At 50.0% G+C, this 70,497-nt stretch overlaps 3 protein-coding genes and 1 long non-coding RNA gene across 4 annotated transcripts; 1 reads left to right on the forward strand and 3 right to left on the reverse strand.

Annotated features, from left to right (window-relative positions):
* The first annotated feature begins 17,475 nt into the window (after window positions 1-17,475).
* LOC118473563 (uncharacterized) lies at window positions 17,476-18,024 on the forward strand. Its single transcript, XR_004853190.1, has 2 exons — window positions 17,476-17,592; window positions 17,688-18,024. It is a non-coding gene; the product is annotated as an uncharacterized lncRNA (long non-coding RNA).
* A 452-nt stretch (window positions 18,025-18,476) lies between these two features.
* On the reverse strand, window positions 18,477-20,309 carry LOC103642592 (UPF0481 protein At3g47200). Its single transcript, XM_020546098.2, has one exon. It carries the CDS (start codon window positions 20,269-20,271, stop codon window positions 18,709-18,711), a length of 1,563 nt encoding a protein of 520 aa, XP_020401687.1. The 5' UTR covers window positions 20,272-20,309; the 3' UTR covers window positions 18,477-18,708.
* A 2,107-nt stretch (window positions 20,310-22,416) lies between these two features.
* Window positions 22,417-25,052, reverse strand: LOC100279799 (Beta-carotene isomerase D27 chloroplastic). The gene is made up of 8 exons (NM_001360997.1): window positions 24,898-25,052; window positions 24,715-24,813; window positions 23,630-23,734; window positions 23,421-23,520; window positions 23,150-23,241; window positions 22,965-23,045; window positions 22,802-22,870; window positions 22,417-22,639 (listed from the first exon to the last, which is right to left on the reverse strand). Exons 1-8 carry the CDS (start codon window positions 25,039-25,041, stop codon window positions 22,496-22,498), a joined length of 834 nt encoding a protein of 277 aa, NP_001347926.1. The 5' UTR covers window positions 25,042-25,052; the 3' UTR covers window positions 22,417-22,495.
* Window positions 25,053-39,679: 14,627 nt separating this feature from the next.
* LOC103641340 (DEAD-box ATP-dependent RNA helicase 18) lies at window positions 39,680-42,153 on the reverse strand. Its single transcript, XM_020545407.3, has 6 exons — window positions 41,849-42,153; window positions 41,490-41,723; window positions 41,117-41,377; window positions 40,940-41,019; window positions 40,734-40,839; window positions 39,680-40,320 (listed from the first exon to the last, which is right to left on the reverse strand). The coding sequence occupies exons 1-6, from the start codon at window positions 42,125-42,127 to the stop codon at window positions 40,264-40,266; spliced, it is 1,017 nt and encodes a 338-aa protein (XP_020400996.2). The 5' UTR covers window positions 42,128-42,153; the 3' UTR covers window positions 39,680-40,263.
* Between the last annotated feature and the right edge of the window lie 28,344 nt (window positions 42,154-70,497).

Raw genomic sequence — 70,497 nt, forward strand, 5'->3', positions numbered from 1 at the left:
GAATGCTTGGGTGACTCCTCCATGCGCCTAGGGGTCCCTTTTATAGCCCCAAGGCAGCTAGGAGCCGTTGAAGACAATCTTGGAAGGCTAATCTTGCCTTCTGTCATCTGGTGCACCGGACAGTCCGGTGCACCACCGGACAGTCACTATAGCTGTCTGGTACGCGATTGCCTTCCAAAGAAGGTGTAGTCGATCGTTGCAGTTTCGGGCCCGATGCCCCCTGCCGATCGTTGGTGCAGGCCACGCGTCGCCCACGGATTGCGTGGCCGACCGTTGCGCTGGCGACTGTTGGCTCACCGGATAGTCCGGTGAACCACCGGACAGTCCGGTGAATTATAGCCGTACGCCGCTAATCTTTTCCCGAGAGCGGCCTTTTCACTGGAGACCATCCTGGCGCACCGGACAGTCCGGTGTGCCAAACTGAGCTGAGTTTTGGCTGCACCAAGCCAAGTCTCTTTGGTTTCTTTTCTTCTTCTTTTCTCACTATTTCTAGCACTTACTTAACTTCATTAGTATTCAAAAACAAATATACTAAGTCTAGAAACATACCTCATGCCTTGTTTTGCACTTTTTCAATCTTTGTCACATTAGGACTTAAAGAATATGTGTTGGGTACTTAATCACCAAAACATTATAGAAATGGCCCAAAGGCACATTTCCCTTTCAATCATCTTGGTTCAAATCATCACATGAGGTTGCTACATCAATCTTAACAACCGGGTTAATAGCCTCATGTGTATTGCAAGATAAAAGCTCATTTGCAACAAGAAGATTATCATGATCAATTTTAATCTTTGTATAGTCTTCCTTAATTTTTACAAGTCTATCTTTCAACTCCCTATTTGCTTCATTTAATTTGTCACACTTATCCTTGGCATCTTTTAGGGAGGATATAAGCTCACTTATAGTGGATGATATAGTTTTGTTTTCTTCTTTCATCTCATCACTAGCTTTTACAACTATGTCATATTTGACAGTTAAAAATTCATTTTCATCTTTCAACTTATCACATTTAGCCTTTGACTTCCTAATTATTTGAGTGTATTCCTTAAGCAAGGCAGCTAATTCATCATAGGAACGTGAAGCAAATTCATCATCACTATCACTATCACTATCATCAATAATATCATTATCAATTTGTACCTTTGTTCACCTTTAGCCATGAGGCATAGGTGAGAAGTTGATGAGGGTGATGGTGGTGGTGAAGAGAAGTCCCCAGCGATAGCGGCAACTTTTTCATCGTTTTCTTCTTCACTTGAAGAAGACCCGCTTGAGGACTCAATGTCAGTGAGCCAGTCACCAACAATGTATGCCTTTCCATTTTTCTTTTTATGGAATCTTTTGTGCTTCCCATCCTTTCTATTGAAGAATTTCTTTTCCTTTTTCTCGTCATCATTGTCATCATCTTTCTTGCCCTTGAACTTGTTCTTCTTGGGCTTGTTGCATTGATGAGCAAGATGACCAAGCTCTCCACAATTGTAGCAGTCCATTTCAGAGATGGGTTTCTTTTACTAGAAAAGAACTTCTGTCATGAGTCAAACTTGATGCCTTCTCTATTGAGCTTCTTTAACATTTTGGTGGTCTTTCTCACCATTAAAGCAATGTTAGCATCAAGATCATCATCACTTGAGGATTCCTCCTCAATTTGCACTTTAGCTTTTCCTTTCTTTTCTTGATTGGCTTTGAGAGCCAAGTCTTTTATCTTGGAAGATGGCTCGTCCTTGTCATTTATGTGCATGTACATTTCATGAGCATTGATCTTTCCCAATATTTGTGTAGGAGTAGCAACTGAAAGATCCATCTGATGTAGCACTGTGACAATGTGTCCATATTTGTCAATTGGAAGGACACTGAGAATCTTCCTCACAACATCCGGTTGTGAAATTTGGGTGAGCCCCAAGCCATTTTCTTCCTCTACAAGAATGTTAAGACGTGAGTACATAGCATTTGCATTTTTGTTTGCAAGCATATCAAAAGAATTTAATTTTCTCATTGTAATATGATATCTCTCCTCACGCTCACTTCTAGTCCCTTCATGTTGAGCACATATATCCATCCACAAATCATGATCATTTCTATGGTTTCTTACTCTATTAAAAGACATCTTTGCAAAGGCCTCTAAAAAGAGTGTTTTGGCCTCAGCATTCCATTTTTCATAATTAAATTCTTCTCCTACAAGATTTGCGGGATCTCTAGGTTCGGGGAACCCTTGTGTGGCGGCTTTGTAGACACCAATGTCTATAGCCTCTAAATAAGCTTCCATACGAATTTTCCAATATGGAAAATTGTCACCATCAAAAACGGGAGGAGGTCCATCCCGGTCGGACATCACTACTCTAGCGGTTAAGCTAATCTAAGAGCAACAAGGCTCTGATACCAATTGAAAGGATCATGATGCCCAAGAGGGGGGTGAATTGGGCTTTTCTAAAAATCAACAATAATTAAACCCTAAGCAAGAGCCCAACTTCACCCCAACAACTAGCAATAAGAGAATACTACTAGAAATACAACAATACTAAGACAATGCTTCAACTACTTGCTAAACAAATGCACAAGGTAAAATGCTTGAATTAAATGCGGAATGTAAATCAAAGTTTAGAAGACTCCTCCAATTTTTCCCGAGGTATCGAAGAGTCTGCACTCTTCCCTAGTCCTCGTTGGAGCACCCGTGCAAGGGTATCGCTCCCCCTTGGTCCGCGCAAGAACCAAGTGCTCACTATGAGGTGATCCTTTGCCACTCCGGCGCAGTGGATCCCTCACGACCGCTTACAATCTCGAGTCGGGGCCTAGATGCTTTCAGTGCTGAAGGCTGCAGCGGCGGGCTAGCGGTGGCACTGGAGCCTGGAACAGCTGGAAGGGGGCTATAGCCGACGTTGTGTGCCTATGCCTGAGGAAAGGGGCACCGTGGCTAGGTCGCCGAGCGCCGAAGCGAGTGCGACGCGTGCGGCACGCCTGTGTAGGAAGCCGAGAAGTGAGTGGGATGGGGCGGGTGACTTAATCCGGACAGGAGAAGCTTTTTAGAGAATTCATTGTGTGTGGACCGTTCGGGCACCTAAGAATTAATCAACTAGGCAAACTAGTTAGTCCATTAAGTTGTGATGGTCATCAATCATCAAAATCAATTTAGAGAAAGTGGTAAAGGTCATTTCCCTTTCAATCTCCCCCTTTTAATGAAGTGTCGGGCTCTAATACCAATTGAAAGTCGCCTAGAGGGGATGAATATTTCCTAAGCAATATTTCCAACGGGCGAACGGTCCGCGCCTGGTCCCGAACGGTGCTCCCCTCTCTTTCGGATAGTCCGTAGTACAAATGTGAGTATTGCATAGTTCTTGTCTGAGGCTCACCGAGGTGTCACAAACGGTCCACCCGGAAGGACCTAGATGGTACGTGCATAGGTGAATTATCCAAAAAGCTTCTCCTATCTAGAATAATCTACGATATTCGAAACAGTCGACTTAGAATGAAGATGGTTAGTCTTATGCACCTGAGAATTAATCAACTAGGCAAACTAGTTAGTCCATTAGGTTGTGATGGTCACCAATCATCAAAATCGATTTAGAGAAAATGGTAAAGGCCATTTCCCTTTCAGCGGGCTAGCGGGGGATGACGCCACGCCGTGTTGGTGAGTGGACGGGCTGCCGCCGCGATGGCCATCAGCATTGGGAACGGGAAACCGCCAAACCAAGCATCGGCGTTGAGACGAGAAAGCAGACGTCAACATCAAGAACATGAAGGGAGAATCAAGCGACTAAGGCTTCAATGCGGGTGTACGACAACTTGAGAAGCAAAGAAAATGGGCTGTCAAGCCTCACGTGCGTGCGGGTTAGTCCGTTAGTGGATAGAGAGGGGCCCACGAAGCTGATTTTAGCCCATCATATCTTTCACATTTTTTATAATTTACAGTAAATATATATGTCAGTACCCTGGAACAGGGGTACCCGTTACTACAGTATGAAGGTGCGTTGTCCATGCGGCTATCCTTAGTCGTGTGGCGAACAGTACCTGCCCCCACCACGTGGACGGCTCCAGGGCCACCATGTGGCCAAGAAAGACAATATACTCCATCGTGTCAACAGTGGGTCTGGACCCCCACGGGAAAGTGTGGGACCCCTGGATACACAGCCTGAACCTCCGGGCAGGGTCCAGGACCTCCACGAAGTACAGACCGGACCCCCGAGACGGGTCCCCAACCTCCCTGTGTGGGGCCCAGGCCGCTCACAACAAGGTCCTAGGATTCTAAGAGAACGAGTACCCGGACCTTAATCAAGGCCACGTGGGGGTCCGGAGCCAACACGTGTTCGGACCATATTGCGTACGTCCCTGCTCCCCGCTCAGGCGGAGACCCGACGCTGCCACGTGGCTAGCCGCCTGTGATGTAAGCCAACGGGCAAAGCTAGACGTAAGGCCTCTGGGCCACGCGCATTTATTACGAGTGAGGCGCGTCGCCTGTCAAACTGGCAGGTGATGTGCCGCCTCAGCATTAAATGCGCCCCGTCTACTCCACTGACAAGCGATGTGCCGCCTCAGCATTAAATGAGCCCTGTCCTCTCTGCTGACGGGTGGCGTCTAGGCCATCCTGCTGGCGGCGTGCCTGTCCACTCCGATGGCGGACGGTACGCCCGTGCTGTGGCATACACTGTGCTCATCATCACTCGTACGTAGCCAGGGAAGCTTCCGCTGCACGCCAATGCTACGCAGACCGCGGATATCAGGGCACAAGAAGATTTCACTGGCAAACGACATTAGTTGTTCCAAGTATTACATCTGTTATGTCCCTGGACCCGCATGTCGGGGCTCAGCACCCTTGTACATGCCCCCCTTTGAGCTATAAAAGGGGAGGCACGCAACGTTACAAGACTCAGACACACTTAGACGCTCACAAGTTCTTACAAGCTCTCAAGCTCAATACATCACACAGTGGAGTAGGGCGTTACGCTCCAGCGGCCTGAACCACTCTAAAACCTTATGTGTTCTTGTGTTCGTTCATCGCTTAGCAGACAGGCAAAACGCTTAGGCCCCTCCTTATCTTAGGATTTAGGGCGGGTGCATTCCGCCACCCGACCGGAGATTTCCTCTCCGACATTTGGCGCGCCAGGTAGGGGGCTAAGCTTTAGGTTTTTGCTTGTTTTCTTGCTCAGCATGATGGTGCAAATTGTTGAGCACCACGCCGAGACTTTGGTGGATTTTCTGGTGGAGGAGGAAGCTGCTTCTTCCACACCGCAGGTTCCCAACCGCCCAGTGCCGGGCACTGCTGCTGTGCACGTTGTACAGCAGCATACAACTGCGCAGACATCCCGGACTCCGTCAAGGGCCGCTCCGGGGGCATTGTCTGCGGCCAAGGAGTTGCTGCGCCACCCTCCAAGCTCCACGGCCTCACCAGGGGCCATGAAGCAGTGGCGCGATGACGTCAACCGACTGCTCGGCATGGCGCACTCTAGCTCGACCAGGTCGAGGCCGCGGTCATCTCGGCGCCAACGCAAGGCGACGACATCTGTGCGCTCACCCTCTGTGAGGGGTGCACAGACCGATGACCTCCGGGCAGAGCTCAACCGCAAGCGTACGGGAGAGGATGCCTAGGTCTCTCTGGAGAGGGCGCGGGAGCGCCGACAAAACTTTGAGGGTCGCGAAGACGCTCGAGTCTCTCTAGAGAGGGCACGTGAGCGCCGGCTAAACATCGAGGGTCGCAACCTTGATCAAGATTTTGCTGCGGTAGCACCGCAGACCCCAACAGGCGCCCAGATCCAGGCAGGCATCCCATTGGCCGGCGTGGGTGTGCCGCGCTCGTGGATCATCTCCGCGCGGCGACCTGGCCCCCCAAGTTCCGGTCGCACCTACCGGAAAAGTACGACGGTACGTCCAACCCGTCGGAATTCTTGCAGGTGTACGTCACCGCCATTACGGAAGCAGGTGGAGACACCGCTGTAATGGCAACATATTTTCATGTTGCCTTGTCTGGGCCTGCCCGGACTTGGCTCATGAACCTTACCCCAGGATCAATATACTCCTAGGAAGAGCTATGCGGACGGTTTGCAGCGAACTTCGCCAGTGCTTATCAGCGACACGGCGTGGAGGCCCACCTCCATGCAGTGAGGTAGGAGCCCGGGGAAACTCTCCGGACCTTCATCTCCCGCTTCACCAGGGTACGAGGGACTATACCCCGTATCTCCGATGCTTCCATCATCACCGCCTTCCGCCAAGGGGTGCGTGACGAAAAAATGCTGGAGAAGTTGGCCACGCATGACGTGGAAACTATCACCACGCTCTTCGCTCTGGCCGACAAGTGCGTCAGGGCTACCGAGGGCCGTGCATGGCACTCGGCACCACAGACCGGGGTTGCCCAGATGGGTGGCTCGGGTGCCGTCTCTCAGGACGGCAAAAAGAAAAAGAAGAAGAATCGCGGCTCCGAGAGGCTGCCGTCTGCTGCTCCGGTCGTCGCAGCTGTGACTGGAGGCCGAAACGAGCGCAACAAGCGCCCACGGCCACAGAGGGGTAACAGCGGTTCATGCCTTGTACACCCCAACAGTCGCCATAGCACCGTGGAGTGTCACGAGATCATCGAACTCGCAAAGCGCGTCAGCAAACGGTGTGAGCAGGCCTCCAAGGACGGCTCCCCTCCTCGTCGTCGGCCTGGCAAGGAAAGGGTCGACAGCGGCGAGGTGGCCGCGGGAGAACCGGACCTCGGGTATCAATCACTCGTGGGGGACCTAAAGGATGTTTTCACCGGAGGCTCTGTCTCTGGTGACGACAGCTAGACGGACCGCAAGGGGGACCCCGTACTCCCTGGTCTACGGGGCTGAAGCCTGCCTTCCCCCGGAAACCCTTATGGACTCACCATAGGTCCAGTCTTTTGATAAGTCTGTGCAGGAGCGGCCACAGCGTAAGGATGTGGACTCCATCGACAAACGCAGAGGGCAAGCAGCGACCCGAAATTCACGTTGCGACCAGGCGCTACTAACGGTTCGTGCATAGTAGGGAACCCAAGGTCGGGACCTAGCCCTATGGCGAGTACTGAACCGAGAAGGGTCTCGTAAACTCTCCCCCAGCTGGGAAGGACCCTTCAAGGTGACGGAAATATGCCGACTCAGGGGTAACCACCTTGCTACAGCTGGAGTACCTCTTCCTAACCCCTAGAGCATCTCTGTAAGTCCTATCCATAAAAGCAAGTCTGAGGGGTTGAGTTTTTCTCCCTTTTGTAACTAGGTTGTGCATACGTGTACGCCATCCCGGTGAGGTCCGCCCTCATAAGCCCGGCCTGTTGGCCTGCACCCATGCATGTCGAGTTATAAAGAGAAGATTTACCCCCTCAGATGTGCTCCTATGATAGTTTTATCCTCCTGCCTCCATGGTTTTATCATACAGTTTCCAGATATAATTTTTTACCTAACCCACCCGAACAGTTCCCATCTGCCTGGCATGATGGCATCCAAATTGAGTAGCCAGGCCTGCAGTTTAGGACCCCTCTATGAAAGCAGGGGGTCCAGTAGCCTGGGAGCCGGTTCTAAAGAATAGGAGCTCGTTCCATGGAGTGGTCCGGAGCAGTGTAGCCGCTTAGCCTGGTTCCGTACCCAAAGCCTGCACACTACACCACTCTGTGACGGGTACCCTAGTATTTGGAGCTATAGTCCTGTGGGTTCGACAACCTGGGGTCCGGCTCTAGAGAATGGATACTTGTCTCCTGGGGTGGTCCGGAGCCATGTAGCCGCTTAGCCTGGTCCCGTACCGTAAGCCTGCACGCTCCACCACTCTGCGACGGGTATCCTAGTATTTGGAACTGTGGTCCAGGGGGTCCGAACACACAACTTTGCTTCCTAGACTAAAACCTGCAGGTCCCGTGCATGTATCAAAGGATGGCTAATGTCAGACGATGGGTCCTATGGGTGTACTACTAACGCTCCCTAGCCGAAGCTGTGTTCAGGTCTAGGTCCCAATCGAGGCTGCCTCCTAGGGGTCGTTCCCAACTCTTTTAGGTATGCTGGTATCCAGTCTCGACACGTCGAGCCTACATCCCAGGGGGGACAAGTACCAGGGAGGAGTCAGCAACGCCACACACAACAGAGGCAAATAGTATGCAGATAAGTGCTAATACTGCTCGATAAATAGTACTCAAAAAGTACATTACAAAAACAAAGTTATTACATCTGCCTTCAAGCGGGGCCCTAGCCTTATGTCTACAGGTATGACCTACTCGACATCAGTAGGGTCACGCTGGAAGCGCGCGGCCGCCATCTCCACGACGTATGATGTCTTGTACGACCTCCTGGGTGGCGTCTTCAGCAGCCAGGCCAGCGGTCACCATTGGAGGCGGCACCGAAGCCATCAAAGCCAAAGAGATGCAGGCGCAAGAGATGGAGCCGCAGCACGGCTCGCTTCCCACTCCATGGAATTGAAGCTCGCACGGGGGGATGGAGCCGCAGCTCAGCCCGTTGTCCACCTTCACAAGGCTGGTGAACATCCTTTCCTCCGAATGCTGGAGGAAGAAGTGGGAAGAAGCGTCGCCCCTACGGACACCTTGCAGAGGTAGGCGATGATGGCCGCCTGAAGGATGAAGCACGGCGTGAGGTGCTGAGGTTGGAGGCCAAGTTCCTCTAGCAGCAGCACGAAGAAAGACGAAATCAGCAGCGCCAGCCCGCTGGGGAGGTTGGAGACGAAGAGCACGAACTCTCCGGCGGCGAGATCACCGTGAGGAAAGGCGCCATCACAGATCCTTCCGGCAAACGCCGGTACACCCCATCCGAGTAGGTTGCGCACCAAGCTAAGTGCCACCTCGGACTGGAGGCGCTCGGGAGGGTCTAGCAAAGCCATGACGGCTACAACGACAGAAGAGCGCGGAGAACTCAAGAGCGAAAGGGCGCTGCGAGTGATGAGGATGGCTACCACACTCGGGGGAATCCCCTTTTTAAAGAAGGATTCTCCCACTGACGCCCCAAGACGCCGCAGAAGATCTCGCCCGACGCGTGCCAGGGTGACCCAGCCTCTGGCACGGGGGCCTGGGCCCACGAGTCATACTCCTTGGGCGTCGGCCTCCATGTGCGGAGAAGGTGAACCGCCGCGTGAGGAGCACGCCACCGTCTGCGGTAGTGCGCCTCTTCATCTCCACCGAAAGCAGCGGCCCAGCCTCTGACACGGGGCCCCAGGCCCACGAGTCATACTCCTTGGGCGTCGGCCTCCGTGTGCGGAGAAGGAAACCCGCCACGTGAGGAGCACGCCACCGCCTCCAGTAGTGCACCTCTTCATCTCCGCTGAAAGCAGTGGCCCAGCCTCTGACACGGGGGCCCGGGCCCACGAGTCATACACCTTGGGCGTCGGTCTCCGTGTGCGGAGAAGGCGAACCGCCGCGTAAGGAGCACGCCATCGTCTGCGGTAGTGCGCCTCTTCACCTCCGCCAAAACCAACAGCCCAGTCTCTGACACGGGGGCCTGGGCCCGCGAGTCATCCTCCATGGGCGCCAGTTCCTGGGTGCAGAGAAGTCAAACCGTCGCTCGCACCAGTACCACGCCTCCTCGGGGCCTCCGCAGAAGACAGAGAAGGTAAATTTTCAAAACCAATGCAGCAGTATCGAGGCACCCCGCGCGTGGCCCAGCAAAACCATCAAGTGCGGAGGTCACGGGTCAGTCAGCCGCGGGGACAGGCATGGCAGTTGGCGTGACCGAGGGCGGACTGGCAGTAAATACGTCAGCGAGCACACAGAAGCAGTGTGCCAATCGACAATCCAACTTTGGCCCCATCTACAGGCTCGTATCCTCCCCTGAGGCGGGCCCGGGGGCCACTGTCAGTACCCTAGAACAGGGGTACCCATTACTACAGTATGAAGGTGCGGTGTCCATGCGGCTATCCTTAGTCACGTGGCGAACAGTACCTGCCCCCACCACGTGGACGGCTCTAGGGCCGCCACGTGGCCAAGAAAGACAATATACTCCATGGTGTCAACAGTGGGTCAGGACCCCCACGGGAAAGTGCCAGACCCCTGGATACACAGCCTGAACCTCCAGGAAGGGTCTAGAACCTCCACGAAGTACAGACCGGACCCCCGAGACGGGTCCCAGACTTCCCTGTGTGGGGCCCAGGCCGCTCACAACAAGGTCCCAGGATTCTAAGAGAAGGAGTACCCGGACCTTAATCAAGACCAGGCGGGGGTCCAGAGCCAACACGTGTCCGGACCATATTGTGTACGTCCCTGCTCCCCGCTCAGGTGGAGACCCGACGCTGCCACGTGGCCAGCCGCCTGTGATGTAAGCCAACGGGCAGAGCTAGACGTAAGGCCTCTGGGCCGCGCACATTTATTACGGGTGAGGCGTGCCGCCTGTCAAACTGGCAGGTGATGTGCCGCCTCAGCATTAAATGTGCCCCGTCTACTCCACTGACAAGTGATGTGCCGCCTTAGCATTAAATGAGCCCTATCCTCTCTGCTAACGGGTGGCGTCCAGGTCATCCTGCAGGCGGCGTGCCCATCCACTCCGGTGGCGGACAGTATGCCCGTGCTGCGGCATACACTGTGCTCATCATCACTCGTACGTAGCCAGGGAAGCTTCCGCTGCACGCCAATGCTACGCAGACCGCGGATATCAGGGCACAAGAAGATTGCACTGGCAACCGGCATTAGTTGTTCCAAGTATTACATCCGTTATGTCCCTAGGCCCGCATGTCGGGGCTCAGCACCCTTCTACGTGCCCCCTTTGAGCTATAAAAGGGGAGGCACGCAACGTTACAAGACTCAGACACACTTAGACGCTCACAAGTTCTTACAAGCTCTCAAGCTCAATACATCACACAGTGGAGTAGGGTGTTACGCTCTGGCGGCCTGAACCACTCTAAAACCTTGTGTGTTCTTGTGTTCGTTCATCGCTTAGCAGACCGGCAAAATGCTTAGGCCCCTCCTCATCTTAGGATTTAGGGCGGGTGCATTCCGCTACCCGGTCGGAGATTTCCTCTTCGACAATATATTGCATATATAAGTAGTTTCAAAAAATCAGGAAGGCCATGGATCACTTTGTCCCCTATGAATTCACCCATGTGTATATATTACCGTGTTAGCGCTCTAGTGCAATGATCTTAGGCCTATGTCTCTCTCTATTCTCTCTGATACATTCAGTACTATGGTGGTGCACACTTATAAAAACTAGTGCTAAGGAACTCAAAAGAGCCCACAAAAAGTTTAAAATGTTGAAAAACAAAAGCTGGAGAGTTGGTAAATGTGAACTATGCAGCTTTTGTTATACACCGATACGGATGAAAACGGTTTCGGATTTTTTCGGTATTCCGGAAACCGATTTCGAAATTTTTCGATCGGATTCATCGGTAACGGTATTTTTCGAAAACGGAATCGGTTTTTGGAATTTTCTATCGGAATCGGCGTGGTGTTTTACCGACCGTTTCCTTCGGTTACCGGTTTTGTCAAAAATTACCGGATTTGTGTCTCGGAAATTTTCGGAATTGTGTCTCGAAATTTTTCACAATGTGATTTTTCGCATCGCCTGTACGTCTCTAGATAAGGATTACTTATTTTTGTATTTTATGGATGCCTTAAGATTTTCTTTGGGATAGATGGTGCTGGAAGGCAGTTGAGATTAACGATTTGGTCTTTTCCACACACTAGGTTTTAGGGTTTTCCTGTGAGGTTGTGAAAAACTCGTTATGTGAGAAAAAAATATTTCATAAGTAAGCATGTCATATCAGCTAGATCGAGTGGATATTGTGAATTGTGAACTTTGAGTCTGTGAACTTGTGATCTTTATGAGCTTGTTATACTGTGAACTTGTTATATTGTGAACTTATGATCTTTGTAAACTTTTTATATTATAAATTTGTGATCCTTGTGAACTTGTTATATCATGAATTGTGAACTTGTGGTCTTTGTGATATTTTGTCAACTTTGTTGTATTATGAAGTTTGATATGTTTATCGATCGTATTTTTGATTTCGACCGTTACTGGTGTATTTTCCGCACCAAACTTTCGTTTTCGATGTTTTCGAAATACCAATATCGTTTCCGTTTCTGGGGTTACCGTTTTCGATTTTGGTTCCAATAAAAAAAAAATATGAAAACAATAATGGTTTTAGTGTTTACCGACCGACCATTTTCATCCCTATACACCGATATGTTCGTTGTGCATCGGGGCACCTAGAAAACTTACAAAAAAAGTCCAGTTTTAGTTTTACAATCACCGGCATATTCAGTGCTACACCGGACATGACATCGAAATAGGCACCTGAAGAGACCGTAAACTGTGCAATTTGCACTCATCTGATGTGTCATATCTGACACCGATAACGTGTAAACATATATCTATACCTACGTGCATATCAATATTTATATTTATATATACCTAAAAGTTAGAACGGATTATAATTTAGAATGAAGAGAATTCGAGGTCACTACAGTAAACTAACAAACATCTGACGGCCGCCTTATCTCCGACGGCTCTGTACGAGGCCGTCGGAGATAAGGTTATGTCCGACGGCCACAACGGGCGCTCGGAAATACGACTTATCTCCGACGGCCTCGTACACAGCCGTCGGAGATAAGGCGTTTTTAACGCGGATCCGACCCGCGCGTCGTTTCATTTTCACGCGCGCGCCTCCGTTTCTCTGCCCGTGTGCGTCGCCGCTGCGCGCCCACAGCCCGTCGCCGCCCCGCCCGCCGTCGACGGTCGCCGCCGGTCGTCCCGTCGCCCCGTGCTCCGGCCGCCGCCGCCCCGTGCTCCGCCCCGAGCTCCGGCCGCCGCCCCGTGCTCCTCCCCGTGCTCCGGCCGCCGCCGCCGCCCCGTGCTCCGGCCGCCGGCCCCGTGCGCCCGCCGCCCCGTGCGCCCGCCGCCGGCCCGTGCGCCCGTCGCCAGCCGGCTCCCCACGCCCGCTAAGTGAGCATCCTTAATTAACAATATTGTTTATTAAAATTGTATGCATGTATTAATGTATTTGATTAGAATTGTATGTATGAATGCATTTGATTGTTTAGTTTGTTATGTCCGACGGCCAAAATTTGATTACATAATTAAATTAGCTTGTTTTAGTTTATTTAGTGGTGCTTTAGATAATTTAAATTTTTAATTTCCGAGGGTAATTATTATACCCTCGGAAATAAGGTCATTTTATATGATTTGTCATCCATAACAATGTTATTTCATATGTAATATTGTATTGTGGTTTATTAGTTTAATTATTTAATAATGCACGATGATTATAGTTAATCATAGTGTATCGTAGTGTGAACAAACGAAACCTAGGCGTCACCCGTTTCGGCCCAACACACCTTACAAGCGACGCATGTGAGGTATGTTGGGCCGGAATTGTCCCTTTATTGGACAGCCTCGGGGTGACCGACAGAGTCTGTGTTTATGACAAAAGCATGTGCTCCTGCTTAGTTTCGGCAGCATAACCTCTCTGTTCTCCAATTGCACCATTTTTAGGCGTGCGATTGGAGAACAGCGGGGTTATGCTGCCGAAATTTCGCACGACCACATGTCTTGTCATAAACACGGCCTCGTCGGTCACTCCTGGGTGGGTTTAGGACCTATCCTTTCCTACAGATGTAGGGGCGTGATTTCTTCGTAAAAACGGATGGTCCGTGCATTACTTATCTAATTAAGTTAACGTCTCGTATCTAGTATGGAGGAGAATCGTCGATGGATGTATGAAGGTTGGAAGAAAAGAGGTGCTCTATCAAGTGAGTGGGTTGCCAAGACTGATGCTTTTCTCGACCATGCTTTTGCTCGGTCAGAGACTAGAACCGATGTTAGGTGCCCTTGTAGCAAGTGTCGGAACATTAATTTCCTTGACAGGAGGACTATGTCGATACATATTTGCAAAAACGGTTATATGCCAGGCTATGAGGTGTGGGTGCACCACGGTGAGGACCCACCTCCTCGTATTGTATCGGAAGTTCAGTCACATGAAGAGGAGGACTACGATAGGATGGAAGAGATGCTTGACGATGTACGCCATGAGCTTCTAACCGTCGATTCGGAGAACCCCGGTCAACCCACCGAGTTTGAGGATCCAGCTACACCTGAGGTTCAGAAGTTCTTCGAGCTCCTTAAATCTGCCGAAGAGCCGTTGCATGAGCACACAAAAGTGACCGTCCTTGTATTTGTGACTCGACTTATGGCTATTAAGTCTAAGTTTGCATTCTCAAACAACTGTTACAAGGAACTTTTGAACTTGATCAGTGGTGTACTTCCGGAGAATCACAAGATGCCAAAGGACATGTATCAGTCTAAAAAGCTGTTATCTGGCCTCGGTATGGACTACGAAAAAATCGATGTCTGTGAAAATAATTGTATGCTTTTCTGGAAGGAGACCGCAGGTGAGAAGAAGTGTACTGTATGTGGTGAGCGTAGATTTGTTGAGGTTGAAAACGACGATGGTTTGACCGTGACTACAAAGATTGCACGTAAGCAGCTTCGTTACATGCCTCTCATACCTCGGTTGAAACGTTTGTTCATCTCCAAGAATACAGCCAGACACATGAGGTGGCACAAAGAAGGGGTACGTGAGAATCCAAATGTCATGGTGCACCCAGCTGATACAGATGCATGGAAGGCACTAGATGCTTTTGATTCCAGCTTTGCTGATGAAGTGCGGAATGTCCGCTTCGGTTTGGCAACAGATGGTTTCTCGCCATTCAATCTAACTGCAACGTCGTACTCATGTTGGCCCGTCTTTGCTGTTCCATACAACCTTCCACCAGCTCTTTGCATGAAATATGAATTTATTTTCTTGTGTCTTATAATACCTGGTCCGGATTATCCTGGAACAAAGATCGATGTGATGATGAGACCCCTGATTGAAGAATTGAAAATTTTGTGGGAAGGAGTCGAGGCGTACGATTGTTACAAGAAACAGAAGTTCAACTTGAGAGCCGCGTTTTTATGGTCTATTCATGATTTTATGGCTTATGGTATCTTTGCTGGATGGAGTTGTCATGGGATTTTGACATGTCCTATATGCGTTGAAGACACTTTATGCTTTCGACTAAAGTTTGGTGGAAAGATATGTTACTTTGATTGCCATAGATGTTTTTTGCCAGAGGATCACCCGTTCAGGTTCGATAGGAACGCTTTTAAAAAGGACACGATTGTGACGAGGGGACCACCCAAGCGTCTAAGTGGTCCAGAGATTCTCGCGAGACTTAATGATTTGAAACTAAACGAACATGGAAATCGTTTTGAAGGTTATGGAACCGAGCATAATTGGACTCATAAATGTGGTCTATGGGAACTCCCTTATATGAAAGCCTTGATTCTAATGCATAACATTGATGTCATGCACCAGGAACGAAATATGGGTGAAAGCATTATCAGCACTTGCATGAATATCACTGACAAAACAAAAGACAACCCTAAGGCAAGGAAAGACTTGGCCTTAATCTGTAGAAGACCAACTATGGAGATAGGAGAGAATCAGAAGAAGCCACGTGCTCCTTTCAGTATTAAACCTAAAAGGAAGAAAAAATTGATGAAATGGTTGAAAAACTTAAAGTTCCCAGATGGTTACGCCGCGGGCTTTAGAAGGTCTGTGAATTTGAAGACGGGCAAGTTTTCTGTGAATTTGAGTTACTTAATATTATATGATGTAAGTTATTTGTTTCATAGGATGCTGAAATTGAGGAACCAGTGGTAGAGGATCATGCAAGAGATGATGTTGAAGATGATGGTGGAGATAATGTGGGAGATGATGCTGGAGACGACGCTGGTGGGGATTCTGGGGCTGGTGGAGATTCTGCAGCTGGGTCTGGAACTTCTCGAGTTAAGAGAACGAGGAAGCTGCATTTTGTTGGACCACCTCCAGAGCTTCCACCCGAATCTCGGGTTTTGATAAAGCCTAGTGGAAAGTGAGTGACATATCTTTGCTTAAATGTTATTGAAAGTTATGTTTTAATTTCTACATTGATTTCTGTTTGCAGGACTTGGATCGACGACTCGTTCACAGGCACATGACACTACAGGCAGGTGAACATGGTTCTTGGTAATCTTGTTCGTCTGCACTGGCCTGGTCTTGTGACTTTGCCTACTGGCGAGTCTGTCCCCGCCACCACTTGGGAGCATTATCGCTATGGTGTCTGTAGAACGTTTGGCAACACACAGGCACTAGTTTGGGATGCATTCTGGGTATGACTTGTTTATACTATTTTAGTTATTCCATATATGTTTGCTTTTATGATAACACTATGTTTTTTGCAGAAACGGTACAAGTTGCCGGACGATGGATCATATGATATGAACGCTCGTTACGTGTTTGAGTATAACGCGAACGATGTCGTTGCAGATGCAATGTACTATGCACGAATTCAGGCTATAAAGGCATGGTACAGAGCAAATGCTGATGATCGACCGATGCCAAATACCAAGGCCGAGTGGTCATCAATTTACTTGACAGAGGAGCAATACCTAGAGGTAAACAGGTTGTTGCCTCTCATATCGCACGAAGCCATGTATTTGCTTGCTTTATTTAAAAAATTTCATGTAGGTGTCGGTGCCGTGGATGGCCACCTGATCAGACGGTTATCGGGCATTGTGCAGATGGTGGGCTTCCCCTGAGTTTCGTGCCATTTCCGAAAGGAACAGGGGAAACCGTGGAACTGAGTCGTTCCACAACTACGGCGGTGATGGTCATGTGCGCTTGGCTAAGCGAATGGTAAGTCACAGTTTGTCGTAACTTTGAATCACATAGAAATGTGTCAATATAACTTTTATGTACAGGAAGTCAAATCCGGCCGTACGCCCACGGATGTGGAGGTGTATATGCAAGGGCATAGGGGTTCTGATCCTCAGAATCCTGATGTGTTATGCACTCAGACGGCCACCGACCGTCTAGTGAGTTTTTGATACTCTATTATGTGTTTGATATTGTTTGCAATGGCATAGGGGTTATGCACTTATATTTGATATTGTTTGCCTCCAGGCTTCGTATGGGCAGGAGATGGTTCAACGCCATGGGGAGGAGTACGATTGGAGGAGCCAGCCAATCGACCCTCAGGCAGCATATGCTAGCGCAGGAGGACAAGCCCATGGACGGTGAGATTATTTGATTTGGTTTTCAAAATTGTCATCATATGCTTGTGATTCAACTGAGCCATGAGTTACTATACTAAGTGCATGGTTCACTCTTGTAGGTTGGGTATTTTTGATTCTACGATTGATTCCAGAGAGCTGAGACGCCTGGACGACAATCCACATCGTCGTCTTCACAGTCGTCCCGTTCACGATCAGCAGCCCATGAGATAGAGCTTGCGGTGTTGCGTCAACAGGCAGAGTACCATCAATCAGTCTTGAGGGAACAATTGGAGTACCAGAGGCAACAATCTGAATACCAGAGACAACAAGCCGAGTACCAGAAGAAGAGGGACGAGTATTATGCAAGCCTCCAGGCCCAAAATCAAGCTCTTCTCTCGGTAAGTTGAAGTAACATTTTGTAGCTTATTTTGCAAAACACTTGATGTGTATCTTGTTTGCTCAACAATGACTTGTATATAATTTGTAGCAACTAGCCCAACAAGCGGGCGTCCCGATGCCGACATATGGGATGCCGCCTCCGGACTTTGCACTGCCAATGCCAATGTTGGCGCCTCCACCTCCGCCTCCGTCACAATTCCCTATGGTATGTACACATATGCGTGTGTGACATGTTCATAGATGTCTTATGTGTTTAAATGAACAACTGAGTGGTTACTATTTCATGTGCTTGTGTTATAGGGATTTCAGACACCACCCGCTTCAGTTGCCGCACCTGGAGATGGGTCTGGTCAAGACGACACAACACATTCGTGGGTGAACAATCTTTTCAGCACGCATAGTCCAGTCGGAGGAGGTGGCGATGGATATGAGTGATAATGATGTAAAACACTTGTTGCAACCTTTCATGTGAAAGCCTATCCGTCAAATAATGTTCATTTTGGATTTTGGACAACTATGTTTATGTAAACATTTGTTGCAACCATTTGGAACTATGTCGTTATGTTAAATTTGTGAATGTGAATGCTTATGTGATTATATTTGTGAATGTGTATACTTATGTGAGTATATTTGTGAATGTGAATGTGTATATGTGTATAAAATCTGTTTTGTATTTGCAAATGTCAGATTTTTTAAATTTCAGAATTTTGTGCAATTTTTGAAAAATATTATGTCCGACGGCTTAGTGTTGGCCGTCGGACATAAGGTGTATGTTATGTCCGACGGCTTAAAACCGTCGGACATAAGTTATATGTTATGTCCGATGGTTTTAAACCGTCGGACATAACAGCAGTGGGCCCAGGCGGCGGGTAAAACGGTTACGACATCTTATCTCCGACGGTCCGATGGGGCCGTCGGACATAGCTTATGTCCGACGGCGGCCGTCGGACATAATGCTATTTCCGACGCGTTATCCTCGACGGCTTAAAACCGTCGGAGATAGGTTAATGCCGTCGGACATAACCTATCTCCGACGGTCTAAATCTTATGTCCGACGGCTTTAGCCGTCGGAAATTTCTTCGTTTACTGTAGTGGGTTATAGATCTTATTATTAAATACAATTCATACATAAATTGGATTGAATACAACTTAGATATAACCTAGTGTCATCAAATGAAAAAACTTTAACCAACATGATTTGGATCCTTATCGGAAGATAAACAAACAAGCAAACAAATAAATCACCGTACAAATTAAAATTGTTTCTTTAAATTTGAAAGCAGCTAACTTTAATTTAGTGAATTTTTGGTGTAGTGGAGTGTCAATGCTTGAAAGATCCGTAGGTCTGCAGTATGGTTGAGATGAAGGTGATGAAGGCGACGAACTCGGCGACGACGGCCCATGGCACGGTGAAGTAGTTGCGCTGCACGTCCGCCCACATCATGAAGAGCGGGTGCTGGCTCCGCTCCCGCAGCTTGTTCAGCGTCACGCCCAGGTAGCTCTTCTCCAGCTCCGCCGCCGCCTCGCTCGCCGCGCCCACATGCTTGAAGAACCGCGCGATGTCCTCCTTGCTCTCGCTCCCGGCGGACTGCACCACCTCCGCTGCCACCAGCACGCCCGCGTCCTCCGGCAACTGCACCAGCTTCGCCATGAGCCACACGTACGCCGACACGTCCCCGGCGCGCTGGTCCGCCGACTGTTCGAATGCCATCAGGTTCAGCAGCAGCGGCGCCGTCCGGAAGTCGATCCGTAGCTGCGGCAGGTGCAGCCGGTCCTCGTGCGCCAGCTTCACGGCCAGCGGCACAGGGCCCAGCACCGACGCGATGCCGGCCGGGGCCTTGCCCGTGCTGCCGCCGCGCGCCTTCTTGAACCGCACCCACATTCGCTTCAGGTCGCTCGCTGACGGCAGGTCCTCCCGCCCGTAGCTCGCGCGCCACCGGCTATCCTCGGGCAGGATCGGGTACAGCAGCGGCACCAGGAGCAGCAGCGGGAGGCGCCGCAGCAGCCGCGCTGTCTCCTGCATCATCTCCAGCGCCGCCGCGTCCTGGTGCCGCTGCGGCGGCTCCCACCTGGTGCGCGCCGCGGTGACCATCGCGTGGAGCAGGTGCAGGATGTGGCAGACGTCGTTCGCGGCCGGCAGCCCGACGACGTTCATGTTGCGGCCCTTCTCGCCGGCGAGGTAGTACAGCACCAGCTTCATGAGCAGCTCCGCCGGCTGGTACGCCGTCGCCCAGGTGTTGAGCTCCTCCGGTAGCCTGGTGCTGTTGATGAGGTCGACGAGGACGAAGAACGGGATCTGGTTCTCGGCGAGGACGAGGTCGATGGACAGCTGCGCGGGTCCGAACGGCGTGGCGTACAGCGACGCCTCCTCCACTGACGCGGCGACGTTAACGAGGTGTTCGATGATGAAGCAGCCATCGAGGACAAGCATCTGGATGAAATCCTCGGCGCTGATATCCACGTCCTCGGCGGCGTACATGGCGCGGGCCTCCCGCTCGCGCGCGGCGACGAGGCGGATGTAACCCTCGATGACGGCGAGGTGGCGCGCGGGGTCCGAGTGGCCGCGGGAGATGAGGCTGTGGAGATAGGCCATCTTGAGCCGGTAGCCGGCGCGAAGTCGCTTGTCTGCGGCGTGGAGCGGGCCGATGGCGACGAGGCCCGGTCTGTATGCGTCCTCGTTGTGCACGCGGACGTGGTCGGGGACGCGGGACACGCGGAGGGCATTCACCATGATCCGGTGCTGCTCCGTCGCCGCCGCGTCCTCCTGCTGCTGCGTCAGGCGGCGCGCCAGGCTTTCCACGTGCACCGTGATGTCGTCGCTCGCCATGGCCGCTGGCCAGAAGCTCATCTGTAGTAAGAGGTCGCCATGCATGCGCGTGGACATGTATTATATAGCTCGCATTCGAGTGGCGAATCAAGATAACGACATGGATGCAGAGCCCCCTTTAAGTTTTTAACTGAGATTGGTTAGAGACGATGATGACATGAACACGCAAGAATTTCTGGAGTATACGGTCTCTGGAGTGATGGAGCAGCTCTGCAGCTGGTAGCTAGATTCGTAGCTTCCGTTGGTTACAAAGATGGCATGGGCTGCTACTGTGAGCTACTATCAGGCTGTGAGCTGCTGTTAGCAGAGGATATAGGATAATTCTTTGCTTTGCTTGTGGGATGCAGAACATTAGGCTATGCGTAAGCTTGTCATTTTGAGTGTATTCTAGTATTCTTCTCCCAAATCACAACGTTTTTTTTTGATGAAAAACATGATCTAATTCTAGAGGCAATCCACCAGGATCTTTTCTTCTGCAAATAACTGGATCATGTTGAAACTCATTTTGTTCAACCCAGTATATTGGCGGACGCAGAACAGGAAGTTTTCATAGGGACAAGAAAACCACGTGACAAAATCAAGCAAGACTATAAAAAACTAGTATTATATAGAATTCAAGTTTCATATTAATACACGATACAAGTTCAAAGAATAAAACTATAGAAACAAAAGAAATAAGCATACTGCTAAGTTCTTGCTGACCGAATCAAAGCCATACATACCTGTTGAATGTCCATCTCCTCGAAGAGGGCGAGGACGTCGGGAAGGTGGCGGTATTAGGCGGCCACTCCGGCAGGGAGCCAGGACTTGATGGAAGCTCGCCAACCATCGAGGATGGGTCGCATCGCCACGACGAGCGAGATCAGGCCGGCTAGGCAAGCCGATGCCGCAGCGATGACAAGCGAGGTGAGGGCACAAGAAGGTGTTAGGGTCGGGTGGCATGTTGTGGCTCACAGCGATGACCCACTTTGCCCCCCCCCCCTATGGATCTGCCCCTGACCTAGTACCTGATCATGTTGTGGCTCACACTATAGACTATTTGTTCGACAACTGGAACTGTAGAGGACTTAGGCCTGTTTGTTTTCTCTTTTTTAGTGTAGTTCATGCAGTCCCCGACTCCTCGTATTGCATATACTAATAAGTATGAAATCAAGAGAGAAATATTGGGTTGATCTCAACGTTTGGTTGGTGTCTATTCTAACCAATTATATCCTAACCAAATCTATTCTAAGCCTACTCTACCATGTCCTGATCAGGGGCGCAACAACTCGTGGCGGTGGTGCCCCCCCCCCCCCCCTCCTTTCACACTGCCATAATAAAAGGTTGGACGGGGCCACACGAGAACCAACGCTCCCCGTCGCACCCTATTCAGACAACCAAGCCCATGTGGATGAGATAGGACTGGAAAAGATTATAAATGATTTTAACTTATTCGGGATTGAAACTCACTCAATCCCACCCAATCCATATGGATTAAGAGCAAAACGAACAAGCCCACCGATCTACTCTATTTGCGTGAGTAAAAGGAAAGTCATCGCAAGGTTCACCGTCCCACGTGAACCCCTCACCCTTGTCGCGCCGTCACCACACCAGGGAAGAACTACCCTAACCTAAAGGTAGTTCTAACGTAAAAGCGAGTTCGTCAAATCCTAAAGGTAATCTATACTGAGTTTTACGCATCTAATATTTAGGGTTTAAAGGCAAGATCCTTAGAGTTCTAGCAGCCTCAAACCAAACGGGCCCCACAATCTTGGTAGCATGCAAAGCTGATGCAGTTGCAAAGCTATCGATAGACTGAAACTAGGTGAACGACAAGTCGCCAGCAGGATCTGATGTAACGCAATCAACAGAATGTTGCGCATCTCATTACTGTACTGGCTTGTTTTATAGGGGTATCTAACTTGGTGAAGATCATGTAACTGTGTTTTGGCTTTCAAGAAGTCCCTCCAATGAAATCAGGTGTAGAAATGGTATCTAACTTTAAGTTTGCCCTGTAAAATGGCAGATTTGCTATGTATATGTTCCTTTGTATACCCAGTGAACTTGTATCCAGATCACTGTGATGTTTCATTGGGTGTTGATCTGATGGATCAGACTGAGAGTTATTTACTCATGTAGTCATGTTGATCCAATCGAAAACGTGTGTGTCTGCAACATAGAAATGGTATTACCGAAATTACTTGACATCGTTGCACGAAGACTGACAAATGCAAGCAAGGCACACCATGCCCAAGCCCAACGCGCAATAATCTATGATGTGCAGTCTTTTACAGGGAGCATATCAAACTTGGGGGCAACTGAGCTCATCTGGGCTGCTATTTCTTCCGAGCTCTCTACGCCGCCTTGCGTTTGTGCAGATGTCCAAGCACGGTTCCTTGAGGGCTTTGTCAGTATCAAGAGGTGGAGGCGGCACCCCGAAGTTGAACTGCGATTAACAACAACACAAACTTTGCTGCGTTTATTTTTGAATTTTGGCCGTATACTGTACAAAAAAACATGTATAGATGGCAGGCGCAAAGTTCTTTTAGCATAACAATCAACACCCATGTGGTCTTTGAAGAAAGTCCAAAATTTTGGAACCATTTACCTGGCAGCTATAGTCTTCAAAATTTGGCTCCATGTACAAATCAACACCCATGTGATCTTTGAAGAAAGTCTGAAAATAGAGAGTGTAATTTATTCAAGGACTGGGGAGGAGTGTGTTGGGTAGACACAAATCCAGCATTCCAGATGTGCAAACATGAGCAAACCTGAGTTGGCAGTTTGCATGTGTTGATGCAAATGCCAAGGCACTTGCTCTCTTCCAGGTACTTGCATTTCTCAACGAACACCTGGAAGTTTCATCGTCAAGGGAGAAAGCATGGTTTCAATTTCGAAGTCCTGAGTCTTAGTGAAAAAATAAGTCAAGGAGTTGAAACTTGGAACATATCGATACCCCACTTGACCATGATTTTCCATCAGGCAGAGTGACTGAATTAACTGAGCATGAGCCCATCAACCATTGACATGAAATTGCTGTCGCCCTAGCTTCTCAAGAAAATGCAGCAACACCAAAGCAAGCAAGTTAAGAAGAATGCACTACTCCCTCCGTTTCTTTTTAGTTGTCGCTGGATAGTTCAATTTTGCACTATCCAGCGACAACTAAAACGAAACGGAGGAAGTATTATACATGGAAATGCTGTACTTGCGACTAGAAGTAGACTCACCAAGCATCATAGCGGCTAGTTGGCCATTAGCAATTGGCGCTAAAAGAGCTTTGTAAAGAACAAGCAAGAGAGGTGGAAACAGTGACTGTAGTACTCGGACCTGGAGATTGTAAAAAAAAGAGACACAGAAAACTAAGGCTCATTAGCTATAAAAGTTTCCGTGACAACAGATGCACAAAGACTAGAGGGGGACAAGAGAAGTGATATACAGCAGCCTGCTCAGTCTCCAAAGCACTCTTTCCCTTGACCATGAGACGGTTTGCTACCTCCATTAGTCCAGCATACCCAGGCTTTTCAGAATCCCATCCAACCTCCTACAGCCTTTCAGAGAATCAACAGAATGTAATTGCACTGCATGTCTTGCTTTTATGCAAAACTGTGATATTCCATATTGACCTAAAACTTAACAGATACTCGTCAACAGGGGGCTGGCTTTCTGAATTCTAAGTACTTGTACCTTGTCCTAAAGCACAGGAAATTTCTTTTGTAGCCACTTCCAGGAAAATTTTCAGCTCGTATGCAAGTGTGTACATTTCTCATTCAAATATGACAGTGAGATTATTCTATGTTTCTGGAGTTGCAGTCTGTCTGGAAACTATGATAACATTTAATCTCACATTGGATCGGACCTGCTTAGTTGTTTTATGATTGAAAGCACCCCTCGCCTCGCTCACACAACAAATAAATAAATAAATAAATAAACTGAAAACAAATTATTCTTCAAAAAATAGAGCATTCAGCTCAGATTTCAACAAAACTAAATGGCCATTTTGTAGAAATACAAAGTTCCAAGCTCGATTAAAGTAATACGATAAACTAATAGCTAGCACAAGTTCAGTTATGCACGTGGCGTCAATTCATCAGGATTTGTCAGACTGTTGATCAAAATTACCAAGCAGAACTGAACCTAGCGATGAATGGATTATTAATGTTCAGAAGATTCCATTATCTGCCATGCTAGAACTCTATACTAAACACAAAAAAAGTTTTTTTGGTTCTCTCTTATTTAAGGAAAAGAAGCTAATAACATGGTTAAGGCTCTGTTTAAAAGCAATCTAGTTTTTAAGAAACCGGTTTTTATCTTTTAGCTAGGAAAGAACGGTTTCTCGGTTTTTTAAGAAACTGAGAATATAATTTCTATAAATTAAGTCGGTATATTTGGACTCAATTTCTATAAACCAATTTTATTAAAAACTGGGTCCTTCCAAAGTTTCAAAAAAAAACTAATAACACGGTTTGGCATCATCTAACTGGAGGGAGGAACTAAGGGATCGGTGGATGGAGTGGAACTCGCCTTCACCATCTTGCTCCGGAAGAAGGCGAGGAGGAGGTCGTCCGCGAAAGAGGGCCGGTACTCCCCGCCCTTCCCCGGCGGCACCGCCGCTGCATCGACCTGCATCCAAATAAAGTCACTCTAACAACCAACCACCAGCGCCGGCACAGACGCACAGGGCACAGTTGGTGTGGAATAAATCACCTGTGGCGAGGAGCAGCGGAACCGGCGGCTTGGCCGGCGACCGAGCTGGAGATACGAGGGCAGGCACGAGGAGCAGGAGGCCGCGCAAGAAGGCGGGCCGCGGGAGGCGAGGGGGAGGCCGCGTGTCGCGAGCGGCGGCGCCATGGACACCGGAGAAGGACAACCGCTGCCAACCAGTGGCTGCCGCCGTGGTGGTGGGGGAACGCAGGGAGGACAATAGCCGGCCCGCTAGGACCCACAGGTCAGCGAGCCTCTCCAGCTGTGGGACCCACACATGTGATACGTTACATGCACTGTACTCATACAGTCCATATCACGCTGAATTTTTTTAAGACCAGCGTATTATTACATATCTAGATGAAAAAAAGCTTAAAGTGTATATTATATTAATTAAGGAGGACAGAGCGTATAATTATAATTATACTAAGTATATGATCGTGCGTTGCCACGGAAGTTAAAAATTAATATAAGACATAGACACCACTATAATATGTATCCAAATTTAATATCACTATAAAAGAATGACAAACAAATAGGCAATCAAATACTATCTCCATCCAAGTTTCACAGGCGTATAAGTAGTTTTTACTGAGACCAAGAAATCATTAATAATCCCCCTTAATATGTTTGCTCTCAGCCCTTTAAATAAGGACTGCACTTTTATATGTTACTTTATGGATAGTTGTTACACAGGAAAAGTGTCGACATAAATAAGCAGCTATTCACTTGCCTAGAGTTGTAATGAAACAAATGAAAGATCCTGATCTATAGAAGTATTTATATATAATTGTCGGCGTTTCGAGACGGGGGGTCCCTAAGCCGACGAGTGAGTGTGCTGCGTGCCCCAGCCCAGATGGGTCGAGCGCGTGGGCGAGCGCGAAGGGGGGAGAGGCGAGGAGGACGGAGTCGAGCGTGAGAGAGGTGGAAGTCCCGCGGCCTTCGTGTTTGTCCCGCGCCCAGGTCAGGTGCGCTTGCAGTAGGGGGGTTACAAGCGTCCACGCGGGTGAGGGAAGCGAGCGGCCCCAAGAGAGCGCCTGTCCCGTCCTCGGTCCCGCGCGGCCAACCTTCTCTAAGAAGGCCCTGGTCCTCCCTTTTATAGTCGTAAGGAGAGGATCCAGGTGTACAATGGGGGGTGTAGCAGAGTGCTACGTGTCTAGCAAAGGGAGAGCTAGCGCCCTAGGTACATGCCAATGTGGCAGCCGGAGAGATCTGGGCACCCTGCTGGTGTGATGTCGTGGCTGTCGGAGGTGCGGCGGAGCCTGGCGGAGGGACAGCTGTTGGAGCGGTCGAGTCCCTGCTGACGTTGTCCTGCTTCCGTAAGAGAGCTGGGGGCCGCCGTCGTCATAGAGCTTGTGGAGCGCCATCATTGCCCCTCCGGCGGAGCTGGCCGGATGGGACGCCGGTCTTGTTCTCCGTGACCCGAGTCGATTCGGGGTAGGATGATGATGGCGCTTCCTATTGACGTGGCGGTCTGTGCCCTAGGCAGGGCGACGTGGGGGTTCCTCCGAAGCCGAGGTTAAGTCTGCCTTCCGTTGCCGTGGCCGAGCCCGAGCCAAGGGGTCGGGCGAGGCGGAAGTCGTTCGGCCGAGGCCAGGGCGGAGTCTGAGCCCTGGGGTCGGGCGAAGCGGAGTTTCGTCGTCTTCCGGGTCTTAGCCCGAGTCCGAGCCCTGGGGTCGGGCGGAGCGGAGTTCGCCGTCTTCCGGGTCTTAGCCCGAGTCCGAGCCCTGGGGTCGGGCGGAGCGGAGTTCGCCGTCTTCCGGGTCTTAGCCCGAGTCCGAGCCCTGGGGTCGGGCGGAGCGGAGTTCGCCGTCTTCCGGGTCTTAGCCCGAGTCCGAGCCCTGGGGTCGGGCGGAGCGGAGTTCGCCGTCTTCCGGGTCTTAGCCCGAGTCCGAGCCCTGGGGTCGGGCGGAGCGGAGTTCGCCGTCTTCCGGGTCTTAGCCCGAGTCCGAGCCCTGGGGTCGGGCGGAGCGGAGTTCGCCGTGGCGCCTTTGGCAAGGCCTGACTGCCTGTCAGACTCACTCTGTCGAGTGGCACTGCAGTCGGAGTGGCGCAGGCGGCGCTGTCCTTCTGTCAGACTGGCCAGTGGAGCGGTGGAGTGACGGCGGTCACTTCGGCTCTGCCGGGGGCGCGTGTCAGGATAAAGGTGTCAGGCCACCTTTGCGTTAAATGCCCCTGCAATTTGGTCAGTCGGTGTGGCGATTTAGTCAAGGTTGCTTCTAAGCGAAGCCAAGGCCTCGGGCGAGCCGGTGATGTGTCCGCCATAAAAAGGGGGCCTCGGGCGAGACGGAAGTCTCTCGAGGTCGGCTGCCCTTGGCCGAGGCTAGGCTTGGGTGAAGCGTGATCGAGTCACTCGCGTGGACTGATCCCTGACTTAATCGTACCCATCAGGCCTTTGCAGCTTTATGCTGATGGGGGTTACCAGCTGAGAATTAGGCGTCTTGAGGGTACCCCTAATTATGGTCCCCGACAGTAGCCCCCGAGCCTCGAAGGGAGTGTTAGCACTCGCTTGGAGGCTTTTGTCGCACTTTTTTGCAAGGGGACCAGCCTTTCTCGGTTGCATTTCGTTCCGGTGGGTGCGCGCGAGCGCACCCGCCGGGTGTAGCCCCCGAGGCCTCGGAGGAGTGGTTACACTCCTTCGAGGTCTTAATACCTCGCGTAACGCTTCGGCTGGTCTGGTCGTTCCCTCATGCGAACTGGCCGTAGCCCGGGTGCACGGTCGGGGCCCAAGCTCTCGGGCTGGTATGTTGACGCTGTCAACGATTTGGCCGGAGCCGGTTTTTGCGAGAGCAGCCCCCGAGCCTCTGCACAGGGCGAGAGGACGATCAGGGACAAACTCGACTTTTTACATACGCCCCTACGTCGCCTTTCCGCAAGGAGGAGGGGGGGAGTGCGCCATGTTACCCTCGATGGGCACCGAACATGGTGTCTCCGGTGAGCTGCAAGCGGGTAATCCGAGTGGACGTCCGTGCCCCGTTCGTTGGGGGTCGGCTAGGGGCCCAGAGGCACGCCCAAAAGTACCTGCGGGTGATTTGCCGGACCCGGTCCCCTGGCGACGGGGTCCGAGGGCTCGATGCCTCCCTCCGGTGGGATTCCGTTACAAGATCGTTCCCGCTGGTCTCGGAAATGTCCTAGGGTACCTCGGGAGCGCAGCCCGAGCCTCGGTTATGTATCGAACGTACCCCTGGTCATCCCTCGCTCGGTGTCTGAGGCGACTGTGAACCCTTCGGGGGCCAGCCTTCGAACCCCTGATCAGTAATGGGCGCGGAGCCCGAGTAGCCTGAGGCGGCCATGGAACCCTTCGGGGGGCTGGCCTTCGAACCCCTGACCAGTAGTGGGTGTCGGGCCCACGCGATCTGAGGCGGCTGTTGAACCCTTCGGAGGGCCAGCCTTCGAACCCCTGATCAGTAGTGGGGGGCTCGGAGCCCGGTTCCTTCGCGGAGAAGGATCCCTTTCGGGGTATCCCCCTTTCCCGGTCCCTGTTGCAAGAGATAGAGAAAGAGGAAAACGGAAAAGGATACGAAATCGGACGACGTGGCGTACCTTTTCTGACGCGGTTATTATGGCGAAGGTGAAGCGTCGCGCGCTCCTCCCGTCAGAGACGCCGCCTGTCCCGCCGCGGAGTTAATGCGACGGGGCGAGTGGTTGGCGGGGCGGCCGTTGCGCGCGTGCGATCCGTTCGAGGAACGGGTCACGGGTGCACCGTCTCCACGCCGTGAGAGGAGGCTCCCTTGCTGTCCCAGGATGGGACGTGAGCCTGGCTAACGACGCGACCGCTGCGCCCGCCCGCCTGCCACCGCTATTACTGCCGGCCCACTTTCGGTCGCTTTGACCGACGCGCCAGGCTGGCGCTGTTGGGTCGCCTCGAGTCGCGGCATAGGCTCCGCAACCGAAGAGGCGCGATGGTGGCACAAGTGGCGGTGCGGTTGCTTGCATGCAGCAACTGGCGCGCCGGTTGCTCGACGCATGGGCCTGGGTTCCCAAGCTGGCGTGTCAGAAGTCGGAGAAGCGCGTCCATTTGGCGCGGTTGCATGCCGCCTGCATGGCTGCCCGCCCCTTCTGCCCGTTGGTCTGGGCGAAAATGGGGGGTCGCTTGTAACCGCTGGACGGTCGTGCGCACCACGCGCGGCGGTTTGGCTTCTTCTGCCCTGAGCCGGCTTGCATGACATGCGGGACCCAGCCCCCGAGTCGCAGGGGAGGGCCTTGGAGCGTGTTGGAGAAGACTCAGCCCGCGGCGCCTGGGGGCGCGCGTAGGGAGAGTTGCCCTTAAAAGGAGGGAGACTCCTTTCGGAAGGCAACCATGTCTTCTTCCTCCCTTAAGCGTCGTGTCTTCCCATCTTCCAAGCCCCCGGATGGGGGGTATCCGCCGCCTTTCCGCCTCCTCGTTGGAGGAACGCAACTCCATGGGAGTTGGTACCTCTCAGCCATCGTTCGGCTTCAAGGATTTTCATCACGCAGCCTGGCCACACCCCGCCACCGGCGGTCACCCAAGATGGTGACCTCTAATTCGACGGTGGGGAAAGCGGGCCAGGCCGCGGCCTCTACTCCTCCCTCGGCCTCAAGGATTTTCGTCATCCAGGCCAAGATGGAAGATGAGGCGAGTCGGGGGGCCGCCCCCGCGTGGGTCGGCTGCCCTTTTCTTCCCCCCGCGCCCGGGGGTGAAGGGCGTCCTTGAGCCCCACGGAGACTTCCTCCAGCCATGCCGGGATAGGTAGGGCGCTAGTAGCCCTGGGTCTCCGTCTCCCTGCCTGAATGGCAGGCTCTCGTCTCCAGCGGGGGAGAGCCCTCCTGCCGTGACACCTGCCCCAAAGCTGCTGCCTAAGCCGCTTCGCTGTCTAAGGCAGGGGGGGTTGTCGTCGCGGTTGGAACGGGCGGCAGCGAGCCGCTCATCGTTCTTCTGTTACTCCGCAGGCCTTCCCCCTCGGAGTGGGGTTGTTCGTTCCTGCGGAGGGGGGAACCGGAGTTCCGTGGGTAATGGCATCTCGAATGCCAGTGTTTTTTGTTCATTGCGGCTGTCGGGGCCTGAACATGTATGTAATTTTGGCACGGAGCCGTGTTTTTTCCTCATTTTCGAGCACTAAGTCTCGCCTGTTGATTATCTGAACCGCTTTACCAAGCATGAGTCGCCCCGTGTCAAGGTGACGGGTGAGGTATCCGTATCCCGGAGGCGTGGGAATCCCTCGGCCCGTTCGGCCTTGTTGTCTGGGGCTCCTCTAGCTTAGTTAAAGAGACCCCTCGGCCGCCCTTCGGTGGACCGAGGCCAGGGGTAGCGATATCAGTATGAACAGAGGCGGAGTTGGCTCGAGAATGGGAACCTGGTTGGCCGGAGCCTAGCCGTGTTGTCCGTCAGCGGAGCCGACGCCAAAGTCGATCAGTCGAGGCCTCGGGTCGGGCTGGCGCCCTTGGAAGCCGGTTGACCGAGGCCCCAGGGGTAACCGGTCGAGCCGCCTGCTCGGGCCGGATTCCCGGAGGAGTCCCTGGACCGCGTCGCCGCCCGAGGCTAGGTCGGACTTTGCTGAAGACGTCGTCGATGCCGAGGGTGCTACGGCTCCCTTCAGCGTGAAGACCCGAGCCTGCAGGATCAGATCATCTTGTAGCGTGTGCTTTCTGCGGCCGCCGAGGCCAGAAAAACACACCCTCGCCGCGCTTGCGAAGCTGCGTCTTCTTTCCTCTTGTTTCGAGCATCTGGACTCTATCGGTAACAGGGATGTTTGTGTGAGCGAGAGTTGCTTTTCGCGGAAGGGACGAGTGAGGTATCCGTATCCCAGAGGCGTGGGAATCCCTCGGCTCGGTCGGCCTTGCCGCTTACGCGTACTTTCACCCGTCCATGAGGCCCTGTCCCCGACTTAGTCGAGAAAGCTTGAAGGACTGCTTCGGCAGGAGAGCTTCCGAACGTGAAGACTTGTTCGGTCCACGGAGTCGCTTTATCCGAGCGCAAGTTACTTATCGCAGAAGGTGATGAGTGAGGTATCCGTATCCCGGAGGCGTAGGAGTCCCTCGGCTCGGTCAGCCTTGGCTGCTTACGTGTACTCCGTCGTTTCCAGGATCCGCTTTCCGAAGTAGTCAAGAAGCACGAAAGAAACCCTGCCAAAAAGAGGTCCTTTTTCGAGGAAAAATTCGACGCAGAGGGGGTCTCCCCCCTTTTAGCCCCCGAGGGAGGGTCGGGCTTTGCCGAGGCTAGGCCGACCCTTCCTTGACGACTAAACTTTGCGTAGGTGCGAGGTATATGAACAACTTGAAAACATCTTAAGGGTAGAAGCGACGTAGCTGTTTGATGTTCCAAGCGTTGCCGTAGATCTCGCCTTGATTGTTGGCCAGCTTGTATGTTCCGGGCTTCAGAACTTTGGCGATGACGAACGGCCCTTCCCAGGGGGGCGTGAGCTTATGCCTCCCTCGGGCGTCTTGCCGCAGCCGAAGCACCAGATCGCCCACCTGGAGTTCTCGGGACCGGACCCCTCGGGCGTGGTAGCGTCGCAGGGACTGTTGGTACCGCGCCGAGTGTAGTAAGGCCCTGTCCCGAGCTTCCTCCAGCTGGTCCAGCGATTCCTCTCGGCTAGCTTGGTTGCTTTGTTCGGTGTAGGCCCTCGCCCTCGGGGAGCCGTATTCCAGGTCAGTGGGCAAGATAGCTTCAGCCCCGTAGACCAGGAAAAAAGGCGTGAAGCCCGTGGCACGACTCGGCGTCGTCCTTAGGCTCCAGACCACCGAGGGGAGTTCCTTCATCCATCGCTTGCCGAACTTGTTGAGGTCGTTGTAGATCCGAGGCTTGAGCCCTTGTAGAATCATGCCGTTGGCACGCTCTACTTGCCCATTCGACATGGGATGAGCCACGGCGGCCCAGTCCACCCGGATATGGTGATCCTCACAAAAATCCAAGAATTTTTTGCCGGTGAACTGGGTGCCGTTGTCGGTGATGATGGAGTTCGGGACCCCGAAGCGATGGATGATGTTGGTGAAGAACGCCACCGCCTGCTCGGACCTGATGCTGTTCAGAGGTCGGACCTCGATCCACTTGGAGAATTTGTCGATGGCGACCAGCAGGTGCGTGTAGCCCCCGGGCGCCTTCTGCAAGGGACCGACGAGGTCCAGACCCCATACAGCGAAGGGCCAGGTGATGGGTATTGTCTGCAGAGCCTGAGCGGGCAGGTGTGTCCGCTTCGCATAGAATTGGCACCCTTCGCAGGTGCGGACAATTCTAGTGGCGTCAGCCACCGCCGTTGGCCAGTAGAAGCCTTGCCGGAAAGCATTCCCGACAAGGGCTCGGGGCGCTGCGTGGTGGCCGCAAGCCCCCGAGTGTATTTCTTGCAGCAGTTCCCGACCTTCGGCGATGGAGATGCATCGCTGGAGGATGCCCGAGGGGCTGCGATGATAGAGCTCCTCTTCGTCGCCCAGCAAGACGAATGACTTGGCGCGTCGCGCTACCCGTCGAGCCTCGACTTGGTCGAGGGGTAGCTCTCCTCGACGGAGATATTGCAGGTACGGGGCCTGCCAATCTTGATCTGGCGTGGCCCCACTCTGTCCTTCCTCGACGTTCAGTGCCTCGCCCTCGGGGGCCAAGGGTACCTCGGGCTGTGCCGAGGGTACCTCGGGCTGAGCCGAGGGTACCTCGGGCTCGGGCGCGTCGTCGAGCTTGACGGAGGGTTGATGCAGATCCCGGGAGAAGACGTCCGGGGGACTGTCGTTCGCCCCGAGGCTATCTTAGCCAGCTCGTCTGCGGTTTCGTTGTAGCGCCGAGCGATGTGGTTGAGCTCGAGCCCGAAGAACTTGTCTTCCAGGCGCCGAACCTCGTCGCATTAGGCCTCCATCTTCGGGTCGCGGCAGTGGGAGTTCTTCATGACTTGGTCGATGACGAGCTGCGAATCACCGCGGGCGTCGAGGCGTCTGACCCCTAGCTCGATGGCGATCCGCAATCCGTTGACCAGAGCTTCGTACTCGGCCACATTGTTGGACGCCGGGAAATGGAGGCGCAGCACGTAGCGCAAGTGCTTTCCGAGGGGCGAGATGAAGAGCAGGCCCGCGCCGGCCCCGTCTTCATCAGCGACCCGTCGAAAAACATGGTCCAGAGCTCCGGTTGGATCGGAGTCGTTGGCAGCTGGGTGTCGACCCATTCGGCCACGAAATCCGCCAACACCTGGGACTTGATGGCCTTCCGAGGGGCGAACGAGATCGTTTCGCCCATGATTTCCACCACCCACTTTGCGATCCTGCCCAAGGCCTCTCGGCACTGGATGATCTCCCCCAGGGGGAAGGATGACACCACAGTTACCGGATGAGACTCGAAGTAGTGTCGTAGCTTCCGCCTTGTCAGGATCACAGCATACAGCAGCTTTTGAACTTGTGGGTAGCGGATCTTAGTCTCGGACAGCACTTCGCTGATGAAGTAGACCGGCCTCTGAACAGGCAATGCATGCCCTTCCTCTTGCCTTTCGACCACAATCGCGGCGCTAACCACCTGAGTGGTCGCGGCGACGTAGACCAAGAGGGCTTCTCCGTCCGCCGGGGGCACCAAGACAGGCGCCTTTGTAAGGAGCGCCTTCAGGTTGCCGAGGGCTTCCTCGGCCTCAGGGGTCCAAGCGAAACACTCGGCCTTCCTTAAGAGGCGGTACAGAGGCAGACCTCTTTCGCCGAGGCGTGAGATGAAGCGGCTCAGGGCCGCGAGGCATCCCATGACCCTCTGTACCCCTTTTAAGTCCTTGATGGGTCCCATGCTGGTGATGGCCGCGATCTTCTCTGGGTTGGCTTCGATGCCTCGCTCGGAGACGATGAACCCTAGGAGCATGCCTCGGGGCACCCCGAAGACACACTTCTCAGGATTAAGCTTGACTCCTTTCGCCTTGAGACACCGGAATGTCACTTCAAGGTCGGAGAGGAGGTCGGAAGCCTTCCTTGTCTTGACTACGATGTCATCGACGTAGGCCTCGACTGCGCGACCGATGTGTTCGCCGAACACATGGTTCATGCACCGCTGGTACGTCGCGCCCGCATTCCTCAAACCGAACGGCATGGTGACATAGCAGTACATGCCGAACGGCGTGATGAAAGAAGTCGCGAGCTGGTCGGACTCTTTCATCCGGATCTGGTGATACCCTGAGTAGGCATCGAGGAAGGACAGGGTTTCGCACCCAGCGGTGGAATCCACGATTTGGTCGATGCGAGGCAGAGGGTAGGGAACCTTCGGACATGCTTTGTTGAGACGAGTGTAGTCTACACACATCCGCCATTTCCCCCCTTTCTTCCTCACGAGCACAGGGTTGGCAAGCCATTCGGGATGGAATACCTCTTTGATGAACCCTGCTGCCATTAGCTTGTGGATCTCTTCGCCAATCACTCTGCGCTTCTCCTCGTCGAATCGGCGCTGAGGCTGCCTGACGGGTCGGGCTCCGGCCCGAATATCCAGCGAGTGCTCGGCGACATCCCTCGGTATGCCGGGCATGTCCGAGGGACTCCACGCAAAGACGTCGGCGTTTGCGCGGAGAAAGTCGACGAGCACTGCTTCCTATTTGGGGTCGAGCCCGGAACCGATCCGGACCTGCTTGGTGGTGTCGCCACTGGGGTCGAGAGGGACGGCCTTGACCGTCTCCGCTGGCTCGAAGTTGCCGGCATGGAGCTTCACGTCTGGCACCTCCTTGGAGAGGTTCTCCAGGTCGGCAATGAGGGCCTCGGACTCGGCGAGGGCCTCGGCGTACTCCACGCACTCCACGTCGCATTCGAACGCGTGTTTGTACGTGGGGCCGACGGTGATGACCCCGTTGGGGCCCGGCATCTTGAGCTTCAGGTAGGTGTAGTTGGGGACGGCCATGAACTTCGCGTAGCATGGCCTCCCTAGCACGGCGTGGTAGGTTCCCCGGAACCCGACCACTTCGAACGTCAGGGTCTCCCTTCGGAAGTTGGAGGGTGTCCCGAAGCAGACGGGGAGGTCGAGTCGCCCGAGGGGCTGGACGCGCTTCCCAGGGATGATCCCGTGGAAGGGCGCAGCGCCTGCTCGGACGGAGGACAGATCGACGCGCAGGAGCTTGAGGGTCTCGGCGTAGATGATGTTGAGGCAGCTGCCCCCATCCATCAGGACCTTGGTGAGCCTGACATTGCCGACAACCGGGTCGACGACGAGCGGGTATTTTCCCGGGCTCGGCGCATGGTCGGGGTGGTCGGCCTGGTCGAAAGTGATGGGCTTGTCGGACCAGTCTAGGTAGACTGGCGCCGCCACCTTCACCGAGTAGACCTCCCGGCGCTCTTGCTTGCGGTGCCGAGCCGAGGTATTCGCCGCATGTCCTCCATAGATCATGAAGCAGTCGCGGACCTTGGGGAACTCTCCTGCTAGGTGATCTTCGTTCTTGTCGTCGTCGCGGGCCCTGCCACCCTCGGCGGGTGGCCCGGCCCTATGGAAGTGACGCCGAAGCATAACGCACTCCTCGAGGGTGTGCTTGACGGGCCCCTGATGGTAGGGGCACGGCTCCTTGAGCATCTTGTCGAAGAGGTTTGCACCTCCGGGGGGCTTCCGAGGGTTCTTATACTCGGCGGCGGCGACAAGGTCCGCGTCAGCGGCGTCGCGTTTCGATTGCGACTTCTTCTTGCCTTTCTTCTTGGCGCCGCGCGGAGCAGACGCCTCGGGAGCTTCTTCCGATGGGCGGCCCTGGGGCTGCTTGTCCTTTCGGAAGATAGCCTCGACCGCCTCCTGGCCAGAGGCGAACTTGGTGGCGATGTCCATCAGCTCGCTCGCCCTGGTGGGGGTTTTGCGACCCAGCTTGCTCACCAGGTCGCGGCAAGTGGTGCCGGCGAGGAATGCGCCGATGACATCCGAGTCGGTGATGTTGGGCAGCTCGGTGCGCTGCTTCGAGAATCGCCGGATGTAGTCCCGGAGCGACTCCCCCGGCTGTTGCCGGCAGCTTCGAAGGTCCCAGGAATTCCCGGGGCGCACGTATGTGCCCTGGAAATTGCCAGCGAAGGCTTGGACCAAGTCGTCCCAGTTGGAGATCTGCCCCGGAGGCAGGTGCTCCAACCAGGCGCGAGCAGTGTCGGAGAGGAACAGGGGGAGGTTACGGATGATGAGGTTGTCGTCGTCCGTTCCACCCAGTTGGCAGGCAAGGCGGTAGTCCGCGAGCCACAGTTCCGGTCTCGTTTCCCCCGAGTACTTCGTGGTAGTAGTCGGGGGTCGGAACCGGGTCGGGAATGGGGCCCGTCGGATGGCCCGACTGAAGGCCTGCGGACCGGGTGGTTCGGGCGAGGGACTCCGATCCTCCCCGCTGTCGTAGCGCCCCCCACGCCTGGGGTGGTAGCCCCGGCGCACCCTTTCGTCGAGGTGAGCCCGACGGTCGCGTCGATGGTGCTCGTTGCCGAGGTGGCCCGGGGCCGCAGGCGCGGTGTTGCGCGTGCGCCCGGTGTAGACCGAGGCTTCCCGCATGAATCGGGAAGTCGCGGCATGAGGTTCCGAGGGATATCCTTGCCTTCGGGAGGCAGTGCTCTCGGCCTGCCGGGCCGCAGCGCCTTCCAGGAGATTCTTGAGTTCTCCCTGGATTCGCCGACCCTCGGTGGTTGACGGCTCCGGCATCGCGCGGATGAGCATTGCTGCGGTTGCCAGGTTCTGACCAACCCCGCTGGATGCGGGCGGCGGCCTGATCCTGACATCGTTGGCGACGCGGTGCTGGAGACCTTGGGGCAGGTGACGTATTTCTCCGGCCAGGGGTTGGCCCACCCATGCCTGTCCGACGTCCCGACGGATCGGCTCAAGCGCTCCTGTTCCCTCGTTGAGCCTGGCCTGCGCCTCGCGGACTTGCTCGAGTTGTGGGTCGTAACCCCCCGCCGGAGCGGGGACCACAGCTAGCTCCCGTGGGATGTCGGCGCGAGGCACCGGCCTAGGGAGATCACCGTCCTCCGGCATGCCAAGATGGTTGCCTTCGGAGGGATCCCCTAGCTCGATGTGGAAACATTCGCGGCTTGGGCCGCAGCTCTCGTCGCCAAGGCTGCGGCTTCCATCGGAACAGTCGGATAGGCAGTAGTCACATGCGGTCATGAAGTCCCGCACGGCACTGGGGTTGCCAAGTCCGGAGAAATCCCAACCGATGCTGGGATCGTCATCTTCCTCGGACCCAGAGGGCCCGTAGGTCGAGACGTCCGTCAGTCGGTCCCAAGGCGACCGCATACGGAACCTCAGTGGGGTTGCACTCGCCTCAATGAGTGCGCCCGCCAAAACGAGGTCGTTTGGCGGGTTGAGGCCGAGTCGAAATGACGCAAGATGGGAGTTAGTCGGTACCTTTTGGTCGACGAGGAGCGACGTAGTCACATCGGGGACTGGTTGCACCGTCATCTCTGGTTCGAGGGCGACGTCCTGCAGGCTTTCCGCGAGCGCGCCGGCGTCGTCTTCTTGCTCGGGGTCAGCGTGCCGTGGGGGGGCGGCGCTTGCCTCCGTCTTGAACGCGAGGTCGACGTCCGGCGTGCCTTCCGTCGGGGCGTCGGGGGCGTCGATTCGCTCGACGGCCGACGAAGTGCGGCCTCCCACCTGGCCTTGACGGCCCCGCCTCCTCCTCCGTTGGCGGGGGAGAGAACGGAGCGAGCCCGAATGTTGCCCTTCCACCACGCGGGGAAGACGTCGTCGATTCCGCCGCCGGCGGGCGGGTTGTCGGCCGCCATTGTCGTAGTCGCGCGGCGGTGGAAGAAGTATCATGTCGTAGCTGCCGTCGAAGGACATGAACTCAAGAGTCCCGAAACGAAGCACCGTCCCGGGCCGGAGAGGTTGCTGGAGACTGCCCATCTGGAGCTTGACGGGGAGCTGTTCGTCAGCACGCAGCGTGCCCCTACCTGGCGCGCCAACTGTCGGCGTTTCGAGACGGGGGGGTCCCTAAGCCGACGAGTGAGTGTGCTGCGTGCCCCAGCCCAGATGGGTCGAGCGCGTGGGCGAGCGCGAAGGGGGGAGAGGCGAGGAGGACGGAGTCGAGCGTGAGAGAGGTGGAAGTCCCGCGGCCTTCGTGTTCGTCCCGCGGCCTTCGTGTTCGTCCCGCGCCCAGGTCAGGTGCGCTTGCAGTAGGGGGGTTACAAGCGTCCACGCGGGTGAGGGAAGCGAGCGGCCCCAAGAGAGCGCCTGTCCCGTCCTCGGTCCCGCGCGGCCAACCTTCTCTAAGAAGGCCCTGGTCCTCCCTTTTATAGTCGTAAGGAGAGGATCCAGGTGTACAATGGGGGGTGTAGCAGAGTGCTACGTGTCTAGCGAAGGGAGAGCTAGCGCCCTAGGTACATGCCAATGTGGCAGCCGGAGAGATCTGGGCACCCTGCTGGTGTGATGTCGTGGCTGTCGGAGGTGCGGCGGAGCCTGGCGGAGGGACAGCTGTTGGAGCGGTCGAGTCCCTGCTGACGTCGTCCTGCTTCCGTAAGAGAGCTGGGGGCTGCCGTCGTCATAGAGCTTGTGGAGCGCCATCATTGCCCCTCCGGCGGAGCTGGCCGGATGGGACGCCGGTCTTGTTCTCCGTGACCCGAGTCGATTCGGGGTAGGATGATGATGGCGCTTCCTGTTGACGTGGCGGTCTGTGCCCTAGGCAGGGCGACGTGGGGGTTCCTCCGAAGCCGAGGTTAAGTCTGCCTTCCATTGCCGTGGCCGAGCCCGAGCCAAGGGGTCGGGCGAGGCGGAAGTCATTCGGCCGAGGCCAGGGCGGAGTCCGAGCCCTGGGGTCGGGCGAAGCGGAGTTTCGTCGTCTTCCGGGTCTTAGCCCGAGTCCGAGCCCTGGGGTCGGGCGGAGCGGAGTTCGCCGTCTTCCGGGTCTTAGCCCGAGTCCGAGCCCTGGGGTCGGGCGGAGCGGAGTTCGCCGTCTTCTGGGTCTTAGCCCGAGTCCGAGCCCTAGGGTCGGGCGGAGCGGAGTTCGCCGTCTTCCGGGTCTTAGCCCGAGTCCGAGCCCTGGGGTCGGGCGGAGCGGAGTTCGCCGTCTTCCGGGTCTTAGCCCGAGTCCGAGCCCTGGGGTCGGGCGGAGCGGAGTTCGCCATCTTCCGGGTCTTAGCCCGAGTCCGAGCCCTGGGGTCGGGCGGAGCGGAGTTCGCCGTGGCGCCTTTGGCAAGGCCTGACTGCCTGTCAGACTCACTCTGTCGAGTGGCACTGCAGTCGGAGTGGCGCAGGCGGCGCTGTCCTTCTGTCAGACTGGCCAGTGGAGCGGTGGAGTGACGGCGGTCACTTCGGCTCTGCCGGGGGCGCGTGTCAGGATAAAGGTGTCAGGCCACCTTTGCGTTAAATGCCCCTGCAATTTGGTCAGTCGGTGTGGCGATTTAGTCAAGGTTGCTTCTGAGCGAAGCCAAGGCCTCGGGCGAGCCGGTGATGTGTCCGCCATAAAAAGGGGGCCTCGGGCGAGACAGAAGTCTCTCGAGGTCGGCTGCCCTTGGCCGAGGCTAGGCTTGGGTGAAGCGTGATCGAGTCACTCGCGTGGACTGATCCCTGACTTAATCGTACCCATCAGGCCTTTGCAGCTTTATGCTGATGGGGGTTACCAGCTGAGAATTAGGCGTCTTGAGGGTACCCCTAATTATGGTCCCCGACAATAATTATGAAACATGAAAGACTGCATTTGCAAAGCAGAACACTTAAAGATACACACATTACCTTCAAAAACAAAAAAATAAAGAGATGCACAAACTAATGGTGTGTTTGGTTTGTGGAGTCACTCTATGCTTCATGAGGTGATGCATCATAAGTTCATTCCATCAATTTTGGTGGAATCAACCCGCTCATCATGTATATACTAATTATTAGCTTATGAGGAATGGGGTGGTGATGGATCAACCCATTCTATTTCACAAACCAAATAAAAAAGTGAGGAGTGAGAAGAAAATGGATCACTTCATTCCTCAAACCAAACACACTATAAGTTCATTAAGATAGCTAGTACCATACATAAAAGCTGACTTTACAATGAGTACATCATTTGGCTAATTGTAACAGACAAAACACCATAAGGACAAAGGCATCCAATCCGTGGAAACAAAAACATGACCCAATTCTAGTAGATCTATCTAGGTAGCCAGTGGCTTCATGCTTAGAAATTGGGAGATCTAATTATTGATGAACATTCTAAGAGTACCCAAATGCTAAATATTTTAGTGCTTAGAACCCTGCCCTAGAGTGCACACAACTTGCACTTGCCTGTTGTCCATGTTGTATGATCTCAGTTTCTAGTCTGAGCAATGAACAAAATAAATTAGATTGCAATCTAAATGAAAGCCAACAATATTATAGTAAAAAATGGAGCATCGATTCCTTCGACCAGCTGCTAAAAGCTCAGACTATGCTTCAGAACCCACTCTACTGAGTCGTAGTCCTCGAGAACCCAGATGGATAGACCAGGGAAGCTGAAATCGCTACCTTTAACCAATTCACTGATACAATGAAGGTGCCCCTGTGATTGACTAATAAAAGCAACTTGAAAGAGCAGAAAATGATGCCAAAGCTTTCTCTCGAAGGCTCTGCGTATTAGGAAAAAAGATAGATGAAATCAATATGAAGAAAACCACTGGGAAGGAAGTCATTAGAACACCACTTGTATCACATCCAGATACTGTAATGTGACTTGATCTTTGCTTTGGTAAGACAAAGCCTATGCCCTATTACTCTAGAAAAATATTAAATGGAAAATTTTACTTACTCCGTCCAGAAATGCAGGGCATGTTTTGACCAACAAATTAATATAAGAATAATATGTGACTGAAAATTGATATAATTGGATTCATATTCAAATGTACATTCTTATTATCATGATTTTAGAACTATTACTAAAATACTCAGAGAAATTTCCAGTCCGACTCGCTTCTAGACAGTCAAAATGTGTCTCGTATTTTTGGACAGGGAAAGCATGAAAATAGTGCTTTGCTCTACCAACCTGTTTCATCTTCCCATGGTAAGCAATTATTGGAGAACCTTTAAGCGGGTTAATTAGTGGAAGGACAACAGCCCAGTAATCTACATAAGCACATGTTGCAAAATATCTGCAATTAATCACGATAGGAAGATTCAAAAGTTAGCACAATGCTACATACAACTAAGAATAAGTAGCCAAACATAAATTTCAGGTCATCATGTACTTACACCATTATTTTCTTCCCACTATTCTGCACAAGGAAATCAACAAGCTGAGATGACTTATTTGATGCTTCGCATATCATATACTACACCAAAACAAGGTTATGATTTTGTAGAGAACAGCTAGAATTCAAGAAAATCATAACACAATCATAATAAAAACAAGAAGTATATTGATTGAACCTCCAACCGAAGCCCTAATGGTGTTATGGATGGACCAAGCTCTTGCTGTCCAGCATCTTTACTTGTGGACTTTGCCTCTGTCTTAACCTCAACCATTATAGCATTTCTCAACCCTGCTTTGGATAGGTTCGTAATAGCTTTCGTCTGGGTAGCTGAGAAAAGCCCAGTCCTCCTCAGCTTTGGCAACATTGAAAGTATGAAGTTAATATGTTTCTGGAATCCCATATCCAAGAGCCTATCAGCCTCATCTAGGATCAAAATCTGCTTCCCACACATACACAAAAACAAATGGAGCTAACATAAATGCCACAACATTTTCACCAAATTAAGCAGAAAAGGATCACACAGAGGGTTCCGTTGTCTCTGAAACCACCTCAAGGTTCTTGTACTCTAGAGCATCAGTGTGCATTATATCAAACAGTTTCCCGGGAGTGCCCACCAATATGTTTGCGCCCTCTTCCTCTACCTTCTTGAGCTCTGCTTTGATATCCAACCCACCCACCAGGAGCATGGACGGCACGCCATTCAGGGTCGCGAAGAAGGGCTGGGCCACATTGAATATCTGCGAGGACAATTCTCTCGTGGGAGAGATAATCAGAGCAAGAACCTACAAAAATATAATATATCGATTCATTTACGAATGAAAAAATTAGAAAAGGAGTGCAGAATTTTGTCAGAAATTGCAGAAGGTCAGAGCAAGGGATGTATAGAGGTCAGGGGCCGTGAGGTGACCTCGTGTGACTTGGGCGGGGAGGAGCGGTGGCGGAGGATCTCAACGACGGGGACGATGAACGCAAGGGTCTTCCCGGAGCCTATGGCGGCGTCGACGGCGACGTCCTTGTGTGACAATAGGTGCGGGATGGCCGCCGCCTGGACGGGCGTGCACCGCTGGAAGCCGTCGCGGTCCAGTGCCTCCACCACCTCCGGGGACAGCGTGGGGGAAAGTTCCGAGAACCTCTGATCCGTCAGCGCGCCCTTCCGCGCGGCCGCCGCCGCCGTGGATGCTGCCATGGGGAGCTCTGTGCTTAGGGTTTGGGCCTTCCCCTTGTGGGGGTTTAGCGACTGATTTTGCCTTGCTCGCGCAAAAATAATGGTCACAAATGGCTTGCCCCTAGTACGTTTCCCAGCTTCGAAGTCCTATTTCATTAATGGTAAAGGTGCGAAAAATCTGAGAGGGAGGAGCATATATGCACAGCTAGACACAATCACACAAATTTATTTTGCTTCAATTCCTTTATGTGCAGTATAATACAGTCATCACAGGAAAGTAAAATGAAGAGAATGAAAATGAGGATGGTCCCAAAACTCAAGCTACTTCTTCAAAGAAAACTGAACATTCTGGCAACATAGGAAGCATCACAATGAAAAAAGATTATAAGAAAGGTAATCATGTGCATTTCAAGAGGAGGTGGGGGTAAAGGAGACCCGGAATGCTTATTAGTAATTTACATGCTTTGATGAGCATTAGTAGTTTTTTTTTGGTAAGTGGGGGCAAGTGAGTGTTTTGTGCATGTATCTGGTGGGGATGGTGGGAACTGAGGAGCAAATGATGATATATAAGAAAAGGCGTTTACCTATACAGGCTGATACTCCTGATCGAGCAAATGTCACAGCATTGTCGGATGTAGAAAATGCATTACTTCATTGCATACATAGCAAAAATCACAAAAACATACTTTGAAAACATTCCTTTTATAGAGAACCGAAGAAAAAAAAGAAAGCAACAAGAAATAGAACAAAATAGTGGTTGATGAAAAAATAGTGGATTGTCTCATGAAGTAGATGAGAGGCACTTAGCAATGGCTTCCCAAGGCCATGCCTTTATCACAGCTTATTTCGATCCTGAACAAATTTCACTTGTTTCCAAGACATTAAGTGAAACAATAAATTTGAATCCCTTCTAAATCCAAATCTACATTAACACATAAACTATAAAACATCAGTTATGAATAGACTCAAACAACAAAGGTCCAGTACAAAGTTGTTGCAGCGACCTAGATTTTGCAAAGTAGTACTCAAGGATCATGATAAATAAAGGTTTGTAAAACAAGCAGTTGAATGGATACACTTTGAAAGCATTACTAAACTCAGGGCATAACCATTTCAGACGCTCCTATTGCATAAACTTTTGTACTCAAAGAAAAATTCAGCATTCAATGCTTGGCCTAGAGCCCCATATGCATAATAGTGAGTATTGGCGTGGAAAAAGCATATAACCTATATATAGAACTTAACCTTAATCAAGATTATGTATAAACTCTAAAAGCCATTACAAACAAGTATTAATTCAAAATTAGACCAGTCATGAAAGTAGCCTAGAGGGGGGTGAATAGGCTACACCTGAAATTTTTCACTAAAAAACTTCGAGATAGTGTTAAATTCAAGTTGCACTAGTGCAAACTGGTTCAGCTGATTTTGTTTACAGCTAAACAAGTTTGAACTTGCTCAACTTAGATTAGATAAATAGTTTAAACAAGTGTGACCAAGTAATGAGAGATTCTTTCTTAAGACTTGCCCTAGAGAAAATCCACTCAAATGGGTGACAAATCGATGTGAATTGGTTTCACACGATTTGCACACAATATAATCAAATATGAACTAACCAACAATTTAAAGAACTTTCCAAGAGCATACCAAGAACACACGATTTAACCCGAGGTTCGGCAACCACCACAAAGGTGTCCTACTCCTCGCTGAGGAGCCCACAAAGGGTCGGGTCTTTTCCAACCCTAATCCTCCACAAGCCGACCACCAAGGTCAAGGCAATCTCTTCTCAACTTAGCTCAACGAGCGGGTGATTCAAACTTCTTGAGGTCGTTCACAAATTTGGAGAGTCCCAAGCAACCTCTATCCGTCAAGGAACTCAAGGTTCCAAGAGTAACAAATCTGCACAAGATTCAAGTTTGCGATGAGCTCGAGAGATGAAGAGAAAGGGAGAATCGAGATGAAATCAACAACGAGTTAGACCGACTTCACCTCACACCAAGGGTCCTTCAATCAATTGAAGGAGATGCGATTTTGGGTGTGAGAGTTGGATTGAATGCTCTTGTTTGAGAGTTGGTCAGCCAAGAATTCATGGAGAGGGCAGAAGTGAATGAAGAGAGAGAGTGTGAGGGGTAAATAAAGGAGCCCCCAAAAGCTGATGGTCGTTGGGGAAATCTGACTGAAAATCGGTTCAACCGGTTTTGAAACCGGTTCAACCGGTTTCCATCAGGGTGGTTCTCGGTTCACTGGATGACTCAGCCGGAGAGTGGACCGGTTCCAAACCCGGTTGAACCGGCCCAAAAATCAATTGAACCGATTTTCCAACAGTCTGCACATGACTTTTTCTGACAGGACTGACTGGCAGTCAGAAAGTGAACAATGCAAAAACCGGTTGAGCCGGTTTTGAGTCCGGTTGAACCGGTTTTTGAAACTGGCTAACAGATTTTTAGAAAACTGAAGAGAACCATGGGGAAATCTTAGTGGGAAGTGAAAGTGGTTTTTCCAAGAGCATTCATGATATAGTAAAATGTTTTCTTAGAGGATTGTGAAAAGGTTTGGACTGAGCTCATCACACTTACTTACTCAACTATTGCGGATCTCTCTTAATTGAACGGCGATTCCTATGACTCAAGAATTGTAAAAAGTAAATTGTCGTTGTTCCTAAGCACTTGAGGCACTCTATATGATGTAGAATTTTTATCCGCTGTGCTTTTACATTTGCGTACATATATGATCTGTGCTTCTCCTGTCTGTAGAATAACTGTATACATACTAGGACTAGGAGCAAACTTGTTAGAAACTCTGTTTGTTTTGTCATTTAATCACCAAAACCCTAAGTCAGGGTTGATTGCACTTACAATCTCCCCCTTTTGGTGATTGATGCCAAAACAAATTGGAGTAGAGATAAAAACAAAATCACTGGCGAGATTGTAAATACTTGTGTATGTGTGGCTCCCCCTAAATATGTGCATGAGTTTTGTGATCTTCATATTGACTTGATATGTCAATTATGCAACATATTTGGAGAAAGTGAATAGCCAACACATTACACAATTATTGAGGGATGCAACAATATTATATAAGATATGATAATGTAAGATGACATACTCTAATAATTTCATCATTTCATAGCATAAAATATATGATGGAACTAGCTATTACAATAATGATCATCATCACATAATATTGTTCATGGCCCTAAGCCATCGTCACAAGCATACATGTCCATGGCCCTAAGCCATCATCATAAGCATAGACAAATGCTAGAGTTATTACAGACCATAGTGTTCATTACATAAATAAAAGTGTTTAGCCCCTTGGGGCTACCAAGCCATCAACCCTTCTCCCCCTTTTTGGCAATGAGCTCCAAAAAACAGGAGAAGAGAAACAAACACAAATCACCAGGAAGGGGATGGATCAAAGAATCACGACGCCAGATTGACTGCAAAGTTTTCCTCCCCAGGGTTAGCTGGGGGAGGAGTGCTGCCTGAAGGATCCTGGGGGAGGATAGGATAAAGATGGACCCAGATCCCCCTGGTGGGGAGGCGGGACAAACTGATCCCTGTCATCAAGGAATTCTTCATCTTCAGCTTCTTCATCTTCAGCCGTCATGAATGGAACTGTAACGCCCCGAATTTTTTGCAGTTGAATTTTTTCTTTTCTTTACTCGCCAAAATTCGGGCGTTACCTTTTCTTTTTCTTTTTCCCTCGCTAAACCTTGACCTTTTCCAAAGTTCTAGCGGGATTCGGTTTGGAATTCCCGTGTCATGAAAAACCCTAAATACTTTAGGTTGTTTGATGCACCATGCCGAACCTTGCATTTCTTTTGATTGCTTTGAAAGTGCAAATGCATTCATGTAGAAAGATCGGATTTCGAAAATGAGGAGAAGATCTTTTCTTTCTTTTTCTCTCTCTTTCTCTCTCCTCTTTTTCTTTCTCTCTCCCGCGCCGTGGGCCGACCCCGGCCGGCCCAGCCGCCCCTGGCGCCCCCCCCCTTGGGCCCAATTGGCCCATGCCGCCCCCCACCTCCCCTTTTTCCCCAAAAACCCTCTCCCTCTCCCTCTCATTTTTTGTCCTCTCTCATTTTCTCCCTAGCCGCCGCCCCTACCCGCCCCTGCCCTAAGCCGCCGCCGCCCCCTGCTCGGCCGCCGCCCCCTGCCGGCCGCCCCTCGCCGTCGCTCCCCAACGCCGGTGAGCGCCCCCCCTCCTCCCTCTCTCCTCCCTCCCCCATCCTCCCTCCCCCTTTCCCCTCGCCGCTCGGCGCCATGGCCGCCGCCATGGCCGGCTCGGCCCGCCCCCCCCCCGGCCGCGCCCTGGCCGCCCGGCCGCCCGCCCTGGCCGCCCGGCCGCCCGGCCGCCCGCCTGGCCGCCCCAGCCCGCCTGGCCGCGCGCCCCTGGCCGCGCGCCTTGGCCGCCCGCCCGGCCGCGCCCCCGCCCCTGCGCAGGGCCGGTTCAACCGCCCCCCCCTCTTTTTTTTTATTTTTTTTTTATTTTATTTACTTTCTGTGATCCTAGTTACTTTATTTTAGGTAGGTTAATCATTGTTCATGCCATGGAAATAGGAAGTTTAATTTAAAATTCCGTTATGCTAATTGATTCATGTAGTTAATTGTTTATCTCGTGCAATGTTGATCAACTTAAAGTGATTAGGTTTCCATTAGCGTATATGTAACAGAATTCTTTTGTTAAGAACCAATTGTAATTGATCGTTAGTGCATAAGATTTAACCCCCTGCGAGACCCTTTCCCGTTTCTTTCTAACCATAACAAATGCGATATCGAATGTCATACTTGATGCATACTTACTTTATTTGTTCCCTTGTATGGTGTACTGTTCTTTTGTATTAAATGTGGATGGATGTATGTATGTTTGCAATCGCATAGAGAACGATTCGGTCGAAGAGCCCGAGGAACCCGCAGGAGAAGCCCCTGAGCAGCAGTCGTTTGGTGGAGGCAAGTGTCCTTTGACCTATCTCTGTCCTATTCATTATTTAATTCACCTCCCGCATTACACCTTTATACCTAAGGATTGACTAGCTTTTGTTATCCATGTCCTTGTTTACCTATTTGGGTTGGATTATTACTGTTTAGCTTTATGCTATTGCTCAACTCTAATCAATGAACATGATGTGGTTATCTATGATACGCTGTTTTCCCGTTCTTATTTATGATTATACTTGTGGCATTTAAGGGGACTCGAGCGGTTTCTCGAGTGCCTCTCCGTAAGGACCTGTTCTATGGATGACCGCCCGGGAAAACAGTGCAACCATGAGGGTGGAATGGGGTGCCCTTAGCTGAATAATTAGAGGATCCGGGATGTAGTTCGCTTCGCCGTCGTGCCGTCAATGGGGCTCGGTGTATGCGGCTCGCTCTGCCAAGGTTGATTTGTCCCTTGGGGAGGAGTGCAGTACATTTAGGAAACCTAACGGGCGGCTACAGCCCCGAGGAATCTTTGTAAAGGCTACGTAGTGAGACCCTGCCTATTCACCTTGGTAGTGTTTAAGGGTTTGATCGGCCCGAGGCAAGAGGGAATCACGGCTTGTGGGTAAAGTGCACAACCTCTGCAGAGTGTTTGAAACTGATATATCAGCCGTGCTCGCGGTTATGAGCGTCCAAGGGAGCTCCAGTGATTAGTGGTACTTGATCAGAGATACTTCGGTACAGGTGGATATGAGATTGATGGTTTTGATCATGGTTATGGTGCTGGTAAGTGGTACTCTTTCCGTTTGGAAAGGAGTACGTTTGGGTTAATAACTTGGGTTAATGCTAAAACTTGGCTTTCTACTAGTAAGTAATAATCTGACCAACTAAAAGCAACTGCTTGACTTATCCCCATATAAAGCTAGTCCACTACAGCCAAACAGGATACTTGCTGAGTATGTTGATGTGTACTCACCCTTGCTCTACACACCAACCCCCCCCCCCAGGTTGTCAGCATTGCAACCACTGCTCAGGCGAAGATGAAGCTGTGGAAGGAGACTTCCAGGAGTTCCAAGACTACGACGAGTTCTAGGTGTGGGTTAGCGGCAACCCCCAGTCGGCTGCCTGTGAAGGCCGCAGTTATCTACGTTTCTTTTCCGCACTTTGATTTATTGTAAGAACTATATGGACGTCTCAGACGTATGATGTAATCGACTATTTCCCTTATTAATACTATTTTGAGCACTGTGTGATGATGTCCATATTATGTAACTGCTGTGTACGTGAATAACTGATCCTGGCACGTACATGGTTCGCATTCGGTTTGCCTTCTAAAACCGGGTGTGACATAAGTGGTATCAAAGCCGTGCTGACTGTAGGACCGCTAACCTAGAGTAGAATGGTCGTTCTAAGGATTATAGACCTCTGTCCCTACCTTGACTTTGTCATCCCTTCAAAAGTTGGTCCTACCGACCAAACCTATGTTCTACTATATATTATACCTTGCTAAAAAATTGTGTTTCATTCTGATCCTTCATTTACTTATTACTTGCTGGTCATATTAATTCCGTTCTCACCCTTTTGCTTGCGATGTCTTTTGTAGATGGCTCGACTTAGACACACTGCACGAAAGTCAGTCATCCCCTTCTTACCCTCCCGCCTTGCTGAGCGTCCGCTTCGCCGTCCCGTGGCCGGACAGTCCAGCCACTTGGAGAGACTACACCACCGCCTGCGTGAGGAGCAGGAGCGTCGACGACAGGAGCAGCAGAGCTCTTCCTTCTCGCTCCACCAGGAGATAGAGTCTGTGAGGAGCTGCTCCCCTGTGCTTCCTCTGGAGCCGCCCCCTGCACCACCACTGGGCGCCCCAGCTTCTGGAGTAGCTGCTGGAGGAGACCCAGACGACGGAGATGGCGACGACAGCTCGAGCCACGACACCGACTTCTCTGCTAACCCTGAGCCGGAAGGATGGGTTGCTCGACCCATCACTCGCGATGCTGCTCGCGGGTGTCACTTCCATGATGCGCTCGACACCCTGCTACGTCGGGCATTTGACCGGCATACTTGGTCCGTCGAGTATCGCTGTGTGGTCTACCAGCACAGTCGCGGGGTCTACCCGGACCGCTGGGAGGCAACCTGTTTGGTGCGCTGCCCGGAGAACAGTCTCCAGGGTGCGGAGGCCTGTTCAGAGCACTATTCTATCTCTGAGCGGGACTCAGCTGAGGCAGCCATGCAAGATGCTGCACGGCGTGCGCTTTCGCACTACTGCTCGGTTTTCGGTGGGGCAGCTGATGGTCTTGACCTGAAGTATTACCCCCGCCGTCCATCTGGCAGCACAGGAGGCGTGATTGTCTCACCTGTCGGTGAGGGCAATCCTAGGTTGAGCAGCACAGTCAACCTAGCCGCCGTGCTAAACACGGAGCTGGACCACGCATTAGATGAGCTGAGTAGGGCTCGTGCTGAGATCGCCCTGCTTCGGGCTGAGCGCGCGGAACGTCGTCATTTGGATGGTGGTTCCCCCGCTCCCGTCGGGACTCAGCACCCGTACCGCTCACCTCAGCGTGGACACCAGTCTTATGGCAATCCCGCCTGCAAGACCAAGATAACTCTAGAGCCATAGATCGTTAGAGTTGGATCTTGTAATTAATACGAAATATATATGCATAGAAGCTTCAGTTTTAGCTTTAGTCTCAGTCTTAGTTAGTCTTAGTTAGACAGGGTAGTTTGCTATATCCTGTGCATTTATGTTTGTCATGATGAACTATGTTTGGTTTGGATCTTTGTAATGATTGTCACCAGAGTGTGGGTATCCCCTGCATTTTGGTTTACCTATTATGTTAATGGAGTTAGTTATATAGTTGGGAAACCCCTTTTATTCCACTTTCCTTTCTATCTGAGAAGCTGTGTGGTCTGTGTTGGAGATCAGTGAAGATGCTCACCTGCTCAGTGCTGTTGAAGAATTCTATTCTCTTTTCTTATGCTGCAAGATCTGCCAGATCAGTTCTGATGTGTGGTTGCATTCTGCAGATGTCAGAGAACAGGCGTAGAGGAGGAAGGCGTGCTCAGCAGGAGCGAGCCGCTCAACAGGAAGAGGTGCCCCAGCAGCAGCACCTGCCACCCCCGCCCCCGATGTCGATCGAGCAGATGTTTCTGATGCAGACTCAGGCAGTTCAAGCAATCGGTCAGACTTTGGCCGCCATTCAGCAGCAGCAGCAGCAACAGCAGCAGGCCCCACCTCAGCCTCAGATGCCTCAGATGCCCAGAGATAAGCGTGCTGAATTCATGAGAGGTCATCCACCAACGTTCGCTCACTCTTCTGACCCCATGGATGCTGAAGATTGGCTGCGCACTGTGGAGCGGGAGTTGCATACCGCTCAGTGCGATGACAGGGAGAAAGTCCTGTATGGTCCCCGTCTGTTGAGAGGAGCAGCCCAGTCATGGTGGGAGTCTTACCTCGCCACCCATGCCAACCCCGACGCCATCACTTGGGAAGAATTCAGAGGTAGCTTTCGTCAGTACCATGTGCCTGCAGGTCTGATGACAGTGAAGAAGGAGGAATTCCTGGCTCTCAAGCAAGGGTCATCGTCTGTCAGTGAATACCGGGACAGATTTCTGCAGTTGTCTCGCTATGCTCCTGAAGATGTTAACACTGACGCCAAGCGACAATACCGTTTCCTGAGAGGCTTGGTTGACCCTCTGCAGTATCAACTGATGAATCACACCTTCCCGACATTCCAGCACCTGATTGACAGAGCAATCATGACAGAGAGAAAGCGCAAGGAGATGGAAGATCGTAAGCGCAAGATCAGTGGACCCCAGCCTGGAAGCAGCAACCGTCCTCGTTTCTCAGGCAATCAACCTCAGCAGTTCAGGCAGAACCAGCGTCCACCTCAGCAGCATCAGCAGTTCCAAAGGCAGTACCCTCAGAACCAGTACCAGAACCGTCAGAGCAATCAGTCAGGAGGTCAGTTTCCGAGGCAGAATCAGCAAGCACCTCGTCTTCCTGCCCCAGCAAATCAGCAGAACAATCAGGCAGCACCAGCTCAAGTTGGAAACAGAGCATGTTTCCACTGTGGAGAGCAAGGCCACTGGGTGATGCAATGTCCGAAGAAGGCAGCCCAGCAGCAGTCAGGCCCCAATGCCCCAGCAAAGCAGAATGTGTCTCAGCCTGGAGCAGGCAACCGCCCTCAACAGCGCTATAATCATGGAAGATTGAATCACTTGGAGGCTGAAGCAGTTCAGGAGACCCCCGGCATGATAGTAGGTATGTTCCCAGTCGACTCCCATATTGCAGAAGTGTTATTTGATACTGGAGCAACGCATTCTTTCATTACTGCATCATGGTTAGAAGCACATAATCTTCCAATTACTACCATGTCAACCCCCATTCAAATTGACTCAGCCGGTGGTAGAATTCGAGCCGATAGCATTTGTTTGAATATAAGTGTGGAAATAAGGGGGATAGCGTTTCCCGCCAACCTTATAGTAATGGGTACTCAGGGAATAGATGTCATCCTAGGGATGAATTGGCTAGATAAGTATCAGGCAGTTATCAGTTGTGATAAAAGGACAATCAAGTTGGTGTCCCCACTAGGAGAGGAAGTGGTGACCGAGTTAGTCCCACCTGAGCCAAAGGAAGGAAGTTGTTATCAGATGGCTGTCGATAGCAGTGAAGCAGACCCAATTGAGAGTATCAAGGTTGTGTCTGAATTCCCAGATGTGTTTCCAAAGGATTTACCGGGTATGCCACCAGAGCGGAAAGTTGAATTTGCTATAGAGCTTCTTCCTGGAACCGCCCCCATCTTTAAGAGAGCTTACAGAATATCTGGACCAGAGTTGGATGAACTTAAGAAGCAGATTGATGAGCTATCAGAGAAAGGTTACATTCGGCCAAGCACCTCGCCTTGGGCCGCCCCTGTCCTATTTGTGGAAAAGAAAGATGGCACTAAGAGGATGTGCATCGATTATCGAGCTTTGAATGAAGTCACGATCAAGAACAAGTATCCCTTGCCCAGAATAGAAGATCTGTTCGACCAGTTGAGAGGAGCCAGTGTGTTCTCCAAGATTGATCTGAGGTCAGGTTATCATCAGCTCAGAATCCGACCTTCGGACATTCCGAAGACGGCATTCATTTCCAAGTATGGTTTGTACGAGTTCACAGTGATGTCTTTTGGTTTGACCAATGCGCCAGCATTCTTCATGAACTTGATGAATAGTGTATTCATGGATTATCTCGATAAGTTCGTGGTGGTATTCATTGATGACATTCTGGTTTATTCTCAAAGCAAAGAAGAGCATGCAGATCATTTGAAGATGGTATTGCAGAGATTGCGAGAGCACCAGTTGTATGCAAAGTTGAGCAAGTGTGAGTTCTGGATTAGTGAAGTCCTATTCTTGGGTCACATAATCAACAAAGAAGGATTGGCTGTGGATCCGAAGAAAGTGGCAGACATTCTGAACTGGAAAGCGCCAACAGATGCTCGAGGAATCAAGAGTTTCATTGGAATGGCCGGATATTATCGGCGATTCATTGAAGGGTTTTCGAAGATTGCGAAACCAATGACAGCGTTGCTAGGCAACAAAGTTGAGTTCAAGTGGACCCAGAAATGTCAGGAGGCCTTTGAAGCGCTGAAAGAGAAGTTGACTACAGCGCCTGTCCTAGTCTTGCCTGATGTGCACAAGCCCTTCTCGGTGTATTGTGATGCTTGTTACACAGGTTTGGGATGTGTGTTGATGCAAGAGGGAAGAGTTGTGGCTTACTCGTCCCGACAGTTGAAGGTTCATGAGAAGAATTACCCAATCCATGATCTAGAGTTGGCAGCAGTGGTTCATGCACTGAAGACATGGAGGCACTATCTGTATGGACAGAAATGCGATGTTTACACAGACCACAAGAGTCTGAAGTACATATTCACTCAGTCAGAGTTGAACATGAGGCAACGAAGATGGTTAGAGTTGATCAAAGACTATGAGTTGGAGATAAATTACCATCCAGGCAAAGCAAACATAGTGGCAGATGCTTTGAGCAGAAAGAGTCAAGCCAATCTGATGGTCGCTCGTCCGATGCCTTATGAGTTGGCCAAGGAGTTCGACAGGTTGAGTCTCGGATTTCTGAACAATTCGCGAGGAGTCACAGTTGAGTTGGAACCTACCTTAGAGCGCGAAATCAAAGAAGCGCAGAAGAATGATGAGAAGATCAGTGAGATCCGGCGACTGATTCTAGATGGCAGAGGCAAAGATTTTCGAGAAGATGCAGAAAGCGTGATATGGTTCAAAGACCGCTTGTGTGTTCCCAATGTCCAGTCTATTCGGGAGTTGATTCTTAAGGAAGCTCATGAGACAGCTTATTCGATTCACCCTGGCAGTGAGAAGATGTATCAGGATCTGAAGAAGAAATTCTGGTGGTACGGAATGAAGAGGGAAATCGCAGAGCATGTGGCTATGTGCGATAGTTGCAGAAGAATTAAGGCAGAACACCAGAGACCTGCTGGATTGTTGCAACCGTTGCAGATCCCCCAGTGGAAATGGGATGAAATTGGTATGGATTTCATAGTCGGATTGCCTCGCACTCGAGCCGGCTACGATTCCATTTGGGTAGTGGTGGACCGCTTGACCAAGTCAGCCCACTTCATACCTGTTAAGACCAACTATAGCAGTGCCGTATTGGCAGAGTTGTATATGTCTCGGATCGTTTGTCTTCATGGTGTGCCAAAGAAGATAGTGTCAGACAGAGGAACGCAGTTCACCTCTCATTTCTGGCAGCAGTTGCATGAAGCTTTGGGCACGCATCTGAATTTCAGTTCAGCTTATCACCCGCAGACGGATGGCCAGACCGAAAGAACCAATCAAATTCTTGAAGACATGTTGAGAGCCTGTGCGTTGCAAGATCAGTCCGGATGGGACAAGCGATTGCCTTATGCAGAGTTTTCCTATAACAACAGTTACCAGGCCAGTTTGAAGATGTCACCGTTTCAAGCGCTTTATGGAAGGAGTTGTAGAACTCCGTTGCAATGGGATCAGCCTGGAGAAAAGCAAGTGTTTGGGCCAGACATTTTGCTCGAAGCCGAAGAGAACATCAAGATGGTTCGAGAGAATCTGAAGATAGCGCAATCAAGGCAGCGAAGCTATGCAGACACAAGAAGAAGAGAGCTGAGTTTCGAAGTCGGAGACTTTGTCTATCTGAAAGTGTCACCGATCAGAGGAGTCAGAAGATTCGGAGTGAAAGGCAAGCTAGCACCCCGCTACATTGGTCCGTATCAGATTCTTGCAAGACGAGGAGAAGTGGCTTATCAGCTCAGTTTGCCAGAGAATTTGTCTGCTGTGCATAATGTCTTTCATGTGTCTCAGTTGAAGAAGTGCTTGCGTGTGCCAGAAGAGCAGTTGCCAGTGGAGGGTCTGGAAGTCCAGGAGGACTTGACCTACGTTGAGAAGCCAGTGCAAATCCTTGAGATTGCAGATAGAGTCACCCGAAGGAAGACCATCAGAATGTGCAAAGTCAGATGGAATCACCACTCTGAGGAAGAAGCAACCTGGGAGCGTGAAGATGATTTGATGGCCAAGTACCCAGAGCTCTTTGCTAGCCAGCCCTGAATCTCGAGGGCGAGATTCTTTTAAGGGGGATAGGTTTGTAACGCCCCGAATTTTTTGCAGTTGAATTTTTTCTTTTCTTTACTCGCCAAAATTCGGGCGTTACCTTTTCTTTTTCTTTTTCCCTCGCTAAACCTTGACCTTTTCCAAAGTTCTAGCGGGATTCGGTTTGGAATTCCCGTGTCATGAAAAACCCTAAATACTTTAGGTTGTTTGATGCACCATGCCGAACCTTGCATTTCTTTTGATTGCTTTGAAAGTGCAAATGCATTCATGTAGAAAGATCGGATTTCGAAAATGAGGAGAAGATCTTTTCTTTCTTTTTCTCTCTCTTTCTCTCTCCTCTTTTTCTTTCTCTCTCCCGCGCCGTGGGCCGACCCCGGCCGGCCCAGCCGCCCCTGGCGCCCCCCCTTGGGACCAATTGGCCCATGCCGCCCCCCCCACCTCCCCTTTTTCCCCAAAAACCCTCTCCCTCTCCCTCTCATTTTTTGTCCTCTCTCATTTTCTCCCTAGCCGCCGCCCCTACCCGCCCCTGCCCTAAGCCGCCGCCGCCCCCTGCTCGGCCGCCGCCCCCTGCCGGCCGCCCCTCGCCGTCGCTCCCCAACGCCGGTGAGCGCCCCCCCCTCCTCCCTCTCTCCTCCCTCCCCCATCCCCCCTCCCCCTTTCCCCTCGCCGCTCGGCGCCATGGCCGCCGCCATGGCCGGCTCGGCCCGCCCCCCCCGGCCGCGCCCTGGCCGCCTGGCCGCCCGGCCGCCCGCCCTGGCCGCCCGGCCGCCCGCCTGGCCGCCCCAGCCCGCCTGGCCGCGCGCCCCTGGCCGCGCGCCCCTGGCCGCGCGCCCCTGGCCGCGCGCCTTGGCCGCCCGCCCGGCCGCGCCCCCGCCCCTGCGCAGGGCCGGTTCAACCGCCCCTAGGGCCGGTTCAACCGCCCCCCCCCCCTCTTTTTTTTATTTTTTTTATTTTATTTTATTTACTTTCTGTGATCCTAGTTACTTTATTTTAGGTAGGTTAATCATTGTTCATGCCATGGAAATAGGAAGTTTAATTTAAAATTCCGTTATGCTAATTGATTCATGTAGTTAATTGTTTATCTCGTGCAATGTTGATCAACTTAAAGTGATTAGGTTTCCATTAGCGTATATGTAACAGAATTCTTTTGTTAAGAACCAATTGTAATTGATCGTTAGTGCATAAGATTTAACCCCCTGCGAGACCCTTTCCCGTTTCTTTCTAACCATAACAAATGCGATATCGAATGTCATACTTGATGCATACTTACTTTATTTGTTCCCTTGTATGGTGTACTGTTCTTTTGTATTAAATGTGGATGGATGTATGTATGTTTGCAATCGCATAGAGAACGATTCGGTCGAAGAGCCCGAGGAACCCGCAGGAGAAGCCCCTGAGCAGCAGTCGTTTGGTGGAGGCAAGTGTCCTTTGACCTATCTCTGTCCTATTCATTATTTAATTCACCTCCCGCATTACACCTTTATACCTAAGGATTGACTAGCTTTTGTTATCCATGTCCTTGTTTACCTATTTGGGTTGGATTATTACTGTTTAGCTTTATGCTATTGCTCAACTCTAATCAATGAACATGATGTGGTTATCTATGATACGCTGTTTTCCCGTTCTTATTTATGATTATACTTGTGGCATTTAAGGGGACTCGAGCGGTTTCTCGAGTGCCTCTCCGTAAGGACCTGTTCTATGGATGACCGCCCGGGAAAACAGTGCAACCATGAGGGTGGAATGGGGTGCCCTTAGCTGAATAATTAGAGGATCCGGGATGTAGTTCGCTTCGCCGTCGTGCCGTCAATGGGGCTCGGTGTATGCGGCTCGCTCTGCCAAGGTTGATTTGTCCCTTGGGGAGGAGTGCGGTACATTTAGGAAACCTAACGGGCGGCTACAACCCCGAGGAATCTTTGTAAAGGCTACGTAGTGAGACCCTGCCTATTCACCTTTGTAGTGTTTAAGGGTTTGATCGGCCCGAGGCAAGAGGGAATCACGGCTTGTGGGTAAAGTGCACAACCTCTGCAGAGTGTTTGAAACTGATATATCAGCCGTGCTCGCGGTTATGAGCGGCCAAGGGAGCTCCAGTGATTAGTGGTACTTGATCAGAGATACTTCGGTACAGGTGGATATGAGATTGATGGTTTTGATCATGGTTATGGTGCTGGTAAGTGGTACTCTTTCCGTTTGGAAAGGAGTACGTTTGGGTTAATAACTTGGGTTAATGCTAAAACTTGGCTTTCTACTAGTAAGTAATAATCTGACCAACTAAAAGCAACTGCTTGACTTATCCCCACATAAAGCTAGTCCACTACAGCCAAACAGGATACTTGCTGAGTATGTTGATGTGTACTCACCCTTGCTCTACACACCAAACCCCCCCCCAGGTTGTCAGCATTGCAACCACTGCTCAGGCGAAGATGAAGCTGTGGAAGGAGACTTCCAGGAGTTCCAAGACTACGACGAGTTCTAGGTGTGGGTTAGCGGCAACCCCCAGTCGGCTGCCTGTGAAGGCCGCAGTTATCTACGTTTCTTTTCCGCACTTTGATTTATTGTAAGAACTATATGGACGTCTCAGACGTATGATGTAATCGACTATTTCCCTTATTAATACTATTTTGAGCACTGTGTGATGATGTCCATATTATGTAACTGCTGTGTACGTGAATAACTGATCCTGGCACGTACATGGTTCGCATTCGGTTTGCCTTCTAAAACCGGGTGTGACAGGAACTCCATAAGTTTGCTGATGCCATTCATTTATTTCTGGCGGAGGTGCATGGAGGGGCACGTCAGGCGAGCGGGGAGCAAAAGGGATACCCATAGATGTAGCCTGACGACGGAGATTGTCGTCAGTCTCCCGCTGTCGCCTGGCCAGCTCATGAACATCAGAAGAAATATTCCTGTACATGGAGAAGAAAGCTGTTATCCCATGAGCCAATCTTGCTCCCATGCCACGACCATGACCTCGACCACGACCACGTGGTGTGGGAGAGCCACGACCAGGAGAAGGACGAGAGGGACCAGCAGCAGTTTGCTCACGAGAGCTTGCAGGAGCCTTCCTCAACCGCCCTGCTAGATTATTTGGGTCAATCCAGAAAGGGGTATAGGAGAGATGTCTTGTGCCCTTTTCATATCGAAATTGGGTGACCACTTCAATCATTTTCATGATGAAGGGGGCATGTAGACATCCCTTGAGAGGAAAACAAGATGCATGAATAATCTCTTGCCAAATCATATCAAAGACATTCAAGCTCTCAGTGCTATTTGGCTTCATGAAGGAAAGAAGAACTTTACTTTCTCCCAAGATGTTCATCTGATTTCCCCCCTTGGGAATGAGAGTCATCCTGAAGAGAGAGTTGAGGTACCTATAATACTTATGCAAATTTGTTGATTTCCAATACTCATCAGTCTCAGAAATGTGAAGATCTTTGACTTCAGCCCTAGTGGGAGGGTGAAAGTCATGGATCTTGATCTTGTCTCCAGAAATATCCTCATCAGTAAATCCCAATATGTGAGCAAATCTCCTGTAGCTCACTTTGTACCAGCTTTGTTCAATAAAGAATTTTAGATAAGGAAAGTTGTATGGACTTTCCTCATCAGCAGGCTTGATCCACAGAGTAGAGTAGAACTAAGCAATGATCTCATCATTCCAATCATATTGGAATGTCATGATAGTCTTCATTCTCTTTTGCTCACAGGCCCTCAATGCCAATGTCATCTCTGGATCCCCAATAGCTTCGCACCCACTCCAGTTGATAAAGCGCTGATGGAGAATGGGTTGGTGCTTCTTTGAAAGAATGACAGAATTGTAGAAGTCTACATGAAGTAGAATCCAAAAGCGATTATCTTCAATTCTGACATCACGAACTCGAAGGGTAGGATTCTAAAAGCGCATGTCTTGTAGAAGAGCAGATCCTCCACTGGCATTGAAATCAATAACTTCTTCGTTTGGGGAACGGCGAGCCTGAGCTTTGTGCAACACCAATCCTTGGATGATGGGGGGGCATGAGCAGGAGGAAGGTCCACAACGTCAGCTTTGCCTCCATCGTCATCACTTGTGGACTCCCAGGCCTGAGGGTTTGTCGCAGGACGAGAACGACTAGAAGGGTTTCGAGTCGTTTGTTCGTGAGTACCCTGAGACCCAGAGGCCTCACCACCCATCATAACATTGTCCGATCCTCGCCCACGCTTGGATCGGGACCGAGGGGGAGTCTCCTCATGAATTTCTGGCGAACTGTCATCGGAATTGGATTCAACGACGGATGGATTTCGACGATGAACCATCCTTAAGATCAAACAAAATACATATGGTGAGAGTGATATTGACGTTCAAGGAGTTTAATGAACACGTTTGAGGAAAGACAAGTACAATATTGGGCATGCACTTCAACCGTTCATATGAGCGGTCTAGCTACAATGAACAATATCAACCTACTTAACTCAAAACCATGTTTGAGACAATGAGAATAGATTAAGTGTGTCATACACCTAAACTACACAATCTCCTTGAAGAGACACTTAAGACATTCAAGAACTGTATGGATCGAGTCAAAGGATAGGAAAAAGTAGCAATACCTCGATCTGAGAAACTGTCCACGAAAATCCCGAAGAGAAGTGAAGAGATGGTGGAGGAGCCCAAGGGGATCGAATCCACAACAATCTCCACGAAGTTTTGGATAGATTTAGTGGGTTTTTGGAGGGATTTGAGAGGAAGAGGTGAGAGAGGGAGAGAGGAATGAAGGCGTCGGTGGCTGGAAGAAATGAGAGAGAGAGAGAGATGGAAAGTAGATAGGGAAGGAGAGAAAAGGGGGCGGCGGCAGCTAGGCAGACTGCCCAAAACCGGTTCAACCGGTCCAGAAACCGGTTCAACCGGTTTTCTGCAGCGCGCGCAGTAAATGCGCAGAAAAAGAGGTTTGACTGCGCAGACTACTGACGCACTGACAGCGCAAACTGCGTGATAGACTGACAGCGCAGACTGCGAGACGCCGAAAACCGGTTCAACCGGTTTAGAGACCGGTTCTCACCAGAGAGAATCCGGTTGAGTGGCTTACTCAGCCGATTTACTCAACCGGTTTTCAGAGAGAGCCCGATAGGGCCTAGTATACAAGCAATATTAATAATATGAATATTTTAGGCAATAAAAGTAAGATTTCAAACTTCATATTGTTCACAAAAACAACTTTATGCCAATCAATCATGATTCAAATTTTATTTCTTAAGACACGTTTCGAGAATCCGAGATATTCAGTTCACTCCGAAGAAAACAAAACCTAGTCTCATCAAGAGGTTTAGTGAAGATATCGACTAGTTGATTTTCGATGCTTACATGGAATAGTTCGATGTCTCTTTTGGCTTCATGGTCTCTCAAGAAATGATGTCTAATATCGATATGTTTAGTTCTAGAGTGTTGCACAGGATTGTTTACAAGTTTAATAGCACTCTCATTGTCACACAGAAGTGGAATTTTGTTAAACTCACAACCAAAGTCTCTAAGGGTTTGCTTCATCCATAACAACTGTGCACAACATGCACCAGCTGCTATGTACTCAGCTTCTGCAGTGGAAAGTGCAACACAATTTTGTTTCTTGGAACTCCATGACACTAAGGACCGCCCAAGGAATTGGCAAGTGCCAGTAGTGCTTTTTCGATCTACTTTGCAACCGGCATAATCTGAATCATAATAGCCAAGTAAATCGAAAAAGGAGACTTTAGGATACCATAAGCCTAGATTTTGGGTGTGTACTAAGTATCTTAGGATTCTCTTAACGGCTACAAGATGACATGCTTTTGGATTTGCTTGAAAACGAGTACACATGCATACACTTAAAATTATATCAGGTCTAGATGCACATAAGTAAAGCAGTGACCCTATCATTGATCTATATAGCTTTTGGTCTACCGGTTTACCTTCTTCATTAAGGTTGAGATGTCCATTTGATGCCATTAGAGTCTTGGCGGGTTTGCCTTTGTCATACCAAACTTTTTCAACATATCTTGAGTGTATTCGTTTTGACACAGGAATGTTCCTTCCCTTAATTGCTTGACTTGATATCCAAGAAAGAACTTGAGCTCACCCATCATAGACATCTCAAACCTGTTCGGCATTACCTTACTAAATTCTTCACAAAATTTCTCGTTAGTACTACCAAATATAATGTCATCGACATATATTTGGCACACAAATAATTCATTATCAACTTTGCGAGTAAATAAGGTAGAGTCAGCTTTTCCTATCTAAAAACCATTTTAAGTAGAAAATCTTTGAGACATTCATACCAAGCTCTAGGAGCTTGTTTAAGCCCGTAGAGCGCTTTGTGGAGAAGAAAAACATGGTTGGGCTTCCTTGGATCTTCAAACCCCGGCGGTTGCTCCACATAGACCAACTCTTGTAGTGGCCATTTAGAAATGCGCTCTTTACATCCATTTGGTACAACTTGAAATTATGATTAGTAGCATAGGCAATTAATATTCTTATTCATTCTAACCTTGCTACCGGCGCATATGTTTCACCAAAGTCAAGTCCCTCCACTTGAGCGAAACCTTGGGCAACCAACCGTGATTTGTTTCTTGTAACAACACCATGCTCATCTTGTTTATTTCTAAAGACCCATTTGGTTCCAATCACATTTTGCTTATGTCTTTCAACTAAGGACCAGACTTCATTCCGAGTGAAGTTATTTAACTCCTCTTGCATTGCAACTATCCAATCTGGATCACCCAGCGCTTCTTCAACCTTAAGTGGCTCAAGAGAGGAAATAAACGAGTAAAATTCACAAAAATTTGCTAAATGGGATCTAGTTGTTACCCCTCTTTTGATGCTGCCAAGAATGTTGTCCACTTGATGATCTCTTTGGATGGTATGATGGACTCGAGGATGAGCCACTGATGGTTGTCTTTGAATTTGATCTTCATCATCATCCTCTTGTTCAAGAGGCACTTCATTAACAACAACTTCAGGTTCATCTTCCACAATTGTTGTCAGTTCTTGTGGTTGATGAACTTCTTCAAGGATTGGGTGACTTGAGGTTGATGGGTTTGCTTGAGTGGTGGATTTATCACCTGCCACCTTTGCGCGCACATCAAAGACCTCATTTTGTCATCCAAAAGGTTCCTTCTTCATCATTCTTTTCTTGTGGTCTCACTTCACCTATTGCAAGCTTCTTTATGGCCTCACAAGGTGGTTCTTCACTTCCTGCACTATCATTAGAAACATGCCCTTGCGAGCCATTAGATTCATCAAATGTCACATCTATTGCTATTTCAACAAGACCGGTGGTATTGTTGAAAACACGATATCCATGCGCATTTGATGCATAACCAAGCAAGAAACCCTCGTCCACTCTAGAAGCAAACTTCGAGCTCTTGACTTTCTTGTTAAGAATGAAGCATTTACAACCAAAGACTCTAAAGTAATCGACCTTAGGTTTGTTACCAGTGAGAAGCTCGTAAGCGGTCTTCTTATAAATCTTATGAAGATATAACCAGTTGATTGCATGACAGGCGGTGTTGACCGCCTCGGCCCAGAAGTTGTCAGGCGTCTTGTATTCATCTAACATGGTTCTTGCGGCTGCAATTAGTGTTCGATTTTTTCCTTTCCACTACACCATTTTGTTGTGGAGTGTAGGGGACCGAGAACTCATGTTTGGTTCCTTCTTCGCCTAAGAATTCTTCAACACCTGTATTCTTGAACTCTATGCCATTGTCACTTCTCACTTTCTTGATTTTTAGCTCAAACTCATTTTGAGCTCTTCTCATGAATTTCTTCAAGATTTCTTGGGTTTCACCTTTGTCACTCAAAAAGAAAACCCAGGTGAAGCGAGAAAAATCATCAACAATGACTAAATCATACTTACTTCCTCCAATACTTATGTAGGCCACGAGGCCGAATAGGTCCATATGACAAAGCTCCAAAGGCCTCTTAGTAGTGACCACATTCTTTGATTGATGTGGGACTCCATGTTGTTTTCCTGCCTGGCATGCGCCACAAACCCTATCTTTCTCAAACACAACATTTGTTAGTCCAATGATGTGACTATCCTTTTGAAGTTTGGCCAAATTCCTCATGCTGACATTAACTAGCCGGCGATGCCATAGCCAACCCTTGTCAGATTTTGCCACTAAACAAGTCTCAGATGTCACCTTATTTGTTGTGAAATCAATAAGATAAAGTTTACCCTTCAAGCGACCCGTAAAAGCAACAGAGGAATCCTCCCTTCTAAGGATCTTCACATCCACATTAGAAAATAGACAGTTATATCCCATTCCATAAAGTTGTGGAACAAACATCAAATTGTAGCTTAAAGAATCTACTAGTAAAACATTTGAAAGTGACTCATGCTCAGAGATAGGAATTTTACCAATACCATTCACTTCACTCTTGCCACTATCTCCAAACTCAATTTCTTGTGCTTCTTGAGTTAGTTGCAAGGAGTGAATCATGTCTTTCTCCCCGGTCATGTGATTTGTACATCCACTGTCAAAGCACCCAGCTTGACCCACCAGAGGAGTAGACCTGCAAAACAAATATAGGATATGCTTTTAGGTACCCAAATTGAATTGGGTCCTACAGTGTTAGTTATAGCCTTGGGTACCCACACACTCCTTTTCATGACCTTTCTCTTAGTGTAGGCACCCAGATATTTTACAACCAGTTTTCCTGAATCCCAAGTCAACATATAATCACAAAGATAAGAATGAGAAATAGGAGCTCTAAATTTTTCTCCATTGGTGGAAACCGTTTCCTTCATCTTATCCTTTGTGGAGCTCAAGTTTACCTTCACTTGAGTTGACTTGTCATTTGAGGAGTGAATCCTCCCCAAGGCATCATAAAGGGTGGTTCGGTGGTTCCCTCTATGAACTTGGGGGATTTCCACCCCTTATGCTCTATTCTAGGGTTTATCTTGTATGAGTTGTACCCAAGCCCCTTTTTCCCATTGTTGGGCTTCAAAGTTTTGTACTTGGGTTCAACTTTCTTTAACCCATCATTGCTAGAGCACTTCTTCAATATTTTCTTGACTTTAACCTGTGAGTTTTCCTTCCTTGCATGGTTAGTCAAGCAACAAGAAGCATGATATTTTACACGATGTTTACAAATGGTATTATTTGAGGAGCTAGCCTTAGATTCAACCAATAAAGATGAAGCATTGAAGTTCTTGCAGCTTTCAAGTTGCACTTGAAGTTCTTGATTTTGGACTGTCAAACTGAGAGCACCTAGAGGGGGGTGAATAGGTGATCCTGTAAAATACAACACTAATAGCCACACACTTGATTATTAAAGTTAGAACAGCTAAGTGCTTGAAGCAAGCTCTTGAACACAGATAATCAAAGGTAAAGCACACAAGAGACACGCGATTTTTATCCCGTGGTTTGGCCAAGTAATACTTGCCTACTTCCACGTTGTGGCGTCCCAATGGACGAGGGTTGCACTCAACCCCTTTCAAGTGATCCAATGATCAACTTGAATACCACGGTTTTTCCTTTCTCTGACTTTCTCTCGTTTGCGAGGAATCTCCACAACTTGGAGCCTCTCGCCCTTACAATGATGATCACAAAAGAAGCATGGAAGTAAGGGAGGGGAGAGCAACACACACAAGACTCAAATCACAGCACAATCACGCACACAAGTCACAACTTGAGCTCAAAACACAACCCACGGAGTTCACAACTCAAATGGAGCTCAAGTAACTATCTCAAAGAATCAAATATGCGAAGTTGGAGTCTTGGAGGCTTAGAATGTTTCTTGAATGCTTGGGTTACTCCTCCATGCGCCTAGGGGTCCCTTTTATAGCCCCAAGGCAGCTAGGAGCCGTTGGAGGCCAACAAGGAAGGCTATCCTTGCCTTCTGTCGGGTGGCGCACCGGACAGTCCGGTGCACCACCGGACAACCACTGTTCATGTCCGGTGCGTGATCTCCTTCCTATTCTGGTGCAGACGACCGTTGCAGATTCGTGGCAGTTGGCGCACTGGACACTGTCCGGTGCCCCCTGCCGACCGTTGGCGCGGGCCACGCGTCGCCCGCGGATTGCGCGGCTGACCGTTGCGCTGGCGGCCGTTGGCTCACCTGACATTCCGGTGAATTATAGCCGTACGCCGCCAAATTCTCCCGAGAGCGGCCTATTCACCGGAGTCCAGCCTGGCGCACTGGACACTGTCCGGTGAACCACCAGACAGTCCGGTGTGCCAAACTGAGCAGAGATTTGGCTGCACCGAGCCAAGTCTTTTGGTTCTTTTCTTTTCTTTGTTTCTAGCACTTAGACAAAATATGTTAGTACTCAAAACAATGTACTAAGTCTAGAAACGTACCTTGTTACATGATTTGCACCTTTTTTTGTTTGGCACATAATATCTCACTCACTATGTGTTGGACACTTAATCACCAAAACAATATAGAAATGCCCAAGGGCACATTTCCCTTTCAATCTCCCCCTTTTTAGTGATTTATGCCAACACACTAAAAAGCAATGCAAAACATGCAACATCGATTCAAATTGAAGATCAAATTGTTTTTTATTCTAATTTTGCATATTTGGATCATTCTTTGCCACCACTTGGCTTGTTTTTGCAAATCAAATTCATTTTCCTATCTCTAAGTCAAACTCACTTGTTTGGCATAAAGAGAGATATTCCAAAAGTGAAATTGAACAAGATCCAAAAGCTCCCCCTTTTCCCCATAATTATAAATTCTCCCCACAAGAGAACTAATTTTGCAATAAGAGTATTTTGACAAACCAAAAAATTCTAACTCTACTATTTTCAAAATTCTCAAATGGTAGCTGATCCATTTGCTTTGGCCTTAATTTCTCCCCCTTTGGCATCAAGCACCAAAACGGGATCATTTTTGGCCCTTTAACCCCATTGTCTCACCAAAAATTGTCAATTCAGAGCAAAAGGCAATAAGAGTATAAGAATGAACTTGGAGGTGAGTACACTAATACCGGGGAAGTCTTTGCATGGTCCAAGTTCACCTTTCCCTTTCAATGCACCTTTGAGACTACATCAAGTACATTTAAACACAAAGGTTAGTCTCAAATGGTCAAGTTGTAGCACTTCTCCCCCTAAATATGTGCATCATTCACACATGGACTTGTGAGGTCTGGGGATCCCTTGCACAACTTGAGCACCATAAATAATCAACAAATTTCATAAATGCATAAAGTAACTTGATCAAAGGCATAAAACACATGTATGTTATAGATCAATCCAAGTTACGCGAATCTAAGACATTTAGCTCACTACGCAACCTGCAAAAGGTCTTCTCATCTAATGGCTTGGTAAAGATATCGGCTAGCTGGTTCTCGGTGCTAATATGGAAAACCTCGATATCTCCCTTTTGCTGGTGGTCTCTCAAAAAGTGATGCCGGATGTCTATGTGCTTAGTGCGGTTGTGCTCAACAGGATTATCCGCCATGCGGATTGCACTCTCATTGTCACATAGGAGTGGGACTTTGCTCAGATTGTAGCCAAAGTCCCGGAGGGTTTGCCTCATCCAAAGTAGTTGCGCGCAACACTGTCCTACGGCAACATACTCGGCCTCAGCGGTGGATAGGGCAACGGAGGGTTGTTTCTTTAAACTCCAAGACACCAGGGACCTTCCTAGGAATTGGCACGTCCTTGATGTACTCTTCCTGTCAACCTTGCATCCAGCATAATCAGAGTCTGAATATCCAATTAAGTCAAAGGTAGACCCCTTTGGATACCAGATCTCGAAGCAAGGCGTAGAAACTAAATATCTAAGAATCCGCTTAACGGCCACAAGGTGACATTCCCTTGGGTCGGATTGAAATCTAGCACACATGCATACGCTAAGCATAATATCCGGTCTACTAGCGCATAAATAAAGTAATGACCCTATCATAGACCGGTATGCCTTTTGATCAATGGACTTACCTCCTTTGTTGAGGTCGACATGTCTATCGGTTCCCATAGGTGTCTTCGCGGGCTTGGCGTCCTTCATCCCAAACCGCTTGAGAAGATCTTGAGTGTACTTCGTTTGGGAGATGAAGGTGCCATCCTTGAGTTGCTTCACTTGGAACCCAAGGAAGTAGTTCAACTCGCCCATCATTGACATCTCGAACTTTTGAGTCATCACCCTGCTAAACTCCTCACAAGACTTTTGATTAGTAGAACCAAATATTATGTCATCGACATAAATTTGGCACACAAAAAGATCACCGTCACAAGTCTTAGTGAAAAGAGTGGGATCGGCTTTCCCAACCTTGAAAGAATTAACAATTAATAAATCTCTAAGGCATTCATACCATGCTCTTGGGGCTTGCTTAAGTCCATAGAGCGCCTTAGAGAGCTTACACACATGGTCGGGGTACCTGTCATCCTCAAAGCCAGGGGGTTGTTCCACGTACACCTCCTCCTTTATTGGCCCGTTAAGGAAAGCGCTCTTCATATCCATTTGAAACAACCTGAAAGAGTGGTGAGCGGCATAGGCTAATAATATTCTAATAGACTCTAGCCTAGCCACAGGAGAAAAAGTCTCCTCGAAATCCAAACCTACGACTTGGGCATAACCTTTTGCCACAAGTTGAGCCTTGTTTCTTATCACCACCCCGTGTTCGTCTTGCTTGTTGCGGAACACCCACTTGGTTCCCACAATGTTTTGCTTTGGACGTGGCACCAGGCTTCAAACTTCATTCCTCTTGAAGTTGTTGAGCTCTTCCTGCATAGCCAACACCCAGTCTGGATCTTGCAAGGCCTCTTCTACCCTGAAAGGCTCAATAGAAGAGACAAACGAGTAATGCTCACAAAAATTAGCTAATCTTAAGCGAGTAGTTACTCCCTTGCTTATGTCACCCAGAATCTGATCGACGGGGTGATTTCTTTGAATTTTCGCTTGGACTTGAGTTGGAGGGGCAAGTGGTGCTTCTTCCTCCATAACTTGTTCTTCTTGTGCTCCCCCTTGATCACACGCCTCTTCTTGATGAACCTGTTCATCATCTTGAGTTGGGGGATGCACCATCGTTGAGGAAGAAGGTTGATCTTGCTCTTGTTGTTCCTATGGTCGCACATCTCCAATCGCCATGGTGCGTATTGCGGCCGTCGGAACATCATCTTCATCTATATCATCAAGATCAACTTGCTCTCTTGGGGAGCCATTAGTCTCATCAAATACAACGTCGCTAGAGACTTCAACCAAACCCGATGATTTGTTGAAGACTCTATACGCCTTTGTATTTGAGTCATACCCTAGTTAAAACCCTTCTACAGCTTTGGGAGAAAATTTGGAATGTCTACCTTTCTTCACCAAAATGTAGCATTTGCTCCCAAATACACGAAAGTAAGAAACATTGGGTTTGTTACCGGTAAGGAGTTCGTAGGAGGTCTTCTTGAGGAGCCGATGTAGATAGAGCCGGTTTATGGCGTGGCAAGCTGTGTTCACAGCTTCCGACCAAAACCGCTCGGGCGTCTTGAACTCTCCAAGCATCGTCCTCACCATGTCGATAAGCGTCCTGTTCTTCCTCTCTACCACACCATTTTGCTGTGGTGTGTAGGGAGCGGAGAACTCATGCTTGACACCTTCCTCCTCAAGATACTCCTCAACTTGTAAGTTCTTGAACTCGAACCCATCGTCGCTCCTTATCTTTTTCACCTTGAGCTCAAATTCATTTTGAGCCCTCCTTAGAAAGCGCTTTAGGTTCCCTTGGGTTTCTGATTTATCCTACAAAAAGAACACCCAAGTGAAGCGGAAAAAGTCATCTACAATTACATGACCATACTTACTTCCCCCGATGCTAAGGTAGGCGACAGGTCCGAAGAGGTCCATGTGGAGAAGCTCCAGTGGTGTTGATGTAGTCATCACATTCTTGCTGTGATGAGTGCTTCCCACTTGTTTTCCTGCCTGACAAGCTGCACAAGGTCTATCTTTTTCGAAGCAGACATTGGTTAGTCCTAACACATGTTCTCCCTTTAGAAGTTTATGAAGGTTCTTCATCCCAACATGTGCTAGACGGTGATGCCACAGCCAGCCCATGCTAGTCTTAGCTATTAAGCATGCATCTAGATCGTCCTCCTCTTTTGAAAAATCAACTAAGTAGAGTTTGTCGTCTAATACACCCTTAAAAGCTAATGAACCATCACTCCTTCTAAAGATAGAAACATCAACATTTGTAAATAAACAATTGTAGCCCATGTGGCATAATTGACTTACAGACAGGAGATTATACTCTAATGATTCTACTAAGAAAACATTTGAAATAGAGTGCTCAGATGAAATGGCTATCTTCCCCAATCCTTTAACCTTGCCTTGGTTCCCATCTCCAAAGATGATCGAATCCTGGGAATCTTTGTTCTTGACGTAGGAGGTGAACATCTTCTTCTCCCCCGTCATATGGTTTGTGCATCCGCTGTCAATAATCCAGCTTGAGCCCCCGGATGCATAAACCTGCAAGGCAATTTATACTTGGGTTTTAGGTACCCAACTCTTGTTGGGTCCTACAAGGTTAGTTACAATAGCCTTTGGAACCCAAATACAAGCCTTATCTCCCTTGCATTTGGATCCCAACTTCCTAGAAACTACTTTTTCATTCTTACAACAAATTGCAAAAGAAGTATTGCAAGCATGGTAAATAGTAGAAGGTTCATTGCATACTTTCCTAGGCACATGATGCACAACATGATGTCTCCTAGGCTTACTTCTACCATGCATAAAAGTAGAGCTAGAAGCAAACATAGCATGTGAATTAAATGCATCATGATCATAACTCCTATTATAATGAGCATTTCTAGAAAATTTTATATCATTATAAATGCAAGCATGATTCCTTGGAGCACTATTAGCCATGGGGGCCTTCCCTTTCTCCTTGTTGGAAATGGGAGCCCTTTGGCTTATTAAGTTCTTGGCTTCCTTTCGAAAGCCAAGTCCATCCTTAATTGAGTGTCTACCAATGCTGTAGGCATCCCTAGCAAATTTTAATTTATCAAAATCAACCTTGCAAGTCTTAAATTGAGCATTAAGACTTGCCACCTCATCATTTAATTTAGCAATGGACGCAAGATGTTCATCACAAGCATTGATATCAAAATCCTTGCATCTATTGCAAATTACAACATGTTCTACACATGAACTAGATTTATTAGCTACCTCTAGCTTAGCATTTAAATCATCATTCAAAGTTTTTAAACTAGAGATAGATTCATGGCAAGCAGATAACTCAGAGGAAAGCATTTCATTTCTCTTAGTTTCTAAAGCTAGAGATTTTTGCACACAAACAAATTTATCATGCTCCTCATATAAAATATCCTCTTGTTTTTCTAACAATCTATTCTTTGCATTTAGAGCATCAATCAATTCATTGATCTTTTCTACCTTCGCTCTATCTAAACCTTTGAATAAGCTAGAATAATCTATTTCATCATTACTAGAATCATCATCGCTAGAAGTAGTGTATTTAGGGGTATCACGAACACTTACCTTCTTTTCCTTGGCCATGAGGGAAGTGTGGCATTCGTTGGGGAAGAGTGAAGACTTGTTGAAGGTTGAGGTTGCGAGTCCTTCATCGTCGGAGTCGGATGAAGAACAGTCCGAGTCCCATTCTTTGCCAAGATGAGCCTCGCCTTTTGCCTTCCAATAGCTTTTCTTTTTCTCCTTCTTCCCATGTCTTTCTTCCCCTGGTCATTTTCATTATCGGGACATTGAGCAATAAAATGACCTGTCTTACCGCATTTGAAGCAGGAGCGCTTTCCCTTTGTCTTATTCTTGTTGGGGTACTCCTTGCGTCCTTTTAGTGCGGTCTTGAAACGCTTGATGATAAGCGCCATCTCATCTTCGTTGAGGCCATCGGCCTCCACTTGTGCCACATTGCTTGGTAGCGTCTCCCTGCTGCTGGTTGCCTTGAGAGCAACAGCTTGAGGCTCGTGGATAGGGTGTGGACC

The sequence above is a fragment of the Zea mays genome, chromosome 10 (assembly GCF_902167145.1).
Source record: "Zea mays cultivar B73 chromosome 10, Zm-B73-REFERENCE-NAM-5.0, whole genome shotgun sequence".
NCBI lineage: Eukaryota > Viridiplantae > Streptophyta > Magnoliopsida > Poales > Poaceae > Zea > Zea mays.

Excerpts from the sequence above, each read along its gene's own strand:
- LOC100279799 (NM_001360997.1), bottom strand. The coding sequence starts at position 25,041 with ATGGCGCCGCCGCTCGCGACACGCGGCCTCCCCCTCGCCTCCCGCGGC. Across the intron at positions 23,242-23,420 it reads ACTAGCCGCTATGATGCTTG|CTAGGGCGACAGCAATTTCA; the intron begins GTGAGTCTACTT and ends TTTCTTGAGAAG. Across the intron at positions 22,640-22,801 it reads TTGAAGACTATAGCTGCCAG|TTCAACTTCGGGGTGCCGCC; the intron begins GTAAATGGTTCC and ends TGTTAATCGCAG.
- LOC103642592 (XM_020546098.2), bottom strand. The coding sequence starts at position 20,271 with ATGTCCACGCGCATGCATGGCGACCTCTTACTACAGATGAGCTTCTGG.
- LOC103641340 (XM_020545407.3), bottom strand. The coding sequence starts at position 42,127 with ATGGCAGCATCCACGGCGGCGGCGGCCGCGCGGAAGGGCGCGCTGACG. Across the intron at positions 41,724-41,848 it reads CCCCGCCCAAGTCACACGAG|GTTCTTGCTCTGATTATCTC; the intron begins GTCACCTCACGG and ends ATATTTTTGTAG. Across the intron at positions 40,321-40,733 it reads ACCATGGGAAGATGAAACAG|AGCCTTCGAGAGAAAGCTTT; the intron begins GTTGGTAGAGCA and ends CCTAATACGCAG.